We start from the raw sequence: 71139 nt of genomic DNA, 5'->3' as shown, positions 1-71139 counted from the left end.
TTTATAGGGAGAAGAGACTGAGACACTTTTTCCAGAAGTGACTGAGATATAAAATGAGAGAGCTGGGCAAGGGTATGCCCAAAATAACTCATATTGGCTTAGGAGGAGCCACTTATTAAATTTTCGATTTGATTATTTTCACCTTGAAATTGATACACAAAATCAGGACTTATTTTATTATCTTGTTGTTTGTCTATACTTTACAAAAGTAGTGGAGAAAATATTTAAAATATTCACTAAACTTAAAAGTTTACTATTAAAACCTAAAAAACTTAAGTTTTTAAACTTTTAAACTTAAAAGTGGGTCCTCCCCACCCCAAGTCGGTTGTTAAACATTTACCAGCAGACTCCTAGGGCTTAGAATATTTCCAACTTCTATTTCAGCTTTAAATCCTAAGAACCTTTGAGAAAGGATTATTGTCCCCATTTTACAGATGAAGAAACTAAGGTTCAGAGTAGAGGGAAAGCAGGTTACATTTGGAATGAAAGGACCTGAAACAGCTCTGTCAGTATTGCAATAGCTGTGTGACCTGAGGCAAATTTCTTCCGTTCCCTTGGTCTCAGTTTTGCCATCTGTAAAATGAATGGGTTAGATTAGATATAAAGAATCGTTCCAGCTTTAAATCTCTGATCTCAAGCGAATTTTCCTGTATTACACAGCTTGTCATTGGAAAGATGAAAATGAATAACGAAATAATTTGAATGTTAGTATTAACAAGAATTATTTAATTATGAAGCAGTCCTATTGTTGTTTATCAGTAGACAAATAAGATTATTGCTAATAGCAATAACAGTCGCCTAGATAGCATTTACAGAAAGCATTATTTATTAGGCACATTAGAGCGCAAATATTTGTATTGCACTTTGCAGTTTACAATGCACCTTCCAGGTATTAAATCTTCATTTGAACTCATAACTGCCCTGCTATTATAGTCATACAGCTGGTGAGTGTCTTGGGTGGGAGATGAACAAAGCCAGTGGTGTTTGCCATATTCCCCCATGCCTTGTCTGACTCCAAATCCCCTTCTTATGATGTGATGACTGCTGTCCCTTTCACCCTGCCAGCCCCCACTACTACAAGGGATGGTCCAGAGCTGGAAGGGCCCCCAGACGGGAGCTATTTCAGAGCAGGAAATGGCCCAATCCAACAGAGCCCTTGCTTTTGCAGAGACTGCTGTGAACATTGGGTTTGCCTGCCGACTGTTATCCGATGATATGGAGATTCTGGAGGAGAAGGAAATCTAGTAAGGAGTAGGGCAGGGAGGGGAGAGTGATGGGAGCAAATAATCTTGGGGAACAAAGAATGGGCAGCCAGGGCACTGCCAGGGTGCCGATAATGACAAGAAAGTCCATCCTCCCGGGTGGAGGGGAATTTTACATCCACTAAATGCTTTCACACCTTGGATCCAAATGTCACTCCTGGGAGGCAGGCAGGGCATTAGACTTCAAGGATCCTTTCTACTTAAAATCCTATAATTCAATTTTAAATCTTGATTCTGCAGAAAGGGAAGACTAAAGAATAGTAGCACTGAGGAGGTTAAGTGATTTGTCCCGTCATACAGGAAGAAGCGATGACCAGCCCCAAGGCTGCTTTTCAACCTTCTCAACAGATGGATTTTAAATAGAGATCATAGAATGCCCGAGCTGAGAGGGACCCTAGAACCTAGAGACTGTTAGAACTGGAAGGGGCCTTAGAACATAGAATGTCCAAGCTAGAAGAGGTCTTAGAACAGAGAGTATCATAACTGGGAGGGCTTAGAATACAGAAGGCCACAGCTGGAAGGGAATTTAAAAGAAAATGGCAGAGCTGGAAAAAGGAACTTAGAAGCCAGGAGGTCAGGGCTGGGAGGGCCCTTAGAACCCAGGAGGTCAGAGGTGGGAGGGCCCTTAGAACCCAGGAGGTCAGAGCTGGGAGGGCCCTTAGAACCCAGGAGGTCAGAGCTGGGAGGGCCCTTAGAACCCAGGAGGTCAGAGCTGGGAAGGCCCTTAGAACCCAGGATGTCAGAGCTGGGAGGGCCCTTAGAACCCAGGATGTCAGAGCTGGGAGGGCCCTTAGAACCCAGGAGGTCAGGGCTGGGAGGGCCCTTAGAACCCAGGAGGTCAGAGCTGGGAGGGCCCTTAGAACCCAGGAGGTCAGAGCTGGGAGGGCCCTTAGAACCCAGGATGTCAGAGCTGGGAGGGCCCTTAGAACCCAGGATGTCAGATCTGGGAGGGCCCTTAGAACATAAAATGTTGGGGCTGGGAGGGCTACCGTAGAGATAATTTTTTACTCCAGTCTCTCATTTTAGATCAGAGAAATGTGACTTGTCCAAAACCATACACTGAACAATGGGCTTCGCCAGGATTTTGAGGCCATGATATTCTTGGGTGGGAAGGGGCTTAGTTGTGTCTGGGCCTCTGACACTGGCTGTATCTGGTACTATCTGGGATGATTCAGTCCTATTTGACCGGTGAGGAAGGGGTGCAATCTGTCCCTGCAGTGGAATGCTTGAGGCATATTGGGAGAGCAACAACAACCTGAGAGGTGCCCAAGACTCTGGTCCAAGGTTCCAGAAACAGCAGAGCAAGATGGCCCTGGTGGTCACTGGAGACTTCTTGGTAAGTGTCAATCCCCATTTACCATCATGAAAGACTCTGGGAATAGGAAGAGGAATGGACCATCCATTCCCTGTCTCAAGGCCTGGCCATTCCTAATGATCTCCAGGTAAGGGAAGTTTATCTCCCAGACCACTTTGGGGAAGTTCTCTGCTGCTATCAACGCCCTCAAGCTATAGCAGAGAAACTTGCTGCAAAGAGTACTTAGCAATGAACAAAATGGCAGTAGGAGACAGTGGAATAAAGTTCAAATTTTGCCTTTGTCTTACTCCCTGCAGACCTTTTAGTGAAATGCTTCATCTTTCAAGCCTCAGTTTCCTTATCTGTAAAAAAAAGAGCTTGAACTAGATGCTCTTTGGATTTCTTCTCAATCTATGATCCTATATTTATTTCTCTATGGTGATATGTAATTTTTAAAGTTAATTTTTTTCTTTTTTTTTTATTAAAGCTTTTATTTTCAAAACATATACATGAATACTTTTTCAACACTGACCCTTGCAAAACTTTGTGTTCCAAATTTTCCCCTCCAAATTTAGACAGGTACAACATATGCGAGTATGTTGGGTATATGGGTGTGGGCAAGTACAGCCTGGGAGGGCAGATACTCTCATTATTCCCCTGTCTCCTGCATGTGGCCCTTTGAACACAACATGAGTAGCATGTGCCAGTGTACGCCCGCACATGTGGGGACTTGTTCCACCAGCCCCCTCCTCCCAGGAGGCAGCCTTTTCCACATCTGTCTCGAGGAGGACACTGGGGCTCAGAGCAGTCAGCTAGATGGACCAGAGCTGGCTGGTGATGGCAGGTGCCCCCCTCTCTCGGCTCCCTCCAGGACAAGCTGCTGCTCCGGGCTGGGGAGGAACAGCCCCAGACCACTAAGAGGCACAGTTGGCTGGCTCGCCTGGTCAGGCCCAGGGGGGTCCAGCATGCCCAGGAAGACCCGGCGAGCCGGCGAGAGCGAGCCTTCGTGGACTTGGCCACCCAGTGCCAGGCTGTCATCTGCTGCCGTGTGACCCCCAAGCAGAAGGCCCTTATCGTCCAGCTGGTCAAGAAGTACCAGCAAGTGATCACGCTGGCCATCGGGGATGGCGCCAATGATGTCAATATGATCAAGAGTGAGCAGCCAGATAGTCAGGGAATCTTTGGAATGGTGGGGAGGGAGTCAAGGGCAGCTGCTGAGCCTTGGGGAGCTCTGGGGCCTGGCGGTTCCAGGTGGGGCTCTCAATGAGGGGGTGGACCCGGGGACAGAGGTCAGTACTGGACTCTGGCTGAGTGCAGGTGGTCTTTGAGTCCTTGCTGTGAAGTTGGGAGAGGGAAGAGATGGGCATGGGTTCCAGCCATGGCTCAAGGTGGAGGAGATTCTAGGGCATCCAGGTGCCCTCATGGATGACAACCTGAGTTTGAATCCAGCCTGGACATTTTTACTGTCTGTGTGACTCGACAAGGCACTTAACCTGTGTGCCTCATTGTCCTCATCTGATTAATATGTGAAATGGGGATAACGGCTTCTCACTTCTAGGGTTCTTATAAAGATCAAATCAGGTGATATAATATAGGCAAATCTTCAACAATGATACAGATGCTAGTGATGCTGCTGCTGCTGCTGGGCAGGGGCCAGCTGGCTTGAGCAAAGCTGGCTAGTGAGTAGATGGCAGAAATAGAGAGTTGGATGCACGAGTTTTGTGAGAGTCTGAGGAGGAGGAGGAGGCCCTGGGGAAGGGGGGAAAGGAACAGGGGCTCCAGCTGTGGTCACTGGGGTGTGTCCCCCCCTTCTCCCCTCCCCCCGCTGATGCTCTTTCTGTATTGGACAGCTGCTGACATCGGGGTGGGGATCAGCGGGCAGGAGGGCATGCAAGCAGTCCAGTGCAGTGACTACGCCCTGGCCCAGTTCTGTTACTTGCAACGGCTGCTTCTGGTGCACGGGCGCTGGTCTTACCTGCGCATCTCCAAGTTTCTTCGGTACTTTTTCTACAAGACCTTTGCCAGCATGATGGTCCAGATCTGGTTCGCTTTCTACAGCGGCTTCTCGGCTCAGGTGCATGGCGGGGGAGGGGGGTTACCTTGTGGGTGGTCCTTCCTTCTCTCTTCCTACTCTACTGTCCGAACCCCCTCCCCCCCAGCTACTTCTTCTTCCCCTGCCCTGGGATTTTAGCCCTCCACCCAGAAGGCAAGCCAAGGCATCCAGTACCTTGAGGAACATCCAATACATGAAGTTTCAGTGATGTACTAGTCCCTCCCTCCCATTTTATAGAGGGGAAGACAAAGTCCCTGAGAGAGAAACTGTCTGACTTAAGGCAACAAATAGCTGAGATTCTAGCGGGGCCCTCTAGCTCTGAATCTGTTCCCTTCTCTAGCAGCTTCACCCTTGTATCCCTGTCCTCCCACACAAGCCAGCTGTGGTGGAGGCTGGGGAGAAGCTGCTTCACCTTGGACCTAACAGAGAAGAACCATGCCCAGGTCCACTTCTGAGTGGGCTAGAACCCGGACAGTCCAAATCCTTGTAGGTCCCATACCCCAATAGTATCTATATCTCCTTCTTCTCCCTTCTTTCTTTCCCTTGATTTCATTTCCTTTTCTTTTTCTATCCTCTCCCCACCCCCAGGCAATTGGGGTTAAGTGACTTGCCCAGGGTCACACAGCCAGGAAGTATTAAGTGTCTGAGAGCAGATTTTTAACTCAGGTCCTCCCGACTTCAGAGCCATTGCTCTATCCACTTTTTCCATCCTTTCTCTCCCCTCTCTATGATGTTTGCCATTACTCCATAATTTTTAATAACAAGACGGGTTCCCTACTCCCACCCTCTTAGTCTTTTGTAAGTGAACTAAATAGTCCTTCAAATATCCAGTTCCCCCTCCTCCTGCATCTCTTCTAAGTCCTTTAATTACTCTTGGTTTTAGGTCATGGAGTCTTTTAGAACTTTTTTAACTTTCAAAATAACTTCTGCTGTGGTGTGACCACAACAACTTAGCCAAGTTAAGGAGAGCTGAAGGGATGGGATCATTTTAATATGACTTTCATTTCACAAATGAAACAGGGTTCCAGAAAAAAAAAGTGACCTGTCTTGTGTCTTTGGGGCAGTGCTCTTCCCAATGCACCATGATGCCTTCCTCAACTCCTCTATCATTTCCTTCATGTGCTTACTCCCTTCACATGAATGTTGTGATTTAAGAATTTTAATTTTTAATTTTCTTTAATAGTATTTTATGTTTCTAAATACATGTAAAGATAGTTTTCAACATTCATTTTCATAAGATTTTGTGGTCCAAGTTTTCTCTTCCCTGCCTTATCTCCCTCTTCTCCAAGATAGCAAGTGATGTGATTAAACGTGTGCGATCTTTTTAAACGTATTTCCATATTTGTCATGTTATGTTAAAAAAAAAAACCCAAAAGGGAAAAAATCCTACTGTGGTGATCTCTTTCCTTGGTGAGAAGCATCATTTGAAAGCTGGATGCAGAGTCCATCATCAGCAAAGCTGGATGTGTACCTTTGAAGCTTTTCCCGTTTGAGAGGCCCAAGGCAGAACTGGGCATCTCCATACTTCTTTATTAAAACATTGAAATGTGAGAATTAATTACAATCCTGGAATGCAAAGATTCTTGGGACATCCAGTCCAGATTTACCTGCCCAGGAATCTCTGTTCCAATAATGTCTACATTCCTTTTTTTCCCAATTTAATTATTTATTTACTATCTTCTCCACCCCCTCCAGTTACATTTAGATTTTTAAAAATTTTTTTGAGTTTTAGGTTCTCTCCCTTATCCCCACTCCCAGCCCTCATTAAGAAACCACATGTGAAACTACACAAAACATTTCTATAAAAGTCATGTTGTGAAAGAAAACAGACTTCTCCTCCTAATTAAAGAAAAAAAACCCTCAAGAAAAATAAAGTTAAAAGATGGGGCAAGGAGAGAGAGAGAGAGACAGACAGACAGACAGAGTGAGGGAGAAGGAGAGAAAAAGAGGAAGAGGGAGAGAGGAACAGGGAGAGGGAGAGAATGCTTCCATCTGTATTCAGACACAGTTTCTTCTCTGGGTCTAAATAGGATTTTTCATCATAAGTCCTCCAAAGTAGTGGTGGATCATTGTACTGCTGAGAATAGCAAAGTCATTTACAACTGATCATCCCAGAACATTGCTCTTACTTTGTATACAGCACATTTCACTTTGCTTGAGCTTATGGAGGATTTTCCAGGTTTTTTCTGAGAGCATCCTGCTTATCATTTCCCAGAAAACAATAATATTCCATAAATATCTACACTCTTGATAAGGACTCTTTCCCTGTTAAACTTGCCCAGATCAATTAGCTTGCCCAGATCAATTCATAAGATCTTACATTTAGACCTGAGAATGATCTTGGAGGTCATTAAGTCCAATCTCTTTATTTAATAGAAGTGGACACTGATGCCCAAGGGGTAAAGTAACATAGCCAGAGTTACATAGGTGATTAAGTGGCAGAATTAGGATTGGAACTCAGATCCCTTTCCATTACATCACACTATTACTTTGGGATAACTTTCATGGTTAGGAAGAATTTCTCTTATACCAAGCCCCGCTTGCATTGCCCTTTGGGGATAAAGTTTAGTTTTTGTTGTTGTTCAGTTGGATTTGACTCTTCATACTGGAGTGGATTGCTATCTTGCACATCCTTCCCATTTCTCCATCCAGCTCTTCTAGCTAAACATACCTATTTTCTTTTTAAAGAAATTTATCTCAATAATTTATTTCTTTTCAATGGTTCCATGATTCGCTCTTGATGAGCCTATGTTGGATCATGATGGTTGCTTCCTTTTTCAAGTGTTCAAAAACCATCCCTTTAATAACACATTCTAGAATCTTTCCAAGAACTTATAAATCTTCCTCTACCTTGGTGAATTGTTCTTCAAGCTGTCTTATTGAGAAGTATTTTTATCTGTAATCAACTGTGTTTCAACCAAGATCTTATCCTTAGATAGCTATCCATTAGGACATTCCTTTTCTAATCTGACCCATATGCAAAGCAAATTTAGAAGCAAAGTACATAATAGCTCTAGGATTCTAAGTCAGCATGGAGTAAAAATTTGGAGGCTTTTTTTTTTTAAAGCATAAATAAGACTTGTCAACTTAAGCAAAAAGAATAAGCATCACTTGCTACTGGCTGATTCATGAACATTAACTCTCAGCAGAATGAACAATCTGGGATATGTTTGAGTGTATATTGAAACTAATTTAATGACATCCCCCTCCCTTTTCCCTTCTTCCCTCCTCCATCTTTTCTCTTTGACTTCTCTGCTTGTCCCTTGTTGTACTAACTTTCTCTCTCCTTCTGCAGCCACTATATGAGGGTTGGTTCCTGGCTCTCTACAATATCTTCTACACAGCTTATCCTGTGCTCTCCATGGGTCTCCTAGAGCAGGTAAACCCTTCTCACTGCAGACACTCTCCTCTCTACCCTTAGGGTCTCCATGAAAAAGGGATAGATATTAGTAAGAAGATTCCATATAGGTTTTCTGCTTAAGATTAAAGTGTAATGGGTAAAAGGAGTCCCAGACAAATCAGTTCAATTCCAGCACAATGTAAAGTGATGGGGAGGTGGTCCCCAATTGTTCCTTACCAGAGTTGCTGCTGCTGTCTTAGCCTATTGTAGGGAGTGATTTCTAGGAGTTAACCTATTGTAAGTTGCCTCTAAACAGACCCTTTGATCTCCAACATTCATGGGTGCTGGAACTGGAGGGGGGCTCCATCTAGTACTGAGAACAAAAAGCTTCTTCACCTCCCTTTCCAAGGACATGACTGCTAAGAAGTGCTTGGAGTTCCCTGAGCTCTACAGTGTGGGGCAGAAGGACCAACTTTTCAACTACTGGGTCTTCTTTGTGGCCCTGGTCCACGGCACTGCCACATCACTGGTGAATTTCTATGTGGCTCTGTGGGCCTTTGATGACATAGCTGGGCCTGGAGGCATCTGTGATTATCAGTCCTTTGCCGTCACCGTGGCCACATCTGCTCTACTCTCGGTCATTGCTGAGGTGAGCTCTTCTCTCTGCTTTATTGGAGGGTGGTATTGCAAAGTAGCCCACCAGATCTTCGTCTTGCCCACAATTCCAACTCTCAATCCTGGTCCCACCTTCCCCGCAGAATTTGGGTAACTGGAAGAGCTTCAGTGGTCATGTAATCCAACCACCCCACTATAAAATTCTTAACAAGTGTTAAGTCTCACAGGTCAGGGAAAGACACAGTTGATACTCTCCTCTTCCTTATCATGTATGTTCCTCAGAGGTTCCTCTTCTCTCCACATTCATCCATCCATCCATCCATCCATCCATCCATCCATCCATCCATCTATCCATCCATCCATCAGACAGCTGTTGAGCATTGTGCTAAATACTAGAGATTTAGTTAAGATTCTACTTTCAAGTAGATACATATACAAATAACTCTGATCCAAGGGAGTAGGGACATCATTCAAGAGGATAGAATCAAGCAAGTAAATTTGAAGAGAGAAAGATCATTTTTTATCAATGATTTGGGAAAAGGTATAGATGACACTTTTTATCAATTTTGTTTCAGCCTTAAATGCTGGCAGAAGAAGCTAACACAATGAATGATAAAGTCAGGATCCAGTAAGATCTTGACAGACTAGCATATTTTTCCCCCCAGAGCTAATGTAATTAAATTCAGGAGAGATATTTAAATGTAAAGGTTTTAGGTTCAAAAAAGCAACTCTAGCCCTAAATCTTGGGACAGGCATTTTTACCAGAGAAGAGAGGACTCTAGGAGTACAGGAGAATTGTTTTTAAGTATCTGAAGGACAAGAACATGGAAGAGCAATTAGACTGGTATGGTTTGGTCCCAGAGGCAGGAGGAGAAGCAATAGGTACAAATTGCAAAATGTAGATTTAGGCAGAACTTCCTGACTATTAGAACCATCTAAAAGATGCCTTGATAGCGTTGCAGGTCTTCAAGCAAAAGATCTCTTGGCAGGTTTTATAGTATTGGAGAGAGGTATTTTTTTGGGGGGAGGGGGGAAGATAAAAGTTGCAGTAGATGCTCTCTGAAATCCATTCCTGCCCAGATTGTCTAGTTTTCATCTGGGGAATTCAGAAGTGGTGGCATCCTGTGGAGGAGATGGCATTGGGAGTTGGATCTTGAAGGAAAGGAAGGTATTCATCAGAAGGAAATGGAGGACAGAATGGAGAGTATTTAAGTTGTAGGGGATGATGAAAGCAAAGTCAGAGAAACAGGAGAGAGCAGGAGGAAAATGGAGGATTGAGAGCTAGCTCCTGATTAGTGTCGACAGTGAATCCCCTGAAGTAGTTGAATTGTTTGAATTTGTACCACATATTTCCATGAGATGGAACCAAATACCATATTTTGTGTAATTGTCACTTTAATAGTGAAAATTTTCATGTGTGTGACCACTTCAGAGGAGCCATTTAATTGGGCCCAAACCAAGATTATATGAAGAAGGTGTAGTTTCTATATTACTTGAAAGATAGCAAAAAACCTGATCATGGAGGACCTTGAACTGATCTCATCAAGGAGTGAATTAAGACAATAATTCATTTAACCTGTTAAGGATGGATTGGAGAAGGAAGAGAATGGAAGCAGAGTGACCAGTTAGGGAGCTTATACAACAATGTCGGTGGGAGTTAGAGAGCCTGAACAAAGCTGGCTTGGAGGAGATTGGAGGAAAAGAACTGATATATGGGACATTATAAAGGCAGACTCAACAAGCCTTGACAATTGAAGGGATTTGATTTTGAAAAAAAACTGTAGGCAGTCATCCCTTAATACATAGGGAGCTTAGAACTTAGAAAATCAGAGCTGGGAGGAAACATTAGAACGTATATTGTCTGAGCTGAGAAAGTCCTGAGAATTTAAAACCAAATGTCAGAGCTGGGGGGAACCTTAGAATCTAGAATGTTAGTATTTCAAACAGAATATCAAAGCTGGGAAAGGCTTTAGAACCTGGAATATTAAAGCTGGGAAGAACCTAGAATGTCGGAGAAGGGCCTCAGAACCTAGAATGTTAGATCTGGGAAGAACCGAGAACCTGGAATGTCAATTTATCTAGTCCAGTCTTCAACCCAGAGCATGAAGTTCCAAGTTCATTAAAGTTCTACACACTTTCATGTAACAGGGAACTGCCTCTCTATTGAGTCAAGCCTTTTGGCATTAGATAACTCTGATTGGTGACTTTGTTCCTATTAAATGGAGAAGAAATCTGCCATTTTAGAAGTCTTCCCCTCTCCTCACCGTCCATTTCCCCAAGCTTCCCAGCTTCTCTCCCTTGGCAGGTTGATAGTCTCAGTTCCTTAAGTGGTTCCTCTTTGGAATGGAAGCCCCTCCCCACCTCGTCCTCCCTCCCCATCTCGTCCCCAGGTTAGAAGACCCCATCTCTGCTGAAATACAGAGAGCTAAAAAAAATTCTCACCCATTTTGCAAAATCAGTTTCCTAGATGCTATATAAGCCACATCAACTGGAGATTGTCTCCCCAAGGCCATTCCAAAACCCCCAAGGATTAATGAATTCTTCTCCTGTCAGATTGCCATGCAAATCAAGTTCTGGACCATCCTGTCCATCCTGGCTGTTTCGTCCAGTGTGGTCCTCTACTGTTTGATGTCTTTCCTCACTCAGAACTTCACTGCCTTCCGAGTGGCCCCCACCATTTTCCGATTTCCTTGTAAGAGCTGTTCCACCACCCCTCACTAAGGCCTTGACTTTTTTTTTGGGGGGGGGATATTAGACTTTCCTCAGAAGAGGTTCCTAGGTAACTATTGTTCAGAGGGTGAGTACCAAGATCAAGAAGAGAGGAGTTTCTTTCCTCTTCTTTCCTTCTATCTCTCCTTTCCCCCCTCCTTTGTTTTTGTTTTCTCTTTCTGGGTGTCTTTCTCCCTCTCTTTTTCTGTAAGTCTGTCTCTTCCCTTTCCTTTTTCAGTCTATCTCTTCCTCCTTTATCTCTTCTCTCTTCCTTCCTATCTATGGGTTTTTCTCCCTCCATCTTTCTTCTGTGTGTCTCCTTTTCTTTTTCAATCTTTCTCTTTCCCTCCTTTATCTCTTCTCTTTCTTTCTTCTTCCTCTTTTATCTTTCTTCCTTTCTCTTTCATTTTTCCTCTTCTTCTCCATTTCTTTTCCCATTATCTTGTTTCTCTCCCTTTCTTCTTTTTTCTCTCTCTCCTTTCCTGTCTCCCTCTCTCTTTCCCCTCTCTCTTTCTTCACTCTCCCTTTTTGCCTCTTCTCCCTTCCCTTTCTTTCTAGTGACCTCTTTCTCCTGGGATGGGGAGGGGGGAAGGTGAGAGGAAGGGATGAGGTGGAATGCAGAGTGATTTCCCTTCCCCCCCTTTAAAAGAAATATCCTCAGGCCAGATTGTCCCTCCTGGAACTCAGTTTTTGGCACTGACTTGGGCTCATATTTTTCCATCCCCTAGATGCCAATCAAAATGCCCTGACAGAACCATACATCCTGCTGGTGGTGCTGCTGACTGTGGTCATAAACACCATGCCCTCCCTGGCCGTCCGTCTCCTGTGCCACATCACTGCTGAGCCTGAACCTGGGGTAAGTTAGTCAGCCTAAGTGATTCTCAAAGAAACCCTGAAGTCCTGCCGTATCTATCCAGCTTTCTGGGGAAGATCTTTCAGTTTTCCAAAACAAACAGAACATTTCTTTCTCATTGTGGATAATTCTCCCCATTTTGGGGGGAGTGAGAGAATAACTGAGAACCTAAGAGTAAAGAGAACTCCCCTTCCCCTCTACACACACCTTCTTGGACTTCTAATTTTTCAAAGCATTTTTTCAATTATTATCTAGTTGAATCTTCCAAATCATGTCACTGAATCCTGGCTGGGATAATTATTAGTTGTTTGGCTTTGGTTGTCTTAATTAAGCCATGTAACTTTGTTGGCCTGTGAGCTCCAGGGATTATTTTTGCAGACAGATAAACTGAGGTAGAGAAAGCAATATACTGACATGTATAGTTGGTATCAAGGAGAGGACCAGAACTTAGGTATATTCTTCCTCAGTGCAAGCTTCCCTTACTACTCTACTCACCTAACTCACCTTCTCACCCTTTCTGGGAAAGTGGGAGGACATGGGTGGGTAGGGGGCTCTTTCTGGAAATGAGACTGGTGGCTTCTAGTCCCAAGGCATGGATGCTCTGGTTCCTTATTCATCAAAGGTGTCCTTGCCTCTCTTTCCAATGAGTTCCTTGGCCCCCATCCCCTTGTACTCCCCAGCCCCTGCTTCCTCTGTGCTTCCCAGCTTCTGAGAGCTTCTCATTTTCCTCCGGCATAGAAATCTTACCGAGACACTCGAGTGAAAGTCAGCGCAGTGGAACTCAAAGGCCACTTCCAGAGGAACTCGGTCCGCCGCCGCTCCAGCTATGCCTTCTCCCACAAGGAGGGCTACGCCGACCTCATCGTTCGGGGGGCCAGCATTTGGGGCAAGACCCCCAAGGGACCCCATCCCAACCAGGACCCCTCACCTCGCCCACAGACAAGCGTAAAAGTCAAAGAATCACCCTGACACCCGTTCTATTCCCCTCCTGTTTTATATAAGACTTTTCGGCCTACCAACTCTGGGATCCTTTTAAGAATCCCCCATTTAAAAAAAAAGATTTTTGGGGGGATGGCCCCACCACAAAACTGCTTTATTGCTCTTAATGCAACAGTGACCTCTCTTGGCAAGATGGGGAATTGCAAGAAGGTGAAAGAATACCTTGATGCTTAAAGGGGGAGGGGGTACAGTCCCACAAAAGCCTCTTTCTGTGGCCCACCCTCGGTCTAGCCCCTGCCGCCAGTGCCAGTTCGCTGGTTGCCAAGATGACTGGCTTTGGCCAAAGCCCCATTTCATAACTTCTCTCGGACGTGGGAGCAGGGAGAAATTTTCTACTTCCCTCTGGGTTAAACTTTATCTCACTTTTGTACCTGTAGTCTCCTTGGGAATAGAGGGATGGGTCCCCTTTCTCCATTTAGTTTTGTCCTTAGGGGATCTATAGCAGACTGATATCCAGATAGAAGAGAATCCTGAAGATCAGGGAGGAACCAGGAATGCTGCCCATATGGTCTTATTTTAGGAGGGGAGTGGGCTACTCTTACATTAAGAGAGGTAAGTGTTGGAAAACCACTTAAGCATTTCCAGATCTCACCCTCTCATAGTACGAGGGAACAGACCCCAGAAGGCAAAAGAGCTTTATTCAGACACACAACTGCAAGGAGAATTCAGATCTTTCAGGATTTGGGGTCTTTTGCTATAGTACTTTTCCCTCATATATAAGAAAAGAGCCTTGGATTTGGGACTACCAGGGTCTGGATTATAGTTCCTACTCCTACCACAAATGACCTGAGGACCCTGTCACTTCCCTTCCTTGAGGTCTCAGTTTCCTTCTCTGGAAATTGAGAAGTTTGCAGCAAATGGCTTCTGAGGGGCTCCTTCCTGCCCAAAGTCGGTGCTGTTATGACATACCAGAATGACCCCTCTCTCTAACAAGCTTTTGGATACCATAGAATTTGGACCTGGAAAGGATTTGGGGGCTGGTTATCTTAGTTCTAAGGGGAAGCTGACGCACAGAAAGAAGCAACGCGTTAGTGTCAGTTAGAATTTTAATTCAGCTCATCAGATGCCAAAACCACGGGACCTTTTCTCTCAGAGACAGAAATTGGATATGTCAGCCTACAAAGGCCCTATTCCTTGCCTCAATCCTGATCCCCATGGGAGACTCTCAGGACTTTCTTGGACAGCTGCTCTTTCTCATCGACTCCCTTCTTACTGCCACATACCTACCTGGAAAAGCCCTAGAAGGCCAGGGCTTGGGCATCCTCAAGTTCAGGGCCCCAGGGATGGAGGGGCTTTAAGCTGGAGATTAAAGTACAGATGTTGCAAATGTCAAACAGCAGCTAGTGATTCTTTGGGCTCAAGGAATGGGGGACTCGCCAAGGAAGAATCGAGCCTAGCGTTAGAGACTCCCCCTCCTGCCACGGGAACCCGAAGAAGTGACCTCTGGGAGCTAGGACCCTGGAGAACAAAACCCTCTCATTTCCCCTGGGGGGTGGGATGGGAGAGATCATTAGAGAAGAATCAGATGAATAGAAGGGAATCCTACTGAAGGCAACGTCACTCTTGGTGATCCATCAGGGCCTTGGCTAAGAAATGCTGGCTGGTTTATAAGTCCCTTCTTCACAAGAGCCCTGTGAGATGGGAAGCCAGAATATTATTATCCTCATTATGAGCTCAGACAAATGAAGTGGCATCCTGGTTTATTGGTGGCCAGATTTGGACACAAATCTCTTAAGGCTGCAGAGCTTTCCATTAGACTCCAGGGACCTTTCTAAGTACAGCTCACTTCTAGCCTTCCTGCTAGTTATTATTATTATTGTTTTTCCAAGAGGTACATTTATTTATGAGAAGAGACAAAATTAAAAGGTAATATAGGCACCAGAAGTGGTAAATATGAAATAAATTTGGGAGAGCAATAGGGTTACCAAAGGAGTTAAAATAATATGCCATGAGATATAAGTTCACCATGGACTGACAAGAGACTAACTAGAGTTAGCTATAATTAGGAGAAAGACACAATTAAAGGGAAGACTCTGTAAAGAGGGAAAGAGCATCCCATATCGGGATTAGTCCTAAAAAGGACTTAGCAAAAATCTTCATCAAAGGACATTTTTTTATAGAGGAAATATAACCTTGTTTAAGCTCAAGAAGAGCTCTCCCCTTTTCATGCCTAGTTCCATCCGGATCACCTCCCCTGGAAGAGACAGCCCCCCTCAGGCTGCTTCCATTTGGGGGCTTCCCTGGTTGCATTTAGGGATGGGAGATACCTCTTCCTCACCTTATCCAACCTAGCCAACATCCAGACACCAGGGTGAGTGACTAGAAAATAATTTATTGAAGAAAACAGAAATGACAAAACCCAACAGAGCAGTGAACAGCAAAAATGAACCCACCGAGGACGGTTGTTTGTGTTTTTTTTTTTCTTTTTAAAAAAATTTAAGCCTGTCACCCAGGGTTGGGGAAAGAGGGACCTAGTTTTCTTTTCTAGAAATGGGGCTGGCTCCATGTTTCTGCCCAGCTCCTTCTGCTGTCCCTCCCTTGTCACAGGATCCAGAGCTGTCAGGGCTGTCAGAGGCCAGCTAGCCCAAGCCCCGCCATTAGACTGAGACTGATGAAGTCACTTGCCTGAGGTCATGTAGGTAGTATGTGGTAGAGCAGGAATTCTAAATCAATACCCCCTGACTCCAAATGAGAAGCCCCTGCCCCTGGGCTCCTTCTGACATAGCTGAGATTCCAGTTTCCAGGAATAAAAATTTACCCACATTGCCCTGGTGGAGTTAGGGTCTGAGTGAACTAAGGTTATCTGGAAGGGTTGACGGCTCTGATTCCAAATGCTAATCCTTCCCTCAGAAATGGGAACCAAAAGGAGTTGGGGGAGGTGGTGGCTCAAAGACAGGGTTTCCCTGGGAGAGAGTGAAGGCCCATCCAACTTCCCCAGGGCCTGACCTCTGGCCCCCACCCCATTTGTGCTTTTTGGGGTTACTAGCTTGGCTGCCTTCTATCCAGCTATCTAGCCTGGAAATGACTCAGGAGAAGGACAGAGCTAATAACCTGACTCCCAGCCACTGGTCTGGAGTTTTGGAAGGTTGGACCTAGTACTGTACTGTTCACAAGACCCAAGTGTGAAACCTGGCTCAAACATTAACTCTCTCTAGATCTGTTTCCTCATTTTACAAAATGAGCAGGTCTCTCTTAATTGATACTTATCTATGTTCCCTCACTCACAAGGTTCAGGTGGGTTATCCCAAGGAACATGGATTTAGAGCTAGCAGAGAACCCTTAAATATCATTTTGCCTCTCCTGTTTTACAGATGAGGAAACTGAGGTTCAAGAAGGGGAAGAATCTTGGCAAAGGTCAGATAGCTCTTAAATAGCAGAGTTGACCTTTGGGCCAGGGCAGGAGGGCTTTGAACCTGAAAACCATTTCCTATTCTGACAAGAATGCTCTGAACAGCCTCCCATTTCATACCTCCCTGGGATGGGTTCCACTAAGAGTTACTTCCACCCTCTTCTGGGTCCTGGCCCTGCCAGGATCTGGGTCCTCCTGGGTGTTCTCTGTGGTGGCCTGGAGGTTGGCAGCAAAAGCTCCCATCCTGTTTTTTCTCTTCCTCTGCCCACCAGGCACTTCACATACTCAAAGCTTCTGAGAACTTGGTCCCCTCTCCCTAGAAACTGGGTACTTTGCAATCAGCCCTCAATGAATTACAGAGCTCAAAGGGTTTCCCCTAATCCCTAAAACCTTCTTTGGGGACTAAGAACTCTCTCTGAAAAAGGATACTAAGATTGTCATAACTAGTAGGAAAAATCTTTGCTATCTGGTTGGTTAAGAGCCACAGGCATATGGAGAACTGGGGGGCCCAAAGGTAGAGAGGTTGAGGATAGTTAGAGGCAATGCTGTCTCTAGCCCCAGATAAGCCCTTCCTTTCCTATTGGAGAGGGGGCTCATGCCCAGGAAGCTGTGCTGTGAACTGATGAACTGTCCCTTCCCCTAGGGGAGGTGACTATGCAAAGACTCAAGATTTGTTCTCAGAAAGGCCTTTCACAAGGCTTTCCTCCTTTCTCTGCCTCTTTTGCAAGAGATTATCCTAAGGATCTCTTCCATTCCAACTCTAAATTTATATGCATTTTGTCCCCTCTGACGGGGTTCTCTTGTTTTTTGAATTCATCATCTCTAAAATCCTGGGGCTGAATGAAGTTGGTCTCCAGGGCTGGATTAAAGGGAATGAGGAGAAGAAATGAGCCTCAAAGGGAAAAGGCTTGGAGAGCAGAAGCTAGAGGGAGGGCCTTCGAGCTCCCAGGCCCCATCCTATTAAATGCAGCCAGAATTTCCTAAACATATCTTGTAGATTAGATATACCTAGAGAGCAGCTTCCAGCTCTGTGATCTCTCTACATAGTGGGGGTGCCAGAAGGGTCCTGTTGCCTAAGAAAGGGGATGCTTTGTCTCTGGCCTGAGATGAAGGGGAGGAGGGAGCATCTCCAGTTGCCCTTGGAAAGGGAAGTTCTGGCCATCTGTTGAGAAGCTCCAAGGAGGGCAGAGAACAAGATCAGGGTGAGCTGGGTGGCCCCAAGCATTGGGGAAGATGATATTAAATCACTCCCATCCAGTGGGATGATTATCCATCCCTCTGCTCACTGAGGCCCAAATTCCTTGGAATTCCTTACTGGAAGGAAGGGCTCTTAGGCCATTATTAGAGCCAGGAAAAGCCTTAAAGGTCCTTTGATCTACCTCTTTGCCTTGCCCCCTCCACATGCAACAACCTTGATAAGCAGGCCTCCAATTCAACAGAGACCTGCCATGATGAAACACCTACTTCCTCCCAAGGCAGCCCATTCTTATTCTGGGATAGTTCCTTCTGCACTTCTGGGCCACTGCTCCTGCCTTTAGGATAGCACCCAACTCATTCATTTTAAAGGAAGGAACTAAATTACATAAAGTGGTTTATGGATTGACTCACAACCATAAAGTGGGATTAGCACCCAGCACTGCACAAAGCTGCCCCAGAACAACCAAGAAGATACTGATGAGGAAAACCTAATGAAGGTACTGAAAGCCAGACTTGACCAGGACTGGATACTGATTTGTGAAATCTTGTTTTTTCTTGATTGAATTATAGGGAACAAAATTGGGTTTTAAAAGGTGACAAAGTGGGCATTTTCTCCAACTCTCTGAGGGAGGCTGGAGGCAGAAGACCCTTACTCAATGGCTATATTACTTTGGGAGAATCACTTCACCTTTTCAGCTGATATTTCTTTTTCTATCAACTGAAAATCGCATAAGATCTTGGACAGAAAAAAAATTGCTGTGAAGTATATAAAGTGCAGAAAGAATGTGATGGGCTGCCTGAATCTGGGCAAAGCTGTCTCAGGCTGATATGGGAAGCGCCTTAGGAATCACTTTTTTCTATCCCAGATGGAACTGAATATAGTTCCTAGAGTGTGATTTTTGGGAGCTGGGAAGAGATGGAAAACCAAACCCTGGAACTGGGTAATGATGGAGGGAGCTCTTAGAATTCCTCAAGATCCTGACTCAGAGCTGGGGACGTCATCTACTTGAAACCAGGGTGGGTAAGACATAGTGGCCCCTGGAGGTGCCTTCCAGACTAAGGGGACTGGATAGTCAGGAAGGAGACAAGGGGAACTTTTGAGACTCTCTGGTTAATCTCCACTTCAATTTTATGGGTGAAAAAAATGAAGCCGAGTTTTAGGGGAAATGACTCACATAATGTCACACAGTAAGTCATTAGTAGAACTAGGTCTGCTGGTCTCCTTTCCCACACTCTAGTGTCTCCGATCCATTGAGCCAACTTCATCCCCATGAGCAATGGGATATTCCCTGGATGTTCCCTGATGAAAAAGAGGGAATAACTTGCTCCCCAATAAAGGTCACATTCTAACTTTTCCATGTCTCCATACCTCCATCCCAGGGCAGGGCTTTAAAGGAAGGGATGGGGTGAGGTGGAATATCCCAAATAACAGGAACGAAGGATAATCATGAAGAGATCTGGCTGGGCTGGGGATGACTCCAGCTGTGGCTACCCTCTTCTCATTCCTGGGTGACAGGACTCCAATTATCTGATTGTCTCTCTCCTTGGAACAAGACACTTGTGAATTGATACTAAAGCGAAAAAACCAACCACAGTCCAACAGGTAAAGTAGTAAATACATACATACAAATGACCCAACTCAGACCTGGTTCTCAAGTCCAAAGTGTGGAGACTTCCATGGGGACACAGTGCCATGGCTGCAGCTGAGGCAGGGAGGTGGATGAGATAGCTGATCTCTGATCCTGACCTGATCATCCCTACCCCACCTCCCACTCCTCTCCAGAGACTCTTCCTTCTCCCCAGCTTGCCTTCTGTCCTTCCTGGCCACTTCATCCACTTCCCTGGTTGTTATGACAACCGTATTTGATAAGATAGGAAAAAGGAAAAAAAGAAAATGGGAGGAAAATCATACATCAACTTGCTTGCAATCATGTAACTTGGGAAACACGGTCCTTGATGGATCCAGGGTGAAACAGAATTGGAATCTCTGTTGGTTGAGCTTGGACTTGGAACCTCCATGGAAGGAACACATAATCGGCACCTCTGTGGAATGGGAACCTCTGTTGGATGGAACAGGCATTGGAGCTTGGAACCTCCGTGGAAGGAACATGAACTTGGAGCTTCCGAAGATGGGACACCAAATGGGAACCTCCACAGAACCAGACCCTCTGCTGACGGAACATTATTGTTCCCTCAACCCCCCTCCCCCCACCCTCCCCACCCACACAATTTTATTACATTAGTTTCAAGAAAGCGTACATTGGTCATGCATAAATCAAATTTCCATTTTGTCTTTTTTTCTTTTTTTTTTTCTTAAATTACATTTGAACACAGAACACTTAGAATAGTAATAAATACTCTCAAAAGACAGTGACTCAGAAAAAAAGTAACACATCAGAAAACAAAAAGATACTTTCTTTCTCTCTTGCTTTCTCTCTCTCTTTTTTAAAGGACTTGTTTAAATATGAAATCTGTAAACTCCTTCTGTCCTTTCTCTCTTGCTTTCTCTTGCTCAATCTCTCTCTTTCTCTCATTCATTCTCTCTCTCTCTCTCTCTCTCTCTCTCTCTCTCACTCTCTCTTTCTCTCTTTCTCTCTCTTGGTTTTCAACTAACCAGCTTACGCTCTGTTAACATTCAATATGTCTCCCACCGAACTCTTCAAAGAAATAAGAACATGCCATCTGCAAACTTATAATTTAACAGTATAAAGCTTCAGGTCACATATTCCAAAAACTAGCTAAGTAATTTTTTTTTATCACATAAACTATACATTAAATATTTTGAGGTATTTCAGAGAAAATTGTCAAAGGCTTGGAGGAGCTGTGCTGGACTTCGTTTTCCCTTGTGTGGAGAATGTCTTTGGTATCTCACAAACCATTTAGGTATTGGGAAGAAGGAGGAAGTGGGATTTAGGGGGTCTTTTGAAGAATACAGAGTAGGACATCAGGGAGAAGGATTCTGGATCCCAAGATGATCAAATCCATAGGCATAACATTATTAATGAAATTAAGGGCATGGAATTAGGAACCAAGAAGAAAGGGAAGATCTATATAGGTCTTGTGCTAGTGGGGTCTGGCCCAGATAGTAAAAACTGAAGAGTGAAACAATATAAAGTAACCAGTGTCCTTCAATTTCACTGCCTCCCTTAAGAGAAGAGACTTCCTCAAAAGACTCAAAGTGTCGGGGAAAGTAGACCCAAATTAATTACTGGGTAGCCTGACCATGCTGGCTCAGGGATCTAGCTAACATAAGCTAATTTCTTTTCATCTAATTGAATGTTTAGCAAGTTTTTGATACAGAGTATCAAAGCTGGAATCATCTAGACCAATATTCTCATTTTACAGAGTAATAAAATAAATGAAATGCGAGAAGGAAATGATTTGCCCAATATTATACTATTTGAAAAATAAGAGGCTGAGGGAAGAACTAGATTTAAGAGACTGGTATCTCTGGCTTAGATTTTGGCCAAAAAAGCTGAAGGAGGCAGTGAAGAGAGAGAGAGCAGAGGGGCCTAGAGGGTAAATTTACCCTCTGAATAATTAAAATTTAGGATACATGTGTTTAAGGTATCCATATAATACCACTTAACTGTTTTAAAAATGTTTTCCCCAAACATTTCCATATTGAATTTCCTATATGATTATTCTAATCTCACAACATAACAGAATATATTAACTCGTTTTATAGAATGCAAGGTATTTTCAGTGAGTCTCAGAAAAATTAAGCAAGTTGCCCCATGTCACACAGCAGAGGGCCTTTCTTCACTAAACTAATCCTAGGAGTCATTAAACCTCAGAGATGCTAAAAGGGATGGGGAAGGTAGGTTGAGAAAGACAAAATGGAACTATGAAGGGGAAAGTGGTTTGGGCTTGGGTACCTGGCCCTTGGGGATGGAGGGTGGAATGAGATCCAGAATCCAGTTTATAGGGTAGGGAGATTTGGACTGATTGATTGACTGGTGCAAGGGAAGGGGTGAGAAGGGGGAAATTTTGCTTTCTGTCCCAACACCCAAAGGTTCATCTCTCAAATCCGCTTGTTTAAAAAGCTGAGGTAACAGTGAGTCGAGTAGGATGAAAAAACACAGACGTCAAGAATTGGCCACACACACCTTTGGTACAAGAAGGCACTCAATCGAACTCGCTTCTCATCCTCTCTCTCTCTCTCTCTCTCTCTCTCTCTCTCTCTCTCTCTCTCTCTCTCTCTCTCTCTCTCTCTCTCTCTCTCTCTCTCTCTCTCTCTCTCTCTCTTTTCTCTCTCTCTCATACTCTTTCTCTCTCTTTCTCTCTGGGAATAGGGGCCCTAAGGACAAAAGCAGGACCCCAGGAAGGGGGTACAGATGCATCTGTTACAAAGGCAGAGGGAAATAGGTCTATCCAGCACAGCTCCTGCGAGGGGAACAAAATCTTTGGTATCAGACGTGATTTCTCCAATCACAGAAGTGAGAACGCAGTGAGGTAGCCTTAACCTTGGGAGTAAGGGAAAAAGGAAGGGGGCACAGGGCAGGAGGATCTCATTAGAAATGTCTTTTGCATTCTCAGGGAGTTTGGGACTGGGGCACCCCCTCCCTGGGTCTGGAAAGGGGGGTAAGGGGAGACATAGGGTTGGGGGAGTCTCTTTCTGGCCTCAAAGCCCTTGAACCCGTAGAGGTGATGCTGGCCACCAGAGCGCAGCTTTGTCGCCACCACAAGACAAGATCATTTAGGGGGAGGGGTGCAGAGAAGGAGAGAGAACAGCTCAAAGTGGGTCAAGTAGCTTTTCCCTCCATTTCAACCTCTCTCTCCCACCTTCCCTTCCCCAGCCCCTATTCACAATTTTGGCAAAACAAACCTAGTGGATTCTACCAACTTCAGTCAGTTTCCTCCTCATTGTAGGGAAGGAGGGAAGGGGAGAGAAAAAATTAGCCTTGTTGGGGAAGAGGAGAGAGCTTCCAACTCCAGCCAAATCCCTTTGCCTCTCTCCCTGCCCCCTAGCTGCACCCACCACTGTCACTTCTTCCCATCCTCCAGGATGGGCATGGGGAAAAGGCCCCAAAGGTTCATAGAGAGCCCTCCGTGACATCAGCAGGATTCAGACCCTCAGTAGCATCAGCAGATTTGACTTTTTGTCTCTCTTATTCTCCTCTGAGCCCTCCCCCCCCCCCCCTATCAAGGTGCCTAAGTAGGGATGTAAAGTGACTGGGATCCAGATATGGGGCTGAGAGGTGGGGAGTGTTGGGTAGTGGGGAAAGGGGCACCTAGAATATACCTGCTTCATGTTTGAGCTCATAGACATCCCCTCCCATCCCCCCTAACCCCAATCCTACCTTCTAATAACCCCTCCAGGCAGAAGTTCCAGCCTGGGTGGAGGCAATTCTGGGAGCTAAGGGGAGAGACCTCCCCTTTTTTTTAGGAGCTGGGAAGTCAAGGAGAGGGCGGTGGGGGGGAGAGCTGGGGAGGAGAGCTCAGCCCAGAGCTCCAGGCCTGGGAGCCCTGGGGGAGAAGAGGGTGGCTGGGCCTACTCCCCAGGATACTCAGGAAGGAAGGAATGGGACACTGACTCCCAGGCGGGCCCCTCCCTGCCCAGGCTGGGGTTTAAGGCAGGTAGCTGATCTTGGCACATCGTATTCTGGCCACTGGGGAAAGCAGGTGTCTGCAGCTCCGATGGACCAGTTCTCTCCTTATTAGGGGTGCTGGGGGGAGGGGTGGGGTTGCCATTGGATCTGAGTTTTGTTTTTCTCTTTTCTTGGGTGGATTTGGGAGTAGTCCTGGCCCTGCCTGGACTGTGCACTGGGAATCCAGTTGGGGTCTTTGGTAACCGCCTTGGGTTTAGGGGTCAGATGAGAAAAGGGAGGGCTGCCCCAGGCCCCAGGGGTGGTGAGGGGAGAGGGAGGTTGCCCCAGGGAGGCTTTCCCACCTTCCTTGATTTAGGAAGGCGATGGATGGTAGAAGGAGGGGGTATTAATTTTTAAAGTTCTTTTTTTTTTTTTTTTTTTTTAAATACCCGGTTTGTATTCCTATTATGTGCTTTTTGACCCGCTTTTGGGGGGAAGGGGACACCGTGAGATGTGTTTTCCTCAGTGTCCCCTGGACACCCTGACTGGAAGTGGGGAAGGTGGTCGGGGACCCCCAATCCTTCCAAGGAAAGAGGAAGGGATGTCTGTTTCCTTTGGTTAGGGAGATTTCTTTGGAAGAAGTCCAGGGGGTGGGGGAGGCTTCGCCCCTAGGAAGGACCCCGTTTGTGCACTTGGGCTCGGGGGCATCCCTTTACCCTCCCTTCCGGAGGGCGGCCTCGGCTCCCGCCACTTCCCCCCGTCCCCAGCCGTTGTTTCCACCGGCTCCGGGGGCTCCACACGTCGATCTCTAAGCGTGTCTCGAGCCAGTGTCGGAAGAGGACGGAGGCAGACGGGCTCCGCCAGGCGCGCGGGGGTGAACCCGGCTGCCCTCGCCCCTCCTGGGCCCATTCCAGCCCCATCCCCTCCGGCCCGTAGCTCACCTGCTCGGGGATGTGGGGATCTCGGCTGGGACTCCGCCTCTGTTCCGCTCCCCTCCTCCCCGGCAAGCTGTACCCCAGTGCCCGGGAGCCAGGAAGGGAGATGGGGGCCGAGGACTGGGGCCCGCCCCCACAGCCCGGCTGTGGGAACCCACGAGGAGAAGTCCCACGGAGCCGAGCAGTGGACGCAGAGGCCAGGGGTGCCCCAGGGAGTGGGGAGGGGGTGGCGATGTCGCTGTGGGGGAGCAGACGCCGCCTGGGTCCGGTCAGGCTCCCCCCACCCCCGGGGAGGAGTGAGGATGGAATCGTCCACCCCGGGGGGTGGGGAAGGGTCGCTCGGGGGCGGGGCCTAGTGCCGGGGGCGGGGCGGGGTGGGGCTCATGCTTTGGAGAAGGTGCCGGCCGCGGCGGCGGAGGCCGAGGCGGAGGCGGGGCCGCCGGGCTCCTCCTGCCAGCGGTTCATGCAGCGGCGCCGCGCGTTCATGAAGAAGTTGCTGACGGTGTTGAGCTCCAGGCCGAGCTGCTGCGAGATGGTGACCTGCATCTCCTTGGACGGCCGCTTGTTCTCCTTGAAGATGGCGATCAGCGTGCGGCGCTGCAGGTCCGTGAAGACCAGGCGCTGCTTCTTGGGCTGCAGCGTCCGCTCCTTCTGCTGCTCCTGCTCCTTCCGCTTGCAAGCTGGCGGCCGAGGGGGCGGTGGCACCGGGACGGTGACCCGGAGGCGGCGACACGGGGCAGACAGCGACGGGGCGGGGGAGGGGGAGGAGGAAGAGGGGAGGGGGAGGAGGAAGGGAGGAGGGGGGGAGAGAGAAACACAGAGAGACAGAGAGAGAGAGAGACAGTGAGAGACAGAGAGAGAGACAGTGAGAGACAGAGAGAGACAGAGACAGAGAGTGAGAGGAGAGAGACAGTGAGAGAGACAGGAGGAGGAAGATAGAGACAGAGAGAGAGAGAGGAGACAGTGAGAGAGATAGGAGGACAGAGACAGAGAGAAGAGAGACAGACAGAGACAGTGAGAGAGACAGGAGGAGGAAGATAGAGACAGAGAGAGAGAGAGGAGACAGTGAGAGACAGAGACAGAGAGTGAGAGGAGAGAGACAGTGAGAGAGATAGGAGGAGGAAGATAGAGACAGAGAGAGAGAGAGGAGACAGTGAGAGAGGTAGGAGGACAGAGACAGAGAGAAGAGAGACAGACAGAGACAGTGAGAGAGACAGGAGGAGGAAGATAGAGACAGAGAGAAGAGAGACAGAAACAGAGAACCAGAGAGACACAGACACCGAGAAAAACACACACAGAGACAGAGAGGAAAGACAGAGACAGAGACAGAGAGAGAGAGACAGAGAGACAGAGAGAGAGAGAGACAGAGGAAAGAGAGACAGAGAGAGAGAGAGAGACAGAGACAGAGAGAGAGACAGAGAGACAGAGAGAGAGAGACAGAGAGACAGAGAGAGACAGAGAGAGAGACAGAGAGACAGAGAGAGACAGAGAGAGAGAAGGATGGAGGAAGGGAGGGGAAGAAAGGAGAAGAAAAAAGGACAGAGGGAGAGAGTGAGGAAAGATGGGTTGGGGGCACGGTGTAGGGAGACACACGGAGGAGAAAAGAGAACAAGGACAGTAGAGTAAACTTCCCCTTCAGGGCCCCGTCCTTCCTCTTCTTTTGCCCGTTCCAGGTGCCCTTCCAACATGTTGGCCCCTTCCTCAGATCAACATGCCTTCTCATGGGCCCCAGGGCTGGCTCTCTCTTGGGTTTACAAAGTCTAAGGGCAGGACTCAGTGGGTTGGGGTGAGATAAGTTCAAAGAACTAGCAGTTGCTCACCTCCGTCCCACACCTCCCCTGAACCCCCCTGGCTAGCCTGAAGTAGTGAGCCTGCCTTCCTAGGTTTCTGGTCTCAGAGCCCCCAGCTCTCTGGCTGATCCTGGCCGAGGCTGGATGAAGGTCCTTTTTCAGACATGGGTGGTCTGACAGAGGTAATCTTAGGGAAGTCACTTCCTATCCCAGGATTTATTTCCTTATATACAAAATGAGACTAGATGGATGTTCTTCAGTGGCTCTTCCAGGTCTGATCTTCTGTCATCACTACTGAACTAGAAAGATTCCCAGAGATGGTTTCCCAACCTCTCTTTTTTACAAACGGGGAAACTGAGGCCCAGAAAGTCTCAGTTGACAGAGCTGGGACTATCACCCTTGTCTAATGACTCTCAGTCCAGGGCTCCTTCAAGACCAAATCTTAATAGAAACTGGAACCTAAGATGAGTTTCCCATTATAGCCTGACTATAGCCCTCTGTGCCATCCTCCTTCCTGGAACAAATGTATTTCAGCAGGGAGGAGGGTGGAGGAATCTTGCCAGCTGGGAGGAAAATCTGCTTGGAATGAGATTTCCTGCCCTTAAAATCTAACCCACTCTTACCCCTGATGCCTGATCCCTAAATTGCCTGAGAATTTGATCTGTATCTCTTCTCCATAACATGTCCTAGGACCTTCTCTCCCTCTTATGGGGTCTCCTGAGCTAAGGTCTAATAAGGTCTAATCTCCCTCTTGTCCCCAAAGGTCCTCTGAACTAAGGCCCCAAGTCTATGATCTTCTCTTTATCTCCAAGGAATCCTTTGAACTTATAACCAAGGATAAGTCTTCCCCCATGGAGTCTCTGAGCTGGGACCTGGGAATGGGACCACCCCTTTTCCCCTATGGGGTACCCAGAGCTGAGAGCCACAGGATGGATACACTTTGGGAAGGTTTGGGCCTGAATCCCTTGTCCCAGGGACCCACCCCTCCATGGGGGAGGGTCTTCTCCTTTTGAGTATGAACCTCCCCACGGGGACCAGGGGTTTGGGGAAGGGCAATGGGGGAGAGAGGGCACAGGGCAAGACCTACCCTATGGGCATCAGATGCTTGCAAAAGAAACAAACAAAAGGAATGTTGTGATTGGATTTTGGTGGTATTTATGGGCTTGTGTTGCCCACCCCACTCCATCCCTCCCAAATGCTTCCCCTCCTCCCTTCTCTTCCCTGCTCTTCCAGCCCTCCTCCCTCAATTCCCCAGTTTTTTTCTTCAAAAGTCCCTCTGTGTCCCACCCCCATCTCCCACCATGTTTGGAGAGAAAATATAGGCATTGTCTCCACAAGACCCCTATGAAAACACCTAGTTTCTGCCAAGAAGGGCTTTAAAGTTAGCCTTTCCTCACTGAGAAAAGAAACATTTGACATATCTATATGTAACAATAATAATTATAATGACTGTAGAAAATAATTATGACATATTTGTATAATACTTTGAGGTTGACAAAAACTTTTCCTCATAATAACCAAAGGTGAGTAGTGATCCAAAAAGAAGCAACCAGCTAATATTGTGTCATAACAGAGACTTAAAGGCAGTTTTCCATCTGTGACATACTTACTGGGTTAGGGGGAGAGATGATTTAAGGGTTAAGGGGGTTAGGTTATTATATGAGAAGAACTTATCCTCTAAGGGCAATGGAGAAGAAGTGGAATGGAGTCTTAGATCATCAGTGGGCTTGGGAGGATAGGAGATGAGAAGGATATTGGAGAGAAGTATCACTTGTTCTGTCATTCTCAGCGAGTGTTCTATACATAGATACATCTGGGACCCTGACTACAAAGTCAGGGAAGAAAGGAAGCCATCTTATGGTCACAGCACTGCAAAGATACCCTCTTCCCTGATTAACTGCCAGCTGGCAGGCTGGGTATACTTTCTCCGCTCAGGCTGGCTGGGATGCTGAGTAGATGTCTATGTCACTGACCTGGCATTGCACCAAATTCCAATATGATGACTCTTGTACAATGCAGATACTATACCTCACATCCCTCCCATTCTCTCCATTCAATGGGCTATGACACTAATTTAGGTCTTTATCACATCTAATGTAGACCATGGCAGTAACCTCCTAATTGGATTCCCTTCTTCAAATTTCTTCTTTCTCTGATCCACATCCCGTCCCCCAACAGCTTCCAAGTAGCTTTTTCTGAAGCACAGATCTGACTATGCTACTTGCCTGTTCCAGAAGCTCCAGCTTCCTATTGCTTCTAAGATTAATTACAAACTCATCTGATTGGTGCTTAGATATTTTCATAAGTCTGGCTCTGCTCCTTCTTTCCAGGTTGATTACATACTGTTTCTGTTTATATACTCTTGGCCCTAATCAAATGTACACCACATTGTTATCATCACCATCATTTTTATGTGGCATTTCATAAATATTTTATTTTACTCTCACAATGACCCTAAAAATAGATACTATTCTCATTTTCACTTACAGATGGGGAAACCGAGGCAGGTAGCAGTTAAGTCACATGGAGCTATTAAGTGCATGAGGCTCGATTTGAGCTTATTTTCCTTCTACATTCCATCCTTTAATTGTTTGCCAGGCTTGGGACACTTCCCCTCACATTTGATCTTAGCCTTCCTCGGGGCTCAGAACAAGGACCATCTTCTCATCATCATTACCCTTTCCATCACCTTTCCCCATTATCTTACTACCTCCATTCCCACTTTGGTCACCATCATCTCCACTAGCATCCTTATCATTACCCTTGTCATCACTACCACCACCACTGGCACTATCATCACTTTCATTCATCACTGATGTGATATGATGCTAAAGCCAATCCGTGCCCCAGAGCCAGTATCAATGTGACAATGTTACAGCATTGATAACGCCAAACTGATCATCAATAATCCCCCTCAATGACCTCAGTCAATGCAGTCCCAGTTCTAAATAAACACAGGTACCATGCCATCTGGACACCAAAATGTCATGATCTTGAGTACTGATGGGATGGAGCTCACGTCATAATATCCAATGAATCTTTGTGGTGAGGATGGCTCTTGAGAGTTAGTGTGCTGTAAGTTTAATATGAGCCAACATTTGAGCTTCATCGAGAGGCAGAACATCCCAGGATTCAGTCTGACCTCTGCCATGCTTATCTCAGAAGAAAGTAAAGAAGAGAAGAAAAATAAAACCCACCAAAGTAGCCTTGAAATTGGCGAGAAGGGGGACACTATGCTGGCAGGCAGGACCAAGGTGAGCTTGTTCAGAATCACAAAGGACCTCAGCTATCATCTAGTTGCCTCCATCTCCTCCCTCACCATCTCCACATCTATGGATGTTTCCCTGTACAACACTGCACAACACACGTAAGTGGTTGGTTGCCCATCCTCTTGACCAAATATCCTCAGAAAGGAGGAATGAACTGCCCTAGTGAAATATCAACTGGAGTACTGTGTTTAGCTCAAAAGAAAGTAAAAAAGCTAAGAAAGGATGAAAGTATATCCAGAAGGAAATGACCAGAATGTGAAGAGTTTCTAAGTTAGGCCATAGAAAAACTATTTAGCATAAATTTAGTGTGGAGGAGAGATTTAGAGGAACTATGATTAGTATCCTGGAAAGTGGATAGTGGATGGTGCCATCAGTCACATTCTTTTTGATCCCATGGGATCCCAGGAGCAGTGAGTCAAAGTTGCGAGCACGCGTATGCACACACACACACACACACACACACACACAGAGAGAGAGAGAGAGAGAGAGAGAGAGAGAGAGAGAGAGAGAGAGAGAGAGAGAGAGAGAGAGAGAGAGAGAGAGACAAGGTTAAGTTTGATAAGAAAATCTCTAAGTCATTAGAGCTGTCCATAAGTGGAATGGGCTGATTTGGGAGACTCCTCCTCTCCGAGGGTCTTTGGTCAAGAGAATGGACAATTAAGATGTGTTGTGCTGTGTTGTATAGGGGAGACACCTGTATATGTGGAGATGAGGGAGGGGATAGAAGTGACAGTGATGCTGTGTGGACTAGTTGATGGTTGAGATCTTTCTAAATGAAATCTTGTGCTTCTGAGTAAACCCACCTTGGGCCTGCTTTGGTGGGCTTCCTAGGAGCTGCAAGCACTCAGAGGGGGACCTTAGCAAACCAGAGGCATAAAAAACTTCTTTTCTTGCTGAGGCAGCTAAATCTGTCCATTTTCCCCTCCCTTCCCCCCATTCCTCCCGTTCAATCTAATTACAGCTCCTTGGAACCAAAATCAATACTGGCTCAAGTCAGAGCTATTTACAAGAGGGAGTGAGTGCCCAGCCTGAGGGAGCCTTTTCATCTTGGCCATCACCCATGCCTCTCTGCAGTGGCCTAGATGTCCCTAGCCCCTAAGGACTGGAAGTACAGAGATCTGTAGGAGGAAGTTCTGTCTAGGGTTATCATCAGGGTTAGAGTGATCCTCTTCCCAGTGGCACTACATGACTCCCACCTTCCTTGATCTCTTCCTTTTTTGCACTAGGCTGCATTTTCTAATGCGTTTTCCTAGATTCAAAACCTTTTTTACAAACTGCCCTAGTCTCTCCCTCAATCACATACCCTTAACCTGCCACCTATCAATTAACAAATATTTATTACATTCCTCTATGCATCAAGTATTATGCTAAGCATTGGGGATACCAAAAAAACAAGATAGTCCTTGCCTTCAAGGAGTTTACAATCTAATGAGGGAGACAACATGTAAACACATCTCTACAAAGCAAGCCCTATACAGAATAAATAGGAAATAAGAAACAGAAAGAAGGTACAAGAATTAGGAGGGGTGGAGGGTCCTTGAATCCTAGAATCTCAGAGGTCTTTTGGTCCAACCCCACCACTAACTCACCTAAGTCACCCTGGATAAGAACAATATTCAAATCTTTCCCAATCACTTTATTCCAATGTTTTATCTCACTGGTTGTATGGAAGTTTTTCTTTATTTCTGACCAAATCTTTTTTCTGCTTTCATTTCCCTTCATTCTGACTAATGTATATTTTCAGTTGAAGATGTCCTTCAACAAAACCCCTTATGTACTTGAAATCTGTAATCATGGTCATCCTTTAGCTTCTTTTTAGGAGTAAACAGGTTTTTAAAAATCACCAATATCATGTCATCATATCATCATCTAGCTTCATCCCCAACCCCATTTCCATGACTATCATCACCATCGTTATCCTCAACCCTATGACAATATCACTATGGAGCTGTAAAGCAGGAATTCTGTCACCTGGGACAAATAGAGTTGATTTGAAGGTGGGAGAAATGGAAGAGTGAAAGGTAGGAAGTAGGGCTACTTCTGTTCATGACTGAAGTGAGCCAGAGACAGAAATCATGGAAATTAAGTGGTCAAACAGAACTGGATTTGGAATGCAAGAGAAGAGTACAGTCTTGTTGGGGAGGAGGGAAAGTGGCCAGGTGAGCCATAGTTGCTCACAAGGATCTAGACAAAATGAAATGAAGTTTTAAGAAAGAAAAGCCATAAGGTTTTAGGAGAATAGATTTAGATTTAGAAGGGACCCCAGAAGTCATTGGATCCGATCTCATCTTACAGATGAGAAAGTCTGGGGTATTGATAGACTATGTCGATATGTATGAAGGAATTTCTTTGTTATTAAAATTTGCTTAATAGGGAGGTAGTCGGAATAGCAAATTCATTTAAAAAAACCTTGTTATTAAAAAAGCATTTTTAATTAAAAAAAGATTCTCTCTCTCTCTCTCTCTCTCTCTCTCTCTCTCTCTCTCTCTCTCTCTCTCTCTCTCTCTCTCTCTCTCTCTCTCTCTCTCTCTCTCTCTCTCTTCTTTTCTCTCTCTAAAAAAGAAAGTTGAGTCCCAGAATGCTTTGCCCTAGAACACTCAACTCTTAAATTGTCATGTCATTAAATGCCATTCACCCAAGTACAGCAGCTCTTTTCAATACGCCATGCTGTCAAGTCTATAATTCTAATGCTGTAATTGTCGAATTCTATGAAAAATTAGTCCCAAATTCCTTTGATTATTAATATTAATAGTCTATAAGCCAAAGCTTCTGAAAAAATAGCTAAGGGGTAAAGGGATGAAGGCAGCTGGAAGTTGGTAGTCGGGTATGATTTCAGAGATTAAACCTTTTATCCAGACTAAAAGCACTCAGATTAGTTTATAGGATAAAAGGTAAGTTTTCCTGAGTGGATACTTCGCTGCTAATTAATTACTTCTCCCGGTGCAGGTGAATCATTTACAGCTGGAAATTGAAGCTTTCCCTCAGATCTGGGTTCCGTGCTGGACAGAGGCAGAGCTCAGAGCTCAGGAAGGAAAGTCCCAGCCCTGGGACAAAGCTCCAGAGTGGGCAGAAGGTCATATTCCTCAGCTGATCTCAAAGCTCAGACGTGCAGCCCTGATTCCTTGTGTCGAGGCCCTATTGTCTATCACACACACACACACACACACACACACACACACAGGAATTTCTGGTCCATTGGGGTCTTATTCCCTTAATGATAGGGATGTAAAAATAGATTATTTACACGATTTTGAAGAGACTCCAGAATAACTAAACTTATGATCCCAAGGATTACTGGGACAAATAATATCAAGATTCAAAGCCTTTTATGTATAGAGAAGAAAACTTAGTACCAGGGAATAAAAATGATTTAGCCAGTCACACAGTTCATTTTGGGAAATCCAGAAGAGAATTCTGAGGTTGTCATTCCCAGCCCAGTTCTTTTTTTCAGTTGGATCATGCTGTAGATGTCCAATGGGCTTGGATGGGTGAGCCCCAAGCTCTAAGTAGTCTCAAGTGCCCCAGAGTAGAGCATACCAGTCCACTGGATGAGAACTTGGGGCCTTGAGTTCTAATTTTGGGTCTGCCTCCTGCCTCCCCTTGTGTTCTATCTTGAACAAGTTACCTCCATCCACACTGGATTTCCTCATAGTTAGAATGAACCCTTATGATTGCTCTCGAAGCTTCCTTTTAGTTTTGGGGGCCTCTAGCAATCAGAGTTCTGGGTGTCTCCCACGCTTGAGTTTAATCCTTTACTAGGTAGCGGGGACAAATCCCACAGTCCAGAGCGGACTGCTTCTTTTCGCCACTGAGAGATCGCAGATCTGTCCCCCTCCCCACCCCAATCCCGAGAACAATAGAAATGATGGCAGGCCGAGGTAAGCTAGAACGGGCTTCTGCGTCTCTGATCACACCCCATTCCCAGTCCCAAGGAGCACCCACGGGTGGGGCCGGGGTTGCGGAGCCCAGCTCCAGAAACCTCAGTTCTCCGTCCTCACTTTTCCCCTTCCCCCACAAACTCCCTCCCTCCCCCCACTTTCCACGCCTCTACTCTTGTCCTGGTCCCAGCTTCAGCACAACAGACAATTTTCTACCCACTTTTCTTAAGTGGCGGCGATTTGTTTGAATTACAAAAGACGGCTTTCAACTAGCTGAGAAGTGAATCTAGGGCAAGTGAGAAGGGGAAAGAGAAAGGAGTGTGGGAGAAGGAAAGGGAAAGAGAAAGGAGAAAGGGAAGAGGGAGGAGGGAGAAACCGAGGGAAAGGGAAGGGAGGAAGGGGAAAGATCCGGACTGTTTCCTTTCTCTCTATCCCATCAGTGGAAGGTGGAACTAGAATTTGAGCGTGGGGGCGTGAGCTGTGGGGAAATCACAGGGAGAGGAGCTTGGGAGGAAGGAGCATTCGCAGAGTGTATCCTCAGGGCCTCTCTGCCTGGCTAGCAGTGTCCTGCTTCTGCCCGATTCTGCCCTCAACTATGCGACCCTTGTGTCGCATCTCTCCCTGGTTTGGTTTGTGCTCGTGGAAGGAGGTGGGAGGTGGGAGGTTTAGCAGAGCTGGACCTAGCAGAGGTGAGAAGTCACTTCCAATTTAGGCTAAACGGTTGAGAGAAACACAGCTGAAGACGCCTGAGGACACAGAATGGCTTTTAGGGACACACACACCTTTTTGTGTTGGGAAGACTCAGAGCATTGAATGATAGAACAGAAATGGGGTGTTTCTGGTTTATTTTAGAACATAAATATCTGAAGTGTGAAGGCCTTTAGAACATAAAACGGGATCTGGGAGCACTTTAGAAGACCGAATGGTCCAGTTACTTGTCAAAAATTCAATCGAGAACCTAAATTTCCTGATTCCCGATTTTCTTCTTCCACTCATCCCACCCAAAAGGTACACACGTTCTGAGAGCTAGTGGCTGGCTTTTGTGTGGATTCAATTAGAAGCCTCTGGGGATGGGAGAAAAAAAAAAATTTTTTTTGGAAGGAGGTGGTGTCCAGAGCCCAAAGTTAAGCCATCAGGATAGACTTTTTAAAAAAGTTTTTAAAAATTCTAGAGCCGCTGGCACTGAAAACCTGAGTTCAAATTTGCCCTCAGACACTTGCCGTGTGACCCTAAGTAAACTTTGCCTCCATTTTCTTTTCTGTAAAATGATCTGGAGAAGGAAATGGCAAACTATTTCAGTATCTTTATCAAGAGAACCCAAAATAGAGTCAATAAAAACCAGACAGAGGGAACCACGAAAGTTGCAAGTTGAAATGTTCCCCAAAGTAAAAGAATTGTAAAATCAGAAATAAAAACAAACAAAAACAAAAAGAAAACTTCCACAATTTCTTTGATGCTAATATACATTCAAGTCTTCTCTGCCCTTTCTGTTTTGGCACCTTCATTTTATAATAGCTAATAAAAAATGACATTTTACATAATGCTTTGAAGTTTGCAAAGTGCTTTTACAAATACCTTGTTTGATCCACACAACCCTGAAAGAGATGTGCTATAGTAATCCAAGTTTTATGGCTAAGGAAATTGAAGCAACAACAAAAATAAATAAATAAATAAATAAATAAATAAAAATTAACTGACTCAAACAGAAAACACAGCTAGTAAGTACAGGACTTGAATTCAGGTCTTCATTATTTAAATTCCTAGGCTCTGTCCTACTATACTATGCCACCTAGTGACATCCGGTTTCTTCCCTTCTTTAGGACTCAGGTTCCTCCTCTGTAAATTTCAAGGAATGAACCAGAGGATCTTTGAGTTCCTTTCCTGCCCCAAAATTCTGTGCTCCATGAATTCTGGATGGCTTTGCTCAGTTGCAGTCCAGTTTGGCAATATCCATTCCCAACTTCCCTATTCAAATCACTGAAGAGAAAACACAGGGGCAATTTTTATATTAGCACAGTACTTTCATATCTGTTTTCCCATTTGATCCTCACCAGAACCCTGTGATCCTCACCAGAACCCTGTGAAACGAGACAGGATTCATCACTCTTCCATTTTATAAGTAAGAAAACTGAGTCCCAGAGAGGGGAATGTATATACCTAATATTACACAGCAAATTAATGGTGGCGCTGGGGATAACACCCAAGCCTTCTGATTCCCAGACTTAGAACTCTTTCCTCTGAAATAATCCACTTGCAAACCAGAATGAGCTTAGATTCACTCTCCCCTGTCCCCAGACTTGTACTATTTATCCCCGATTGCCCTGGCTTGGGAGGCTCCCTGCTCTTGGCAGAATAGAGGCTTTACTTTTCAGCAAAAGCGTAATGTCATAAAATTCTAAACTGACTTTTGAGGATCATCTTGTCCTAGAATCACTGAATCTCCAAGTTACAGAAGGGACCTCAAAGATCATCAGTGCCTGAATTGGAATTCCCTCTCCAATAAGATTTGTCTGGTTTTTGACTGCAGACCCTCAATGTGGGAATCCCACATACCAGTTGGGGCAATTCATTTCACTGTAAGAGGGTTTTTATCTTGCGATGTTTTTCTTCACATCCATTTTAAGCCAACCCTTCTGAAGCTTCTTCTAATAATGATTTCTAGTTTTGCCCTCTCAAAGTCTCTTCCCTCTAGTTTTTTTATCCTTTCTTCTCTCCTACCAATCTTCTCTTCTTCAGGTCCCTCAACTACTGCCCTCTACCTTGACCACCCTCTAGTTTCTTGCTTTTGTTGATGTCCAGAGAGGAGAAAGCATACACTTTACTCATCTTAAGAGAGAAGGAGGAAGATAAAAAGAAGAAAGGGAATGAAGAAAGTGGAGAATAATACAAGTAAAAAAAAATATGATATCTCATACTCTCTCCATATTGGCATCCAGACTATTGAAGGAAGTGCTTTCTTTTTCTGGCAAACAACTTTGGCTTGAGCTGTCTGGACGAATGTTTTTCCCGGCCATCTGTGTCACCATACCTATGGCTACATGTATTATTGTCCTCATGGCTGTTATCAACTGTTCCTGTGACCCCCTCTATCACCATCTTCATAGCTGCTTAAATCACAGCCTCTGCAGCCATATGTTTCATCATTGACTCTATGACCCTCGTTGTCCCTAACATAAATTATATCCCATATGTTTGCCTATATATTTGTTCCTTTGTATGCATAGGACTACTCCCATAGTTACCTGGAACATTGTTCAAAAAGCTGTCTGTATCAAGACCTCCCAACTTATTATTTTGTTGTCTCCATGATTGCCTTTGCTACCATCCCCATGGATGCTGTATCATTAAACTTTTAGTTGTGTGCAACACCGTTGGCCCAATGACTACATTATCGTTCCTTTGGCTACTTCTCTCCTCATTCCCTTGCTTACCTGTACCACAACCCTTGAAGTTTTTTTTTGTTACTATCCCTTTACTTGTCTATATCACAGTCCCAACAGCTGCCTGTATCCCGATTGCCTCAGTGACAATCATTGTTCCAGTCACTAACTGCATCACCATCCCTGGAACAATGATTGACATATCACCACATGACACTGTCATTGCTCTCATAATAACTATATAATTAATCACAATGTTTGTTGTTATTGTTGTTGACTTGTTTCAATCACATCTCTACTCTTTATGACCTCTTGTGTTTTCTTGGCAAAGATACTGGGATTGTTTGCTATTTCCTTCTTCAGCTCATTTTACAGCTGAAGAAATAGCATAATAGCTAATAATATCTGAGGGCAGATTTGAATTTAGTTCTTCTTGACTCCAGATCCAGCAATCTATCCATGATACCACCTCAAAGCCCCACTGATCATGTGGTTGTCCATAATTCTGATCTCTGCATCTGCCTGCATCATTGTTCTCAAAGTTGTTTGTATCAAAATTACACAAAAGATTGTATCACAATCCCAACAAATCTTGTGTCTTTATTCTTGTGGCTTCCTGAATCACTGTTCTCACTCTCTTCAGCCCTATTTGATACTGTTATTATTAGTATTAGAAATGCTAAAAGAATGTCCTTTGTTTTCTCCACATCATCATCTGATGACTTCAGATGATGACAGTTCTAGTCCTAGGTCCCATCTCATCAACCCCAAAAAGCTGCTTCCATCTAGGGCATTTTGGTGTGCTTAGGAAACTGAGCTTCCAACGTTTGTCAGTAATGAAAATTCCACTTGATTAATTTTCTATAACAAATGGGAGTGTTCATCATTGGCCGGAGGCAGCAGAACCAAGTTTATTTGTTTTATTTTCCAACATATTAAAACAGGCTCAGCTTGGCTGAGCTAGAGGTGTCTGACTCCAATCAGGGAAATGGAAAAGAATTGGAACAGAACGATAATGTCAGAGTTGGGAGGACCCTTCCAGCATAGGATGTCAGGGCTAGAGTGGTCTATACAGATAATTTAATCTAACCTCTTAATTGTACAGAAGAAGAAACTGAGATGAATCAAAGAAAAAAATATTTGCTTAAGGTCACATCTTGAGTCAGTGTCAGAGAAAACTGCAAATAAAAATTGTCTAATGCCTTAATGTGAATATTTTCAAGTTGTTTTCATATCTTTTTTTAGTTCATTATAAGTCTGGGGAGATAAAAGTACTTATCACCATTTGGAATACAAGAAACTGAATTTGAGGTTTGCTAGGAGTCACAGAGGACTGGAATTCAGCTGATGGCCCCATCCCCACTTCTCTTTTCTCTAATTGTCTACCTGAGTCTCTTACGAACTTCCTGCCTCTTGTCCCTCAATAAAAAGGTCCCTTCAAGCCCACAGCCTAGACAAGCATTGTAATTTGCTGGGCGGGGGGGAAGGTTGGTTCAGGGATGAAGCATCAGTGGACTTGAACCACTGAGCTAGCCAAAGGAAGGAGAGTAGTCTTAAGGAGGAGTTTTGGGGGGCTATGTGTGAGGATATGAGCTTTCTTTCTCTCTTCTCTCTCTTTTCTCCTGTCTTTTCTCTTTTCCTCTCGTGTATTTTCTTCTTTCTTCTCTTTCATACTCACTCTCTCCCCACTCTTTCCTCCTTCCCCCTATATTATCTTCTCTGTTTCTCTGTCTCGATCCCTTTCTTTCTTTCAAGAAAATGAGGTAGAAGGTTTAAAATTCTTTTGCTTCACCCCAGAGGGAAGAACTTAGAGTAATGCAGAGGTGTGGAGCAGGAAAATATGAAAGGAGAAGATTTTGGTTCAGACCTGAGAACACTTAACTTGATAATCTATGAACTTATGTTTTTGAGAACATATTTTGAGAAATGTGTTTCAATACAATACATTGTAATCTTATTGTTCTACACATTAAAAATATCCCACTAAGCTCCAGAGTAACCCATTACCCTCAAGCTTAAGAATTCTTGCTCTGGAGATAGTGAGCTGTCTGTCACTGGAAGTATTCAAGCACAACCCAGCTCTTCCCCTGTCAGGGAGGGCATAGAGGGCAGGTGAGAGGTTGGATTTGGTGGCCTCCGAGATCACCTCTTGTTCTGAGAGTCCATGATTTGATGAGGTAGTATCCCCTTCCCTCCTGCCCCCCCCCAAGCAGGACAGCAGTCCAGCCAGGTACCAGGACTTTCCCCCTGATTGAATATGGCAGTTGGTAGGTAACCGGTTCAGATGTCAAGGGCTTTAGCCTCCCCTTGATGCGTTTAGGTCAAAAGGGGGAATCAATACACTCAATATCTGGTAGGAGCTGGCCCAGGGAGCTGTGGGTACCATTTCTGGGGATGAGGTGGGGGGGAGGAAGGGAAGATTCAGGACTAGGTCTAAACCCCATGGATCCTCCAGGGCCTTGTGGTTAAAAATGGTAGGAAAAGGCAATTCTGAGACCACCATGCCAAATGCTGGCCTCCTGTCCTTGTCTTCCCTTTCCCTGGAAAGATTTTTTTGATCCAAACCCTCCTCTCTCAGTTCTGGCTTGCTGGCCACTAGAGGGAGTGTGTGCACCATAGAGAAGAAATCCATGTATTCATAGACTAAGATGTCAGGGCTGGGAGTGCTCTTACTTAGAACACAGGATATTAGAACTGAGAAAGTTTTTAGAACAGAGAATGTCAAAGCTAGGAGGGCTCTTAGAACAAAGGATGTCAGAGTCAGGATGGCCCTTAGAACATGGAATGTCAGATCTGGGAGGGACATTAGAATATAGAACACAGAATGCAGGAGTTGGAAAGGATTTTAGGGCAAAGAACACAGAAAATCTGGGTTGGGAGGAACTTTAGAATAGAAAACATGCAAGTTCTGTCATTCAGGACATAGAAAATCACATCGGTAAGGAGCTTTGGAACACAGAATATTGGGGGAGGGGACATCTCCAATCATCTTGGTTTATATCTGTCCACTGGATTCAGATGACTCCAGAGGGAAAAGTAAGGCAGGTGATGATTTTGTACAGCCCTCCCTCACCTAAAATTAATTCACTGGATAACCTCCCTGATGTCATGGTCTGCTTCAAAAATGAAGAGTGAATGGAGCAGCTACTTGGTGTAGTCAGGAGGACCCGAGTTCAAATCTGACTTCAGACACTTAATACTTCCTAGCTGTGTGACCCTGGGCAAACTACTTTAACCCCAATTACCTCAGCAAAAAAATGTGAAGGACAAATAATGACAATTAGGGCAAAGAAGGATATTTTAGAACACAGAACATAAATGTTAGTGCTGGAAAAGACCTTTGAATATAGATGATAGAAGATAGGACATCTGCATTGGTATCAGGAAGACGTGAGTTCATGTCTGGCCTCAGATGCTTCCTGACTGTGTGATCCTGGCCATTAGCCTCTGTTGACTTCAGTTTTCTTAACTCTAAAATGAAGCTAATAATCTACTTCAAAGACTTGTTGTGAGGATCAAATGAGACAAAATTTGTAAAGTGCTTAGCATTGGACCTGACATGTAGTAGGCACTATATAAATGCTCATTCCCACTCCTGTCCCTCTTAAAACAAAACATGGACATTCATAAATGGATGTATATTAGAGTATAAATGGTCAGAACCGAGGATTTTAGAACATAAGATCAGGGCTGGAAGGGACCGAGAACACAAGATCAGAAATGGGAGGGATCTCAATACAAGATCAGGGCTAGGAGGGACTTGGAGCACAAGGTCAAAGCTAGGAGGGATCTAGAACATAAAATCAGAGCTGGAAGAGACCTGGAACACAAGATCAGGGCTAAAGGGGCTAGGGCACAAATTCAGGGCTAAGAGGACTTAGAACACAAAACCAAGATTAGGAGGGACCTCAGACCACAAGATAAGGATTAGGAGATTTCTAGAACACTAAGTCAGTGCTAGGAGGGATCTTGGACCACAGTATCAGACATGGGAGGGACCTGGAACATAGATTAGGGATAAGAAGGAACTGGAACACAAAATGAGGGTGGGAGGCATCTAGAGCACAAAATCAGGGCTAGGAGCGATATCAGAACATAAGGTTAGAGCTGACAAAATCAGGGTTAGGATGAACCTCAGAGCATAAAACATGGAGGCCAGGATGTGCTAGGGAAAAGATTCAGGATTTGTGGTGAGAAGACTCGTGGTCCCCCCAAATCTGAGCTCTGTTGTTACCCATGTGAGCTTGAGTCAGTCACTAAGCCTTCTTTTCCTCACCTTTAAAATGATGAGATTGGATGGATGGCCTTGAACACCTCTGGAGCTGAGAGCCAGATCATGGGTAGGGGAGTGGAAAGGGCCCTTGGGCATACAGGCTACAATGTCAGAACTGCAAGGCTCCTGCCCTCTTTAGCTAAGAGATGGGGCTAGAAAAGGCCTCTTCCATCCACAGAGGCGTCCTCTCCTCCCAATCAAGGCAGCCCGAGCTCAGCGGCTGTTCCTCTCTCCTTTCTCCCCTCCCCCAAGGCAAGGCTGAGGAGGGGCCCCTAGGGGCTGGGGGAGGAGAGGAGCAGCTCAACTCAGCTCAGCTCCGCATTGATCTAGGGGGCTGTCGATTGCATTGGAAGTCAGGGGCAACTTTGGCTCCAGGCTGGATTCTGCAGATACAGCTTGAGCTTGTGTGTGTGTGTGTGTGTGTGTGTGTGTGTGTGTGTGTGTGTACTGTATATGTTGCACATTGGGGGCATGTGTATACTTGATCTCTGTACATGTGACTGATAAGTGTGTATTGCATGACATCATACATGTACCATACCAGTGCACTACAAGTGTACGCTTTATGCATGTGTTTATTGTGTGTACCCAGGAGATGTGAATATAGAAGTAAAAACTAATTTGAAATCAACTGATATTGCATGCTTGGGAATTTTCTCCCAACCACAGCCTGGCTCTCTGAGTGATTCCCTACCCTGCAGGATTCTGGATAATCCAGGTCAGTGACAGAACCATGGAGCTGCAAGGGACCGTGGTCACCATGAAGTCTAACTCCTTCATTCTGTATTTGGTCCTGTATGAAGTCCAGAGAGAGGAAATGGTTGCTCAGAGTTGCACAGTGAGTCTGGAAGGACAAATAGAATTGAGGAATTCTTGAAATCAGGAATGTTATGGCTTCCAGAGATGATGGCCATGGTCAGTCAACAACTGTTTATTAATTGCTTACTCTGTGCTAGATATTCTGCTAAGTGTAGGGGACAGAAAGAAAGGCAAAAGTTGGTCCCTGTCCTTAAGCAGTTTGCATTCTAATGGAGGAGCAATTAGGTGGCACGGAGGAGCATGGAGTCAGGAAGACCTGAGTTCCAATGTGGCTGTGCAACTCCAACTTGCCTTTGTTTGCCTCAGTTTTCTCATTTGTAAAATGAGATAATAGCCCCTTCCTCCTAAGCTTGTTTTGAGGATCAAATGAGATAATAATTATTAAGGGCTTAGTTAGCACTGTCCCTGATACATAGTAAACACTATATAAATGTTATTACACAGACAAACTACTATGTAGCCAGGGAAAATGGGAGGCAGTCTCAAAGGAAAGGTACTAGCATTGAGGGGAATTAGGAAGGGCTTCCTGCCCAGCATAGGGTTTTAGCTGAGACTTGAAGGAAGTCGGGGAGGCCAGGAGGCCGGAATGAGGAGGGAGACGTGGAAGACAGCCATGGAGTCACAAGAATCACAAAACGGAGAGTCTTGCTCAAGGAAGGTGAGGGAGAACATGTCATAGAACAGATGGATGGGAATAAAGCGTAAGAGAAAAGTAGGAAGTTGCCAAGCTCTGAAGGACTTTGAAGGCCATTGACAATGATGCCAGGTCTTCTTTCTATAGCTCTTTGAAGTTCAAAATTATTTCCTCAGAGTCTGGTGAGGAGGGGATGCAAATGTGATTAAGTCTTTCTTTTTCTAGTTCTTCTCATCTTTGAAGTGGAGAGCAGGGGTGGACTCAATGGCTTCTCAAGGACTTCCAGACTTAGATTTTTTTTTCTTTTTTTTTTTTTTTTTGAGGCTGGGGTTAAGTGACTTGCCCAGGGTCACACGGCTAGGGAGTATTAAGTGTCTGAGATCACATTTGAACTCTGGTCCTCCTGAAATCAAGGCTCTATCCACTGCACCACCTAGCTGCCCCAAGACTTAGATTTAAGACCCCAATTTTTAGATGAGGAAACTGAAGCTGGGGCAGATGGCATTATAGCATTCCAGCTTCAGAGCTGGAAGGAACCTTGGAGATCATCTAATCTAATCCCATGATTTTACAGATGAGGAAAATGAGGTCTACAGAAGGCAAGGTGATTTCCCTAGAGTTAAACTTCCCAACAATTTGAATCTGGGACCCCTAACTCCAATGACTTTCGCCTCTACGTTACATTTGCTATAATATATAAATGTTATATAAATAGGAATTATTATGTTGTGTACTCAAAAAGCCAGGATAATAGACCATAAGGTTTTTTTCCCTTTATCCCCCATCCTCCCAGTTCTTCTCTCCTGAAACAATAATATATAGCCAATAAAAAACACTAGATTTCATGCCAGAAGACCTAAGTTCCAATCATATCCTTAACCTTATTACTTATGTAACCTGGATCTACATTTTTCTCTGGGGGCTTCAGTTTCCCCATATGTAAAATAAGGCCCTAAAAGAAAAGTCACTCTCCCTTCCCAATCCCCTTTCTCTTCCTGAAAAGCTAGAGCTGAAGGGGAGGGGAAAAGGCAGGAGATGAAGGAAAGATAGTTCTGGGAGCCAAGAGCACACTTGCTGCCTTCCTTCAGCCATCACCAGCTGTGACTCTAAATTAGTTGATCAGTTGCCAATCACATCTAGGGGATGGTTCAATTAAACAGGAACCCCCTACCCATCTTCTATTGGGCAAAAAGCAGTTGGCTCTGCATGATAGGTACCTGGTCTGGGTGGTGTTTCTAGTCACATTTATCTCTTCCTCTCTCTTCTTCTCTTCCCCTACCCTCATATTGGATTTCAATTTTTTTTTCAAAGAAACCATCATACAGTCTTGTATAGGAAAGGTTAAAACAACCTATCTGGAGGGTAGTTCAGAAGGCTTTGCAGCCATCTCCCTGTTGGTCATTGAGATCAGGCAGAAACTTAAACTGTCATCGGAATTAAAATATTTTTCAATAACTCGAGTTCATGGACCTCAGATTAAGAACTCCTGCTTTAAGGGCAGCGAGAGTAGCAATACTAGAGTTAGGAGACCTGAATTTATCTGGCCTTAGAGATTTACTAGCTGTGTGACCTGAGTGAGTCACTTAACCCCTATTTATTCCAAAAAGGAAGAAAAAGAACCATTGTTTGAAGGAGACCCTATAAAAATCTGGCTTTGGAGGTAATTTAAGAGAAATGAGCAAGCCAGCCTCAGACATAAAACTGCAGCAGGCTGGACCTAACCTTGTCATGCTCTCATAAGAATGAGAATGGTTCAGTACAATCCCTCCCCACTGCTGGAGATGTTGAGTTCAAAACCCAGCTGTCCATCCAGAGATTCATTTCTCTCTAGACATTCATTCATTGGAGTTCTACCTTAACAGGTAGGTGGCGCCATAGTACACAAAGCCCAGCCTGGAACCAGTAAGTCCTGAGTTCAAATGTAACCTCAAAGATCTTGTGGCTGTACGACTCTGGACAAATCACCTCTATTTGCCACAGTTTGCTCATCTGTAAAATGAGGACAATAGCAGCATCTACCTCAGTAGGTTATTTTAAGGATCAAATGGTAATTATATATATTATAATATCACTATATTAATATAATATATTTATATAAACAACACATAATTATATATAGTATATAATATTATATATTAATATAACATAAATATAATATATAATAATGTAATAAATATACATAATGATAACTATAAAGTGTTTAGCTGCAGTTTTATGTCTGAGGCTGGCTTGCTCATTTCTCTTAAATTACCTCCAAAGCCAGATTTTTATAGGGTCTCCTTCAAACAATGGTTTTAATTCCGATGACAGTTAAAGTTTCTGCCTGATCTCAATGACCAACAGGGATACACACTACTTCTTACAAATGTACATTTTATTTCTATGTACATGCATCATATTTCCTATATATATATATTCCACTACATAGTAGGCACTATTTAAACATTTATTATTATTAAAGAAACGATCATTAAGTCTTGTATAGGAGAGGCATATTTAAATGTTTATTATTACCTTCTGCATGAGGTCTTTCATTATTAGTTTTTTTCCCTAAATTGCTTCTTATTTGTCAAATATGTGTATTTGCATTTACTTACCTATGTCTCTCAATAAGATGTAAACTCCATGAGAGCAGGGATGGTTTCATTTTTATCTTCATTTGTTACCTGAGTGCATAGAAAAATGACTGGCACGTACTAGGTGCTTAATAAATGCTGGTCGAATTGATTCCTTCACTTCACAAACATTGATTAAGCACCTATTACATAATGTGCTCAGTGCCACAGGAGGTAGATGCTGGTCTGCAGGGAGCTTCTTTTCTAAGATGAACAATAAAATACTAAGTAAACCTGCTAGGTAGGACAACACATACAGTGCTGAGCTTAAAGTCAGGGAGACCTGAATTCAAATCCTGACTAGGTAAGTCAATTAACTCTGTTTGCCTCAGTTCCTTAACTGTAAAATGGGCTAAAGAAGGAAATGGCGAATCACCCTACTTAGTATAATTGCCTACAAAACCCCAAAGGGGGTCAGGAAGAGTTAGATGTAATTGAATAACAAGAGGAGAAACTGTGTGGTGCAGGGGCGAGAGATTTTGACTTGGCGTTAGGAAGACCTGAATTCAAGCCCTCTCTCTGATACATACTAGCTGTGTGACCCTGGGCCAGTCACTTCTCAGTGGTCCAGGCAATTCCTTTGGCTACAACTTATAAAACAGATGATAAATGAAATGAAATCAAATGTTTTGTGAAAGAAAAAGGTACACTGCTATGACATCAGATGGAGGAAAGATTGTATATGTGTGAAAATGGGTGTGATAGTGTGTATGTGTAAGTGTGTGTGAGTTATTGTGAGTGTGTATGTGTGAGTGTGAGTGAGTGTGAGTGTCTATGCGTGAGTACATGAGAGATAATGGTGTATGTGAAAGTGTGAGTGTGAGTATATGTATGAATGTGCTATGAAAGAGTGTGAATGTGAGTGTGAGTTACTGTGTATGAAAGCTAGTGTGAGAGTGTGTATATGTATGAGAGAGTGAGTCAGTGTGTATTGTGAATGTGTGAGTGAAGGTGTGCTGAGGGCAGCATGGTGCTAAGTATGGACAGATGGAGCATCAGGAGACTTAGGTTCAGATTCTGAGTCTGACCTTTACTGAAAGTCTTTTTACCTCTTTCCTCTTCTTTAAAATGGAGGAAATGCTCCATGGTCTGTATGAGGAGGATGCTCTGTAAAACTGGAGGTGCTCTAGAGATGGGAGCTGTCCTGGTTTTTGTCAGAGGAAAGTGCCTTTATTCAATGAGTACTTGAGGGATGGGAGGTGGGGAGGCTCCCTGCAGAGCTGGGCTCATTGCTTTTGTCCTTGCCAGGTTTTGGAGGGTAGAACACAACAAGGGAGAGAGGAAGCCATCTGCAAAACTCTGCTAACACATGAGGCAGGGCCTGGATTCTTGTTGCCCTTTGGAGCTGGAGTGTGTTGATTTCTCTGATTCAATCACCTGTCAGCAGATCAGAATGAATCTTGTACACTGAGCCAAAGGCTCCGTCTCATCCGATGATCTTCACTGAGGCAAGCAGAGCCGGGTACTGAGGTGAGACCTGCCCTTCTCCATCTCCTGCCTTCTTCTTGGGAGGTAGGGAGTAATTTGTGTGTGTATGTGTTTGAGTGTATATGAGTGTGCACGCACATGTGTCCATGTATGGACATGAGTCCATAGATATATGTGTGCATATCTATGTGTGTTTTTTAAATGGCTTGTGTGTGTGTACATGTAAGATTATAAGATCCTTGACCTAGGGGCAGCTAGGTGGTGCAGTGGATATAGCACCACCCCTGAATTCAGGAGGACCCGAGTTCAAATCTAGTCTCAGACAACACTTCCTAGCTGTGTGACCCTGGGCAAGTCACTTAACTCCTATTGCCTCAGCAAAAAAAAACAGAAACAAAATAGAACCTTGATCTAGACCTTGGAAAGAATCTCAGTCCAATTACTTCATTTTACACAAGGAAAAAAGCCCTTTTGGGATCGGTAGCATGAGTTGCCCAAGGTGTGTTTTTTATGCAACTACATCCATGTGTGTATATGCATTTGTCTACAATGCTGCTTTTGCATCATGTCCCTCAATGGAGACATGACCTCCAATAGTGTAAATCCTGACCCCTTCCTGGCTGCCCTTCCTTAAGGCTCTTATTTGAGCCCCTCCAATAATTCTGATTCTTGCCATACACTGCAGATTATTTCATATGTTTCTTCATTATACGGGTTTCTATGAGCATCATCACCAAATAATCAGTTCCGGGTGATGAGCCTCTTGATCTTTACCCAGGCGTCCTTAAGAGAACAGATTCATCCAGTTTGTAGAACCATATTTGAAACCGCTCTTAAATGGCTAAAAATGCTTTTAGAATCCAGGTTCTTCTCCCATAAACAAGGATCAAAGGATGGGAAAGAGTTCTCAAAAGAATTGCAAGCCATCAACAACCATATGAAATAGTGCTCCAAATCGCTAACAAGAAGGGAGATGCAAATCAGAACAAAACTTAAGTCTCACCTCACATTCAGAAAATCAGCAAAAATGACAAAAGACAGGGAAAGTCAATGTGGGAGGGATTGTGGAAAGACAGGCACATTATAGCTTTTTTTTTGGAGGGCTCTGAAATTGTACAACCATTTTGGAAAGCAATATGGAATTATGTAAATAAAGTGGCTAAAATGTACTATACTCTTGGACTTAGAGATTCCATTACTGGGCATATACCCCAAGGAGTTCAGTGATGAAAAGAAAGTCTCCATATACACCAAAATATTTATAGCAGCACTTTTTTGTGGCAATAAAGAACTGGAAACAAAGTGAGGTCTATTGATTGGAAATGGCTAAGCAAATTGTGGTACATGAATGTAATGGAATATTACTCTGCTGTAGGAAGCAATGAACACAATGAATATAGAGATTCATGGAAAGACATACATGAACTGATGCAAAAGGCTAAGCTGAGCCAAGAAAATAACATACTAAATGACTCTAATAATGTAACGGAAAGAATAACAGCAAAATAAAAAATGTTGCAAAATTGCAAAGAACAAGCTTGGACCTAAAGGAGAGATATGAGAAGACATATCCCCAACCTCTTCTTTGCCGGGTACTGGGGGTAGGGGAATGAGTGTAGAACATTGTCTATGTTGTCAGATTTTTAAAATCTATTGATTAGTTTTACTCACTTTTTCCCTTCAAAGATATTATTTTTATATGAAAGGACTCTTTGGGAGGGCCAGTGGAAAAGGGAAAATCTAAGTAATCTAAAAACAAAAGATATCAATACAATTTATGTATTTTTAAAGCACTCAAAGTTATCTCTAAGCTACGATGAGGAATTGGGTCAAGACTTCCTGTTCTTATGTAGTGATGTATAATTTATTTTAGTCTATCACTTTATCATAGTAGGGAACTACTATGAAATGAATTTTACTGATGCAAATGTGTTTCATCTGAGATTAATAGTGTGAAAGAACTGTTTAGGTCACTGTAAATTAGGTGACTTGCTCAGGGTCATGCAACTAACATGTGTCAGAGACAAAATGAATCCAAGAATTCCTGACTCCAAGGCTGATTCCATGCTATATCTCAAGTTATAGCCAATACTAGAATGTGATTATAAGTTGTGTGAGGGTAGGAACCTTGTTCTATTGTCCTCTCCCCACTCTCAGAGATTTGGTATATGGGTTTTAGAGGAATGCATAAATAATTCTATATATAATATCTACAGGTGATGATAATGATGATGAATTCATGATATATAATGAATAACAGAGCTGGCAAACTTTTATTTATCACCTAGTCATTTTACAGCAGGGGAAACTGATGTCTTTCTGGTGTGTGTATATCTGGATCTGTATCTAGATACATGTCTGTATATTCTACACAAGTATCTGTATTCTTTGTGGGAGAGAATTTGATTCAACAAGTTAATGGCAAAGCCTGGTCTAGAATCTAGGACTCCTTATTCCCTGTTACTGTTCAGTCATGGCTCCTCATGACCTCATGTGAGGTTTTCTTGACAAAGATACTGGAATGGTTTGCCATTCCCTTCTTTTGTTCATTTTACAAATGAGGAAATTGAGGTTAAGTCAGGAAGATGAGTCTTCCTGACTCCAGGCTCAGCACTCTACTACTGTGCCATCTAGTTGCTTTATTTATATGTGAAATTTAATTCACGGTAGCCAACAATGTACCCACTCTGAAAACAAAACTCACAGTAGTTTTTCTTTCTCCTTCTCCTCCTCTTCCTTTTCATTTTCATCATTTTCCTTCATCATCATTTCATCTTTTTCAATGGGATTCAGCTAGAAATGACTCTAGGATGTCATTCTCCTGCTCTTGGTTTTTTTATTTGTTTGTTTGTTTGTTTTGTTTTATATCTAATATTCTGTAGACTATTACACAAATGGATAAAATTATACTTTCTGTAACTGATATTTTGGGATTTCAGCTCAGGCATCTTTGGGACAGCTCCCAAAAATAGACAGGATGACAGGGTGAGGGTATGTACCTCATCTATTCCTGTACAAATGTTTTTTTGATTTCTTCTGCCAATGCTCTACATTTGAAAGCTTTTTGTGTCACATGCCTTGAAGATTTTGACCATTTTGTATGGTGACATCTCTTAAAAAAAACATTGCTCTTAAATTTTACTATTATTATTTAGATAATAATATCTATCATTGTTCCTCAGATGTATTTAGTGCTTCACAATTTATAAATCATTTTTCTATATACATTTTTCACTTGAGTTTTTTGAACTGCTCTTTTATAGGAGCCTGGAACTACTGGATTTATCTGTCCGCTAGGGATTGTTTTGGGGTGTGTGTGTGTGTGTGTGTGTGTGTGTGTGTGTGTGTGTTTGTGTGTGTGTTGTGTAATGGGGAGGAAGGAGAGGAAGGCATACTGATGGGACCCATTATCAAGTATTCCCCACATACTGCTCCACTATGGCCAAAGCCCAAACAGCTGGCCTGGAACCTGGTAGGGGCTGGTGATACCAAGAAGGGAAGACTAGGGACTGACATGGGGAGTGAGATTGGCCTCTGTGCTTAACTATATGATGAGCTATTGGATTTGCTGGAGAGGAAAAGTCAATAGTCAGTATGGGATTCCAGCTGCCTAGCTGTATAATGGTTTCCTTGACAACATGTCCCCGCCTCAGTCCCCCCCCTCCCATCTCCCTCCATTCTCTCTTCCTGCCTCACACCCTGGGGCTCTAGACAGTGAGGAGGGATAACTTACTCCTTGCTTTTTTTTTTTTTTTTTTTTTTTCCCCTTTAGCTTAACGGGGCTAAATTAAGCTTCTTCTAGTCCTCCTCCATCCACTCTAATTCCATGATAATCAAAAGATAATTTTCCCCATTTACCTGAAAGAGAGACTGAGGTCCAAAGAGAGGACTCCATTTCCTCAAAGTCACATGGAGAATAAGAAGCAGGATTAGAAACAGAACTTGAGTGCCCAGGGCTCTTTCACTAGGAAGCACAGCATATAGTTGCTTAGTACTTATGTTTGTGAAATTAGCTTGGTCTTTGGTCCATTCCCAGAAGATTCTACCTCTGTCTCCCTACATATGTCTAAACATCTGGATGGGACAGAAAAACATTCAAGCCATCAACCAGTGATCTCTCCAACCATCTGTGGCTGCTTGGGAGTAATAGATGGGACAGCTTGTTTCCTTTCACCTAGATGTTTGGATCAAACAACCTACTAGCTACCATGTCTGTCTGGGAAGCAGGAGCATCACTAAATTCAAGATATCGTCATGATATGCTCCATAGCCTACTGCTCTCTGACTTGTTTCCCTCCCTTGCAAAAACAACGGATATATTAACAATCTGACAGTGTTTGGGACATAGTGCCCCTGTTGCACTGTTAGGAGAAAGAAGACTATGATCTCTTTGTTTCTCTCTCCATCTCATTGACTCATACAATTAGAACTGGAAGAGATCTTAGAGGTCATATAGCCCACCTCCTTCATTTTAGAGAATAGAAAACAATTTTTGAAGATATTAAGTGATTTGCTTAAGCTCATAAACTCAAGTTTTTTGTTTGTTATTTTTGGAAAGCCAAGATGTGAATTCGTACCAGTAACATTACGAAACTCTCTCTCTCTCTCTCTCTCTCTCTCTCTCTCTCTCTCTCTCTCTCTCTCTCTCTCTCTCTCTCTCTCTCTCTCTCTCTCTCTCTTTCTCTCTCTCTTTCTCTCTTTCTCTCTCTGTCTCTGTGTGTGTGTCTCTCTCTCAGTCTCTCTCTTTGTCTCTCTGTCTCTGTCTCTCTCGCTCTCTCCTGCCTTCCTCCTACCCACCTCTCATTTTTCCCCTTCTCTCTCTTTTCGCTTCTGTTTTTCTGTCCATTCCCCCCTCCCCTTCTCCTCTTTCTCTGTCTTTCTCTTTCTACTTCCCCATTTTTTCTTTTACTCTTTCCTCTTCTCTCTTTTTTTGGGCTTCCTACTCTTGCCCTTTCTGTCTTTTATTTGACTTATTTGTTTCCTTCTCTTTCTGTCTCCCCATCTTTCTGTTTCACTCCCTCCCCTTGACCTGAATGTTTCTGGAAATTTCTTGTTTGCCTGGATCCCAGCTTGGCCCCACCTGCTATCTCCAGCCTGTGGGGTTGGGCCTGGACTCCCTGGGCACGATGGGATTTTAATGGAGGTATTTTCAAATTAGTTCTGGGCCTTTCAAGACTTATCAGTTAAATGGACTTTTTCAAATTGATTCAAAGGTCACCTAGAGAGCTCCCTGCCCTGTTTTCTTTGCCTTAGGGTGACACCCACAACTGGTGCCCTGGGATGAAAAAGTAAGACACAAACACACACCCTGACAACTGCAAAGATATACATTGCTTTATGAAAACTTAGCTGATCACACTAATTTGACAATGTCTGAGATACACACATAAGGCACACATACACAGACATTGTGACATAGCCTCTAACACCCACATCGACAAAACCCAACACAAAGGAACACACTGGCACCCACATTGACGCAGGCACACCAGCTTAGACATACGTCACATGCAGACCCACATTCATGGAGAACACATCAGGTTTCCATTCGGCAAGCTAAATAATAACATCCAGATAATAGATTTGATAAAGATGACAAAAGGAGGAGGAGAGAAATAAAAAAAAAAAGAGAAAATGGAGGAAGACTGGGAGAGGAGACAGACAAGAGAAGGAGAATGAGACAAAGGAGAGGGAAAATACAGTAGAGGCAGAGATAGGAGACAAAGGAAAGAGGAGAGACAGAGACAATGAAGAGAAGAGAGGAGACAGAAAAAAGAAAAGATATACAGAGAGGGAAAGGCAGATGAGAGATAGCAGAGATAGCAGAGAGAAGAGAAGAACAAAATACTGAAGAGAGAGGAAAGATACTCAGGGGAAAAATCAAGAAAACTGGACAAAATAATTCTAGGCAGCTTCAAAGTGGGGAAAAATCAAGGAAAGACCAATAAAATAGATAAAGAGAGGAGTGGAAGAGAAAAAGGGAGAGAAAAGGGAAGAAACGAAGGTCCTTAGATTCATTAGCATAGCCCTCCCCCCCCCCCCCAATAACCAGTTGTGAGTTATCTCTGCTTCCAAGTCCTCTCCCTTGCCCTTCCTTCTGCCCCTTCTCCCCCTTTCCTCCAGTTTTGTCCTTCCTGCTTCCTTCCTACCGCGTGGAGCCCTGAGTCAGAGCTCAGCTTGGCACATCTCTGTCCCCCTAACAGTCCCAGTACCCAGAAGCCTGCGGCAGCTATTTCTAATGTCCCGGTGGCCTCCAGCCAACATAGTCCACTGAGCTGCCCTGGCGCTCTGCAGGGGAGGGGAGGGAGAGCTGAGATCCCTGCCAGCAGTCCTGATTCTGCTGAGGTCCGGGGTGTGTGTGTGTGTGTGTGTGTGTGTGTGTGTGTGTGTGTGTGCGCGCGCGCGCGCGCGCGCTCGTGCAAAGAAAGAGACAGAGAAACAGAGACAGGGAGTGAAAACTTGGATAAAAATTGATGAGACCAATTAGCACGAGGGGGCCCGAGGATTCACGGGAAGGAAATGAGTGTAACTTCGGTAATCTCTAAACTCACCCTCTGGAATCCTGAATTGTGCTCACTGGGACCACGAAAACCTTTGCACAAAAAGGCAGGAGATGTGCCGTCTGACACCCACCCTGATGTTTTCTACCTGGAAACCAGTGCGGCGAGTTGATCTTACTTTTTCGAATCTCATTATTCTCGATGGTAAAATTGAAATACTCTTCCATACGAACCTCCCAGAATTCTCTGGAAGATCAAAGGAGATATCTGTAAACTGCTTTACAAACCTTCAATTATGACTAGCTATATAATCTTCCGTGAAGTGCTTCCTCTCCCCAACCTCATTTTTCTCCCTAAAGTGGGAATCATTTTGCGCACGACTATTTCAAACAGTTACTGTGAGGAAAACACTCAAACACTGCTTTAACTCTACCCCATCTCACCCCTCCCTACACACACACACACACACACATACACACACACACACACACGGACCGCCTCTCTAAGGACCAGAACAATAGCCCCAGGCCACCAAGCCGAGGTTTCAGGCAGGGCTATCCCTTCCTGAGCCCTTTCTTCCCGTCTGCCCCCGCAATCCCACAACCCGGGCTAGGGGAAGAGGATGGAAGGGGTGGGAGGGGGCAGCTCTGTGCCACGGGATTGTGAACGTGAGCGTGTCCAGCTGCCCCGTGTCTCTCTTGTGTTCACAAGGGTATGTCTGCAAAGAACATTTCCACTTAAATGAGCTTTGTGAAAATTTTCCCCCATTGATGGGCCATGCCCATATGAATTGTGTGTCTGTGGATTTGTGCAAAGTGTTTCCAAGTCTTTGTAAAGAGAGAATATGGTTTCTATCAGAAAATCTCTCTGCAGTTGTGTCTGTGTAGATGGGTATATCCCACATGTGGACATGCATGCACTGAGAAAGTTTTCTGGGGGGGCCTGTATACTTGTATTCGGATGTTTGGGCAAAAATAAAATAGTCTGTGGGTCTCTATGGACTGTATTATACAGAGGTGTGTTCTCTGTCCTGTTGTGCTGTTGTGTGCATATCTGGATTTGTGTTTATTTCTATGGCCATGTTTAAATAGGTCTGTGCAAACATTTTGTGCACAATGTGTTTCTCAATATACTATGTCAAGGGTTTTGATGTGCCTGTGATTTGTTGGTGTAGTTGTACATGTGTATTCGTGTGCCTTCGGTGCATGTAGTGGAAGAAGTGTAAGATCTAGTGGAAAAGAAATAAGAAGAGGGAAGGACCTACTTCAAAGGGACTGACTGCTCAACCTCTCCTTCCTCCTCAGTGACAGCAGTTCTTGGCTCTGGTTCTCACCTCTGGCATGGAAGGACTATGGTAGAAGGAGGAAACTGAGGCACTTCTGGCATACACAGCTCATCACAAACACATTCATGCTAAGACACATAGGAAAATAGACTTCATACACCCCAATACCCACAGAGATACTGGACAGCCAATGACAGGAGCTTCAGGTTTCTCATCTGTAATATTTGAGAGCTGGACTTGATGACCTCCAAAATTCTATTCTAGCTCTAAATATAAAATCTTATTACTATATTGGGAGGGTCAGACAAATGGTCTTGAAACTTAGAACAGAGAATAATAGAGTTAGAAATGTCCTTAGGATACAGAACTTCAGAATTGGGAGAGCCTTTAGAATACAGGATGTCACAGCTGGGAAGGCCCCTAGAACCCAAACTGTCAGAGTTGGGAGGATCTTTAGAACACAGAATGGCAGAGCTGAAAACATGAAAACATCAAAGGCCTCTCAGCTCTTACATTCTATGACAATGGACACATAGAGAGAGACTTATGGGGTAGAAACACACAAAGATGCAGACAGCCACACAGACATATTTAGTTGAGGGCAGTGGGAAGCCCCGCTCCTCTTCTTTGGAGATAGACAATGCTGCTCCCTCCTGATCTTCCAGATAATTCACCATCCTTCTCACCCTCGCCCCCACTCCTCCGCGCTGGGGCAGGGGACCAGCAGAAACTCAGGACATCCCGTATCTATACAAGACATCCTGTATCTATACAACCTCTTTTCCTAAGAAGCCAAGATCTCCTGCTTTTGGAGGAAGACCAGTGCTTTCTTAACTTCAGCTTGGTTGTTTCCTCCCCAGTCAGGATGCCAAGCCTGATGATTTAACCCCTAAGTTTTGGGGAAAATGATGCAACACATCCCCTTTCTCCATAATTGTGCCATATCTCAGAAAAGCATAACCTCTTGCATAGGAATTTTTGAAAGACAGTGATAGAGGATAAAAAGCTGCTGTTGGAGTCAGCAAGACCTGGGTTCAAGACACCACTGGGGTGGCAGAAAAGCCACTTAAATTCTTAGTGCCCCAGGTAAGCTATAAGAATACTTAGATTGCAGCAACTTTTCAAATCCTAAAGAGGTTTCTCTCTCATCCAGCCTAGTCTTGTACCTACAATTCACCACTGTGGTCAAGTCTTTTTATTTTTCTGAGACTCAGTTGTTGAATTTGTAAAATGAGGAGAGAAGATAGTTTTAGGTTATAGAAACACCACAGGATGACATTAATTTTAACATTCTCTGTTCTAAAGGCCTTCTCAGCTCTGCCATTCTGTCTTCTAAGGGTTCTCCTACCTCTGACAGTCTGGGTCCTAAGTATTCTCCCAGCTTTTCTAGTCTGTGTTCTAAAGATCCTACCAACTCTGACAGTCTGCGTTCTGATGTTGTATATCCAAAGAATTCTTTGAACTCCACCATTCTCTGTCCTAGAGTCCTCCCAGTTCTAACATTTTGAATCCTAAGGATTCTCCCAGATTTAGATATCCTATGTTTGTGTGTTTAGGGCACTACCAGATCTGAAAGATATTCTAATATGTATTTCAACTCTGACATCCTCTGGTTAATTCTGAGTGTACTTGAAAGCAAGGAAAGGCAAAGATTATTTTTTCCTTTTTTTCCCCTTTAAGATGGAGAAACTGAGACCTCAGAGAGGAAGCAACTCTTAAGTTATACAATAAGAAAGATGATTATAGAATCTGGATTGGAATCCAGACCAGTTTTCTTTCTGGTAAGCCTTCTATTTTTAAGAAATCACAATGGAAAACTAAATTCAATTTTATGTGAAGTATAAACCTGCTTTATAAACTAGAGATTCTTGCATCACACTGTAATGCTTTCTGCAACTTGCATTGCATTGTAACATCTCCTGCCTTTGGAAGCTGGGCACTTCAATTCGAATTCCAGCTCTTTTTGCTAACTAGCTGTATGACCTTGGACACATTGATTCCCATCTCTGAATTTCAATTTTCCTGCCCAATCCTATAAAGTGAGGGAATGCTGGAGAATCTTTAATTCTCCTTTCAACTGTAGGTTCTATGATTTTGTCATGCTTTGGAATGGGGTTTGAGCTGTAGTTAGGGCCTCTCAGATCATAGTTCTGGGGATTCCCAGGTGAAATGCAAATCCGGAGACCTTTGAAAATAACCTGGGACAGACAGTGCAGCCCCATGGTGCAGAAACTACAAACCCAGCTATAGGGCAGACTGTACTGAAGGAGCCCAGGGATAATCAGAATATGTCAGAAATGGACATTAGAGATCATCGAATCCTGTGTTCCCATTTTACAAATGAGAAAATTGAGTTCCAAAAAAGAGGATTGTCTTGTTTCAGCTATCACACTTGGCGAGTAGTGAGAGTTACAATTTTTACATAAATCCACATACAGAACAGCTGTCCAGTACTTTGTCACTCTTTTCTATCTTGCTAGGGGGTGATTATATAGCATGGTACATTTTTATGTATGCCTTATTCTTGCTCCACCCCTGAACTTTGATCTCCATGAGAGCAAAGACCTAACTTATCTAAACTCTGTATATCCTGAAATGCCAAGGGAAAAAATATGCAAACAGTAAGTACTTAATAAATATTTTTTGAATAAATATGTAATAGGTCTATTGTGTATACTATATAATAATTCTGCTAAGATAGAATAGAATGGGATGGGAAGGGATGGAATGTGCAAATATGTATAATCAATACCCACAACAGGGTATATGAGTGTATATTTGTATGTCAGTACTTAAAAGAATACACCCTTATGTAGTTCCTAGCCCCTGCACCTTAACAGTCTCTTGGAATTACTGTGCCTCTCACTAGGTGAACCACCTTCCAGAGATGAGCCTCTTTTCCACATTTATTTTGTTCTTCGTCTGAAGACAGATGGTGATGGGCAGGGCAGAGCTTCGAGCATTTCCATCTGGGGAAGATGTGCCAAGCTTGGGCTCCCTTGGCACAGTCCAATGAATTGAGCCCCGTCCCCCTGCCCTGGAACCAACCTGAGATATTATAGGAGGAAGTTACACATGCATCCTTCACTGGAGTCCAACTCCAGAGACAAACAATCATCTTGGCATGGCGCTTAGCGTCGATAGCTCCGCCAGCTGAACTCAGTCCTGATCCAGCTGGAAAAACTTCAAGTACTTGCCTGAGTATGGATGTCATATCTGTGCTCTGAGAACCAGCCTAGTTCGTTTTAGAGGGGCTCAGTGGCTGGCTTGGCGAAGAGGCGGACTGATACACTTCCAATCTCAGCAATTCTGGAGCACAGTGTAACAAGCTGTGCAGGGAATGTCGGCGAAGTACGCAGGACAGGGGGAACCACAGGCATGAAATCAGAAGAAATATCTATGCACGTATACATTGTATTCTTTCCTTTTTAACATTAGGCGAGTAATATTATCAGTTCGTTCGGTGGAATCTTAGCGGAGGGTTAATGGTGGAAGATAAATAGTTCAGGATGGAGGATGGTGGGGGGGAGGCTGCGTCTGTATTGCTGACAGAAGCGCCAACTGAGAACCGCGAGAAGATAACGGATCCAACGAAGCGAGCTTCCCTCCCCCTCCCCAGTAGAATCCAGCAGGTGCATTGGGGAAAGCCCTTCCCTGGGACAAAGGAAATGTAAATCTCTATTCCCAGCTCTGCCACTAATTCTGGGGCCCTGCGGCAAGCCATTTCCTTTCTCCGACTCTCAGTTTCTCCAAATGGAAAATGGAAAGGCAGGCGGCTACACTGCCTCTCCCCGGGACGTTATCGTAGGACTTTAAGGGTCAATAAAAATGGGAGACTCATTCTATATATACATAAACATATATATACGTATATACATACAGAGATAGGGAGTTGTGAGGGGGAAGGAGAGGGATAGGAGGGAGAGAAAGAAGAGAAGAGAAAGGAAAGGGGGGGACAGAAGGGGGAAGGGAACGAAGAAGAATCTTACATCTGTTTATTAGGACGTGCTTCCCACTCCCTATTGCCGCCCCATGAAGAAACCATCGCACGTAGTGTCATATAACTGCGTGTGTGTTTATAAGCCATATCTGCTCCGAGGTACCACGCCGAGTAATGCTACCGCAGATATAAGCGAATCTCCCTCTCCAGGCCCGCAAGGTCCACAAGCAGCTGCCCTGCCACCAGAAGGCGTCCTTTATCGTGTATCCCAGGGGTCCGAAAGGAAGCCGTTCAGCGCGTTCGCTTAGTAAACCTATATCCTACTCGCCAACCTTCAGCGATGTGATACAAGCTGGGGTTTCTAACTAGCATTCGCTAGCTTGGTGGTGTTTTTATTTTTTAAAATTATAACTGTGTTTCAACATAATTGATTTCCTTTGTGATCCTCCGTATTTATTCCATGCAATTAGCATGATCGGGTTCATCAGACTGATTGCCAAAGGGGTCCACAACACACAAAAGAGGCTGAAAACGCCCGCGTTAAGAAGACACTAGAAGTAATTCTGGGAACCGACAGGTCAGACAGGAGATAAGGAAAACAGAGGTGGAGTTTGGAGTCAGCAGGGCTGGCTTTGAATCCAGGCTCTCCCTCTGAGTCACTTTGGGTAAATCTTTCTGGTTTCCCAAATCTGTTCAATCAGAGGGTTGACGAGATGATCCCTGGGTTCTCTACCAGTTCTAAAACGACTCGAGGACGGCGGATCCCAGGCTGGGCTCACGTCCCGCCTCCCTAGTGCCCGAGTAGGCTCATGGCTTTAAGCTTTCCGATTGAAGGAGGTAGCGCAGCTGGGGGCCGCTGTGGGAGTAGAGGACGCGAGATCCTCTCCTCCAGCGGATGCCATGATCCAGGCCCGGTGGAGGCTCCCTATTCCACTTCGGACGATGAAAGGGGCAGTAATTCCGCCCCCCTCCCCGGCCCCTGCAGGGCCGAACCTCTGTGTGCCGGGAACCCGGCGAGCTTTCAGAGTTCCGCGAACGTCCGCCCACTTCCCTACTCCAGGCTTGTATCCATTACCCCCAACTCTGTTCTGGTTCTGGTTTGGAGGAGGACGCTTTCCTAACCACATTCCGGGCTAGAGAGCTCCCTGGGGTTATCTACAGCCTCAACAAGCACCCCAGGCCGGCTCCTGCTTCCTAATCCGGTGCGTAATGGCTACAGCAAGTTAGACTAGGGTAGAGTCCCTGGGCGTGGGCCTTGGAGACGCTCCACACAGCAGGGCTATGTCCTTGGGCTCACCGCGTGCTCCGTCGGTCCGTCTGTGCATTAGGTCTCGGGGATGGGATTGACCCTCGAGGGATTTTGGAGGCTTCGGTGTTGTGGCTATAACGCTCCATTGCGGCCTAACGGAGAGGCAAAAGCCCTTGTTGTGGCCGCGGGGACCTGAAGAGCAAATTGGCTTAGTTCTCAGACCTGAGGTGGGAGCGATTGTTCACTGGTTCGTGCTTTCTCTTTCTCTGTCTCTCTGTCTCTGTCTCTCTGTTTCTCTGTGTGTGTCTCTCTGCCTCTGTGTATCTCTGTCTCTATGTGTCTCTGTCTGTCTGTGTGTCTCTGTCTCTGTGTCTTTCTCATTGTGGTTGTGAGTCGGGTCTTTGTGAGTGTCTGCAGATCTCTGTCTCTTTTAGTTAGAGCTGTTTATAATTTAACGTTTGATAGAAGTTATTGTTTAAATGAGAAGTAGCCTGAAGTTGTGGGTAGAAAGCCAGCCTAAGAGAAGGGAAAGCAATACTTTTGTTCTAGTCTTGCCTCTAACAAATACTGGCTGTATAACTTTAGGAAAATCAATTAACTTGGCCCCGGCAACTAAGATTTGGAAATGTAGACCATACATTAGTACTATGTAAATAAATACCACTGAAACTGGTATTATGAATTATGTTTATGTAAAATTAGGGGCTCTAGAAGAACCTTTTAAGATCTTCTCATCCTATTCTCTTATTTACCAAAAGGAGGAAACAAAAAGATCTTGAGGCAGTTCCATGACTTTGGGCCTGAACCTGTTTTATCCTTTGTAAAATGAGGTTTTTGATGGGTAGTTTCGCCATTAGTCTCTTTCAGCTCTAGCATTTTGAGTTCTATGTTCTAAGATTCCTTCCAGCTGTGACATTCTAGGTTCTGTGAAAATACCTAGCTGTGGTCACATCACAGGGTCTCCAGGGTCTGTGGTTGGCCAGGAGATATTATTTCTAACTCCAATTTCAGGGACACGATTATACTCCTCTCAGACATTTTAGTGGTACCTGGGTGACTTAGCCAGGCCAGAACCACCTAGACTGACAGGTTTCCTCTCCCCACCCATTGGGCAAAGGTCACCACTTTCTTTAAGGTGACGGAAGGGGAGGAGTGGGATTCGTTGTGTCCCCCAGTTGTATAATAGAGAGGCTTTGGACAGGAAACTCAGGCTCCCTAATTCTTCTTCTGGCAGGAAGGCAGCCAGGATTGCTTAGTCTAGGACTGAATGAAGATGTGGGGAGATGGTGATTTGGGTGGGGGGAGGAGAGCTAGGAAAGGGGAAAAATAGTTTGAGCAGCAGGGAAGGCAAAGCAAGGAGGGGGATCGATACAGATTCAGTTCAAACCAGTTCCAGATCAGTTCAGGAACACTGCGCAGCTGCTGCTAGGCTCACCAATGACACAGGCTGCCCAGGCTCCAGTTCCTGGCAGCCCCAATTTCCCAGCACTCTGAGCAGAAGCCCCCAATTCCCTGCCGTTGACCTCTTCTCCTGAATACAAACAGTACACATCCTCACTGTCACACCACATACTCACAGTCTTGCACTATTACCGTGCACTAATATACGATTTGCTAGCTGGAATGGAGAATGCTGAGCTAGAGACCTTAGAACATGTGATCATAAAATCTGAGCCCGAAGAGAAAATGATTTTAATCCCCTCATTTTAAATATGAGAAAGAAGAAAGCCCAGAGGGGTGAAGCAACTTGGGTAGCAAGGCTCAAAGGCAGAATAATACCTCCCCAACATCTGACTTCAAATGTATCGCTTGGATCTTCACTGTCATCTAAATGGGAGTTAGCCTATTTTATGATACTTCAGGATTGATAAAACTCTTCCCCTACAGTTCTTCCAAGTCAATAGTGTAACTATGATTGAATCCACTTTAAAAAGGAGAAAACTGAGGCTCAGAAATTAGGAAGTGACTTAGATTCAAATGGGACCAACAGGGACAATAGTCGAAGATATTGTCACTTTCCTGGCATCCAAAGCCCAGTGTGTTTCTGTAGAGTTTAAAGACAGAATTTAACCCCCTCTCCTTTCCTTCCAAAATTTTACACCCATTGTACCACACTGCCTTACTCTCTTAAGTAGGAGAGAATTTACATCTTTGTGAAGTTCAGTCTCATTTTTGTTATAGCCATTTTAAAGAACAGCAAACTGAGGTTTATTGAGGAGAAGTTTTCATGTCTTTGGAGGGGTTTTATGGAAAGAAGATTTCTGTCTAGCTTATCTAAACCTGTGTTTATATCTATGTTGAGGGTTTGAGGTTGTGTAAAGTCAGTGATATCTTCAGAGTGGGTGGGGCATACATCTGTCTAAGGGGCCAGTGGAGTTGTGCAGAGACTGTGGGCTTCCAAAGCTATTTTTTGCTTGAGTGAAAAACAATTCACCTACAATTAGGTGTGCACATGTTGTGTTTGTGATCCATAGAGTGGGCATGCCTTTGTAGGGTGTATAGTCTTTGTATTGTATACTGCATCTAAATTGGATGTGTGTTGTGGCATATTGTGTGTGTGTGTGGGGGGGGTTTCATGGGGTTCATACCATGTGTATACATGGTTAAGTGAAGTGTAAATGGATGTTGGTTGGGGGGAGGGGAGTGCATCTAAACCGAGTTGTGTTCACAGGACTGTGTTTTATATGTATTTACTGATTCACCCCAGCATTTTCAGGTTCTCCTCCCTCTTTAGCCCTAAGCCAGGGTGGCAAAGGCCGGGTAGATGGACTATCTGGCTACAACAGGCAGACTTGGGACTGTGGGGAAGGAAGGAAGATGAAAGAAAGGGAAAAGGAAAGGAACGAAAAAATGAAAGGGGGAAGGAATAAAAGGAAAAAGGAAGGAAGGTAAGAAAAAAAGGAGGGAAAGAACCAAAGTAGAAGAAAGACAGAAATGGAGTACTTGTGGAAGCCGAACCTTACAACCTGTTTCGGGTAGGAGTGAAGTAATGCAGCCTCTGTACCCTGCCCAACTAAGGAAAGCCCAAAGATTTATGGGAAGAAATGAGGGCCAAAGGCATCTTGGACCAGTGACAGGGGTAGCAAATGAAGGAACCAGACCAAATGAACATTTCCATAGGAAAAATGCATGTTGTAGCTACTGACTGTCTCTGCAACCTTTTCTCTCTCGCTTTTCGGTCTAAATTTGTCTCCATCCTATAGCTCAGGATTGCATTTTTCTATTTGTCAGTGCGATCCTCTTCCATTATGCCCGTCTGTGTGCCTGTCTTTGTCTGTCTGTCTCCCTTATCTATGCCCTTGCCTTTTGCCTTTCATTCTCTTTTCTCCTCCCTCCTTTATATTTCAACTTTCGCCTCGCCACCCCCTGCCACTCCCCCACCCGCCTGTAACCCCCTTTTTTCATCCCTAGTTTGACGTCCACAGCTTTATATTAAAGGGACCGAAGCTCGGGGAAGGGACTCCCGGATTCTGTTCCCCAAATCGGTGCCTTTAGGAAAGTACAAGTTACCTCTCGTCCATACATATTATCTATAATAAAATTAAAATCGAATAGTTTTGTGAGACCGGGGAAGGAATCCTAACCTGGGAGTCAGGATCCTCAGGTTCCTCTGAATCTCAGTTTCCTAAACTGTCAAATAGGATAATAATCCATTTTATTCTTCCTCCCGCACAGGGCCGTTTGTGCGACTCATTCAATGGATTAAAAAAAAAAAAATCAAACAAACAAACAACTTCATGATCTGTAAAGTGCCAGACACAAGTAAATATATGATCTGATATATGATATACTCTTATTGACTGGTCCGGTTACATAATACAATAATTAATGTGTGTGTGGATGGATTCCACGAGAGAATGGAGTCGGAAAGCCAGAGGTCTTGTTTCTGTCTCCACAGTCAGTCTGAAAATTATTTTCCCCATCGCCGAATCCAAGGTGCCGTTTCGGCCTCTGCCGTTTCGGCCTCTGGTAGACCTGGCCTCGGCTCGCCTCACCCCCAGCCCAGAGACAGCCTGACTCCCGTGGCGTGGCTGGGGGCCGCGCACGGGCTCCCAAACGCGTCGGTCCCAGCTTCCCCAGGGGTTGGGCCCCGAGCGGCTTTCCCTTCTGCTTCCTCCGTCATGGATTTTGTTTTTTATATTTCAGATTTTGATCAGTTACAAAAATAGTTTGAGTCCGGAGCTGCAATTCCGACAATATTTGAAGCGGGCCGAGCACGATCGATCCGCGTGACGGTGATGAATTAGAGATAGTAATTCGAATTTATCGATTTTGCGGCCTGAAGGAGCCCTCCCCCCCACCCCAAACCAATTCCACTTTCCATATAATTACTGTTTTAAATGTAATCACGGAAAGGAGGCCCCCAGTCCGTGCTGGGCCGGATCTGCACAGGGACCAGGTTACGGAGGAAGTTCGTGTGAATGGGAAGGCCGGGAGCGGGGTGGTGCTGGAGAGACTCCATAAGTGAGGAGCTGGGGGGTAGAGAGTCTGCCACTAACTGACTCAGTTAGTGAATTTGGCCACAGTTTCTCCATCTGTGAAATGAAGGAGCCGAAATAGTTCCAGCGCTCCCCCTCGAACTTTGACACTGAGCTTTCGGTAGAAAGGGAGTCCTCTCTACATTTCCAAACATGGGGCTTTTATCACTTGCAAATGTGCCAGCCCCGGCATTCAAATCTGTTACCAAATTTTACCATTTCTAAAGCGCTTTCTTACTAATTCTCTTGTTCCTTTTAGGGATTAGAGTTATCAAATAAATTAACCTAAGCACTTCGCAAAACACTTCGCAAACCTAGTTATTATCCCCATTTCATCAAACACACTAAACATACTAAAACCCGGGGGGGGGAAAAAAAGTAATTTGTTCAAGGTCACCCAGGGAGATGGTGTCAGGGGGAAGTGGGAGAATACAAGCTCCTTCTTCCTAAACCTGCCGGGATTAGTGTTGGGATACACTCGGTCCACACTTGACGCCGCCGGTCCTGGGATTCTGCACAACCAGAATTCATCCGCAGGGTGATTTAGGCAAAGAAATGGGCACAGCCAAATCAAAACAACAGCAGCAACCGCTAGAGCCCAGCCTCTTAAACTACAGTATCGATATCGCTACAAATAATCGAGGAAGCTTGGGAGCTTGAATAGCTTGATCTGGCCTCGGGGGAGGTGGGTGCATTAATTCCCTAAAGGATGAGGAATGTTCTTGCTGCTGCTGCTGCTTCTTCTTCTTCTTCTTCTTTTTTTTTTTCCCCTTAGAAAGCCGAAGGCTTACTACTCTTCCCTTCTAGTGCTTCTCCGCTAGTGCGAGGCTCCCAGGCTTACCCAAGGGGGTGTGTGTTGGTGGTGCTGATGCTTATAAGGCAAATATGGAAGAAAATGAAGCTGTTCGTTTAGTTTTGTTTTTTCTTTTTTCTTTTTTTTCCTCCTAGCCATCAGGCTGTGTAGCCGCGAGGACTAGAACAACGGGTCTGCGCCCTCCAGAAATTGGTCCGCCCCTATCTCGACCCTGTCAATCTGCTCTCCCGCTCACCTTCCGGAAGGAGCCTGGGTCACTTCACGCCCAGCACGCAAGGATTGAGGACCAGAAACCCGTGCGGCCCTCGGGGCCAATCTCGGGATTTGGCCTTTTGCCCTTTCGAATCCCCACCTCTTCCTCCAGTGGCGTCGCTGAAGGGCCTAGGGAAGGACAGGGGGAAAGTGCTCGATAGCTCACCTTTAGCAGCCCCAGAAGGCTGTGTGGGTGGTATGTGCCCACCTTAGCCAGCCTTCAGGAAAAAGCCTCAATTCCTCTCTCACCCCTTCCCTTTTCTTTCCTTCCCTTACTCTCCCTCCTTTCTCCTCCTTCTCCTTCCTTTCTCTTTCTTCTCCTTCCTTTCTCTTCCCGTCTCCGTCCCTTCTTTCTCGTTTTCGTCTTTTGTCTGACTCTGGGGTTTTCTGTATGCGGCTCCCCACTTTTTCTTTTTCTGTCCGTTCGTCTATTTTTCTGCCTTTACCTCGGAAGGTTTCTGTCTTTTTCTGTTTGCTTTTCTCGGTCTTTAGTGTCTCTTTATGTCTTGATTCCTATTTCTGTGCGTTCTTTCCTCTATCATTCTTCCTTTCCTGCATCTTCCTGTCTTTGTCTCTTATTATTTCTCTTCCCAGTTTTCCGAGTTTCTGGGCAAGTGGGGCATTGAGGGGAAATGTGGGAGCAGGGCACTGGATCTGGAAGGACTGGCTCAGTGTCAGTTGTTCTCTAAGGCTCGGTCTCAGAGATCCGAGGCCCAAGAGAGGCTCGCCTTCCCAATTTTAAAGGAAAACGGAGCCCGAAATAGGAGCCAGATTGTATCCAGCGTAGAAGATCGAGCGCCTATACTGTGTGTGTGTGTGTGTGTGTGTGTGTGTGTGTGTGTGTGTGTGTGTGTGTGTGTGTGGCGTTGGGAGGGCGAACAAGGAAGCTAGAAAGCTCAAGTCTCAATCACCCCAGAACTCGGATGATATCTGAAGCCTTACCATGGATGCAATTTATTTTCTTGGGGGTCGACTTGGAGGGAGAGAAGGAGTGGTTCACAGTCGAGGCGGAGGCTATGGCATACTCCATCAGGTTTTCTTCTTTTCCCTCCCGCCCTCAACCCCTGTGGCGGCGGCGGCGGTGGAGTGTCTGTTTGTACTTCTGTTCCTGTTCCTGCCCTGGGCTCGGACTGGAAAGGTATCACCCAGTGCAAAGACACCCGCCGGGAGCCCTCCGCCCCAGCGCCTACCCCTAGCTCAAGGAGTCGAGATGGGCTGGCTCTGGTGACGGCGCTTAAATCTCGATTTCCTCAGGTCTCGTAAAGCCGAGAGCGATTTGCATTCTATTAACTGCTTTTCAATAGCGCATTGACCGGAACTAAAGGATGGCGCGCGCCGGGTCTAATTACCAGCCACCCCCGCGCGCCGTACTCCCGCAATCCGGCCCCCCTGACCCCGGGCTCTGGGCCCGCTCCCTCCTGGCCAGCTCCGGACTCTGCTAGTTGAGGATAACAGGGACCGCGAGGCCTGGGGACCCTGAAGAGAGTAGACAGAGGCCAAGATTCGGGAAACCAGGACCCAGGTCCTCGATGTGCAACTAGTTTGATAGAGAAAGAGGCTCCCGCGTGGACCGTGAGAGTGTCAGTCACAAGGGATGTGTAACAGATGTCGCCTGCACATCGCTAATTTTAAACACGTTCTCTAGAACAGGGACTTTATAATGTTTAAGGCTGATTCCGAGATTGAGCAAGGCCCTTCTCCTCCAGGGGCCTCAGTTTCCTCATCCGTAAAATAGGAAATTGGACTAGAGGTTTCAAGTTTCTCACAGCTCTAACATTCTTCGTTCTAAAGCTCCATTCTGACTCAAAGATCCTTTGTTCTATAATCTAAGTTAGTGAGGGCTCCGACATTCTGTGTTGTGAACACGCAGTTCAATTCCGACGTTCTTTGTTCTACGTTCTAAGGTCCATTTCAGCTCTAACGTACTGTAAACTAAGGCCTCCGCCAGCTCTGACATTGTGTTCTAAGCAGCCATCCAGCTTGAACCTTTTGTCCACATTTTCATATCCATTTCAATTTAGAATTCTATGTTCTAAAGTTCCTTTCATTTTGAGTCTCCACTATGGTGTAGACTCGGCAATGTAGGATATATAATAAATGATTTTTTCCCAAAACAGGGAATCCAGTAAATGTTTGTGGGATTTAATACATTTTATGCCAAAAGGTGTGAGATGTAATATATAATGTTACAGTAGCGTGCTAAATAATATGTGATTTCTATTAAAGGACTCAGAATGTGTAACATATTTAAAAATCTATAACATAATGCATAATGCACAGGTTTAACGTAGCCCATAATATATTACACAACTTAATATTCAACCAATTTAATATAAAGCCTATACACTGTGATATGAAATACGTAATGGAGACCAAGAGTGCTATTACAAACTATCTGTATAATTATGATAGATTAATTAACTCCATGAATAATGGCACGAATATTAGTGACTCGAGTTTCTAGTCCTTCGAGGAAGCAACGGGGAAGCTGATTGAAGAAGAGACCTCCTCTCACAGCTCGGGTCAACTTCAGTTTCTCTTTGCCCCTTACATTGCTTGGTGTGGGAGAGGGATATGAGGTGTGCATGTATGTGTGTATATGTGTGAGGTGATGCTGAGGGAGCTCAGAGGTTAGAGAAAGTCTAATCCTCTCCCCCAGCGCAGTCCTGCTGGGTCTCATTTGTTGGGAGTGGGGGGACTAGGCTCTGATCCAAAGGGGCTTCTGGGTCCTTAGGCCCCCGCCCCCCACCCAAGCCTAGAGACACTGCAAGCTGCTAGCAATCATCGATCGGCTGCCGAGCAGAGCTGCGGCTATTGTCCCCAGCTCCCAGCGGGTCCCCTGGCCCAAGGTCCCCGAGAGCGGAGGAGGGAGGGATCCGGACTGCGGAGAACCCCCCCCAAGAGGTGCCCATTAAATGGATATTGCCTGTGAAGAGATTGGGGGGTTGCTAGGGCCAGATGTTGCCTCCAGCTGCTGACCACGGGCAAATCTCTCCTGGGAGCTATGGCGTGGTGTGTGTGTGCGTGCGTGTGTGTGTGTGTGTGTGTGTGTGTGTGAGAGAGAGAGAGAGAGAGAGAGAGAGAGAGAGAGAGAGAGAGAGAGAGAGAGAGAGAGAGAGAGAGAGAGAGAGAGAGAGAGAGAGAGAGAGAGAATCAGCTATCTGAATTTAGATTCAGAGAGACTGAGAAAGAACGGAAGATTAAAGGAAGGTGAACAAAGAGAAGGGATGCTGAAATTCATAGATAGAAAGAAAAAATGGAAAGAAAGGAGACAGATTTAAATGAGAAAGACAGATATTGAGAGAAAAGATAGAGGTGTAGATAGAAAGGGGATGGGGGAGAGGGAGAACGAGGAAGCTCTGCGTGTGTGCGCGCCTGTGTGACCTGGTCAGGGGATGAATCTAGTGTATGTGATCAGTGAGCTCGCCAGGGATACACTCTCCACACGTGGGCCTTGGCGGCGACTCCAGATGCAAGTGGGTGTCCCTAGTGGGTTCATGCCTAGCGCTCCTGTCTTTGTGTGTCGATTCTCTGGGCACTTAGTGGTCTTGTCTCTCTGGCTCCCTCCCGGAACTGTCCTGTCCCCAGCCTCGTTCGTGGGTTCTCCTCTGACCTTTGCCGCTGGCCGCGGGGCTCTGTGGCTAGGCAGCCCCCGGAAGCCCCAGAAGGCGCCGCTCTCGGCGGGCTGGGGGTGGGGATTGATTGCCGGGGCCATTTGTAGAGAAAAGCTGGAGCCAGGGGATCGATGGAGCAGAGTACGAGGGATGGGGATGGAGGAAGAATAGCGGCCGTGAGCCCTTCAGAGCCAGGCCAGGGAGAGTAGAGTGGACAGGCGCTAGGGAGAGGGAAGCCTTCAGGCTATAACGCGGTACCGACAGACCTCTTCCACAAAGATCCCATAACATCCCAGAGCACGATTCTCCAGTGCAGAGGTTCCCAGGGCAGCCAGGCTTACCTCCCTCTGCCTCACGCCCCTACCCCGATACAATTCTCCCAAGCAGCTCGGGCCTAAGAGCTCCGGGGACACCTCTGTGGGGCTCTAGCTGAATCTCTCCTCTCGAAGTGGAAAAGGAGAAGGGAGGAGAGCGGGGGCGGGTGGGTGGTGGACAGATTCAGAGTGGGTGGTGGGAGGAAGGCGTTTTAGAGAAAGGGGAGGGAGACTTTCCCTTCCAGGCGTCCTGTAACCTACTCCACGTTGGGAGCGTGGGGTTTGTGTATGAGGATGGGGAAAAATTCTCTGTCTATTCATCTCATCCCCTTTCCCTCCGCCCGACTCCGGGACACGGAGCGCCTGTTTTGGTCACAGTCCCGGGCTCCCGAATCTATCAGCCACAATACTCGGCCGCCTCCGTTCCCCAGCCCCCTGACTTCCTCCCAATTTCCAGGTCCTGCCCCTCTTGCCCACCTGTGAGTCTCAGCATCTCCTGCTGCCCAGTCTTCTATCCTAGCGCCCTGACTGTGCCTTAGGGTTCCCCTAACCCGACTCAGCCTTCCCTCCTGTCCCCAACTCTGGCCAAATCCTCTCCCTGTGCGCTCCCCCTCTTCGGCCCAGCGTTGGCGAGGAGTTTAGCTCTTGCCCAAACCTTGTCCCGTCCTCTCCTTTCCCCAACCAGGGTCGGACCCTTATTTCTGGGACTCTCCGGTTCCCTTTTCGCCCCGCCCTGCACCCGCCCCGGCCCCCTACCTGCGAGTCTGAGGGCCGACATCCTCTGGAACTCGGGCTCCTGCAGCCACTTCCACATCCTGCGGAAGGTCTCGCGGCCGGACTTGAGCTTACTCCAGGGCTTGGGGTTGCGCAGCAGGTCGGAGAGGGTGCCCTGCGAGCGGCACAGGATGCGCTGGGCGAAAATGGCCTGGGGAATGCTGTAGCGCTTCAGCTCGGCTGTGATTCTCTGCGCCACCTCTTTGGTGTTGATCTCTTCCACCTGGCCGGAGCTGCCCGCCTGCGAACCCGACGCGGCCGCCGCCGCCTGCCGCTCGCGCTCGGCCAACAGTCCCCCTCCGCCGCCGGCGCTGCCACCCGGACCCGCGTGGTGCCCGTGCGCTCCCAGCCCGTTGAGAGGCGCCATCAGACCCGCTCCGGGTGCCCCGAGGCCGCGGCCCAGCGGATCCTCAGCCCGGGCCAGCATGGCCGCGTGCGGCTCGAAGGCGGCCGCGGACAACATCTTTTCCCCGGCCAGGTGCGGCCCGGTGCCGTAGGTGGCCAGCGGGGGCGGCGGCGGCGGCGGCGGCGGCGGCGGCGGCTGCTGTCCGCCGTGCAGGGGACCCAGCCCGTTGGCTAGGGGGCTCAGCGGTTGCCCCATAGCCGGCACGTCCTTGGCATAATGGCCGTAGAGATTGCCCACGGAGGCCAGCCCCCGGTCGTCGCGCATGAGGGTGAAACTGCCGCTGACGTTTGCGGGCAGACGCTGGTGGGGGTGGGCTCCGTGGGGCGGGGGACCCGCTGGGTGGTGCGGGTGCGGGTGGTGGTGTGGGTGCGGGGGTGGGTGCGGGTGGAACTTGTCGGAGACAGCCGAGATGGGCGGCAGATGCTGGAGCGGCGTGAGGGTAGTGTAAGAGCCGCTGAGGCTGAGGGCCGGGCCGGGTGAGTCGCAGGCCAGGCTCATGGCTGGGTGCAGCGGGGCGGCCAGCTCGGCCCGGTAGTCAGCAGCGCCGCTCTCCAGCAGCGAGGCCACGCCGGATACCATAGCCGGCCGGGCCGGTCCCCCCACCAGGCCTCGATGTGGGCCGGGCCGCGCGTGGGCTGGACTCAGCAGCTCCCCGGCCGCCTGCGGATGCGCCAGCCCGCCCAGGTTGTCCAAGCTCAGCTCCATGGCGGCCGGCCGGCCTCCCGCCGGCCCGCCGGCCCCCCGCCGCCGCCGCCTCTGGCCGCCCTCCGAAGGCGCGCCCGCCGCTACTCCATGGGGCCGGCTGGGCGCACTGGCAGGCGGCGGCGACGGCAGAGCGCGGCCCGCGGGGCCCCCGGGCACGGCCCCCGGCCCCTGGCCACGATGCTCCGGCCTCCTGGCCCCCCCCGGCCCCGGTCCGAGCCTCACAGCGCCGCTGGCTGCCCGCCCGCTCGCCTCCCCGGGGCTCAGGGATGCAGCTGCGAGCGAGCCCGCTCCGCCCCGGCCAGCGCCGAAAACGATGTGGCAGCCGACCGCCCGCCAGCCTTAGCCTCGCAGCCAGCGCCGCCTGACGTCAGCAGCTCCCAGCTCATCAGGGCCCTCGCCTGCCTCTCTCTCTCTCTCTCTCTCTCTCTCTCTCTCTCTCTCTCTCTCTCTCTCTCTCTCTCTCTCTCTCTCTCTCTCTCTCTCTCTCTCTCTCTCTCTCTCTCTCTCTCTCTCTCTCGTTTTGCTTGCTTCTCTGTTTCTATCAAGTCTCATATATTTCTCTCCTTTCTCTTCATCTCTACTCTG

At 45.7% G+C, this 71139-nt stretch overlaps 2 protein-coding genes across 2 annotated transcripts in view; one reads left to right on the top strand and one right to left on the bottom strand.

Annotated features, from left to right (window-relative positions):
• Window positions 1-14459, top strand: part of ATP8B3 (ATPase phospholipid transporting 8B3) — a 95391-nt gene extending 80932 nt beyond the window's left edge. Inside the window, 9 exon segments of the mRNA XM_074303583.1 lie at window positions 1169-1244; window positions 2481-2598; window positions 3428-3710; window positions 4407-4630; window positions 7905-7988; window positions 8359-8598; window positions 11118-11256; window positions 12002-12129; window positions 12865-14459. Coding sequence (XP_074159684.1) covers window positions 1169-1244; window positions 2481-2598; window positions 3428-3710; window positions 4407-4630; window positions 7905-7988; window positions 8359-8598; window positions 11118-11256; window positions 12002-12129; window positions 12865-13095 — 1523 coding nt within the window. The 3' untranslated portion in view covers window positions 13096-14459.
• Window positions 14460-23621: 9162 nt separating this feature from the next.
• On the bottom strand, window positions 23622-70554 carry ONECUT3 (one cut homeobox 3). The gene is made up of 3 exons (XM_074284124.1): window positions 69693-70554; window positions 69426-69659; window positions 23622-24817 (listed from the first exon to the last, which is right to left on the bottom strand). The coding sequence occupies exons 1-3, from the start codon at window positions 70552-70554 to the stop codon at window positions 24519-24521; spliced, it is 1395 nt and encodes a 464-aa protein (XP_074140225.1). The 3' UTR covers window positions 23622-24518.
• Between the last annotated feature and the right edge of the window lie 585 nt (window positions 70555-71139).

The sequence above is a fragment of the Sminthopsis crassicaudata genome, chromosome 1 (genome assembly GCF_048593235.1).
Source record: "Sminthopsis crassicaudata isolate SCR6 chromosome 1, ASM4859323v1, whole genome shotgun sequence".
NCBI lineage: Eukaryota > Metazoa > Chordata > Mammalia > Dasyuromorphia > Dasyuridae > Sminthopsis > Sminthopsis crassicaudata.
Note: the sequence above shows the minus strand (reverse complement) of the source record. Positions and strands in the feature narration are given on the sequence as shown.

What these genes read in the sequence shown, in the direction of transcription:
- ONECUT3 (XM_074284124.1), bottom strand. Translation starts at nt 70,554, where the DNA reads ATGGAGCTGAGCTTGGACAACCTGGGCGGGCTGGCGCATCCGCAGGCG. An exon ending in GGCGGCGGCGGCCGCGTCGG is followed by an intron (nt 69,660 to 69,692) that starts GTTCGCAGGCGG and finishes GCCAGGTGGAAG; the next exon opens with AGATCAACACCAAAGAGGTG. An exon ending in GTCGGCCCTCAGACTCGCAG is followed by an intron (nt 24,818 to 69,425) that starts GTAGGGGGCCGG and finishes CTCGGCCGCCAG; the next exon opens with CTTGCAAGCGGAAGGAGCAG.